The sequence below is a fragment of the Anopheles gambiae genome, chromosome 3 (genome assembly GCF_943734735.2).
Source record: "Anopheles gambiae chromosome 3, idAnoGambNW_F1_1, whole genome shotgun sequence".
NCBI lineage: Eukaryota > Metazoa > Arthropoda > Insecta > Diptera > Culicidae > Anopheles > Anopheles gambiae.
Genome location: NC_064602.1, coordinates 68428475 through 68500186, shown reverse-complemented (window position 1 = coordinate 68500186; position 71712 = coordinate 68428475). Strand labels below are relative to the sequence as shown.

General features: G+C 43.6%; 1 protein-coding gene across 3 annotated transcripts; it reads left to right on the top strand.

The window, feature by feature from the left end:
* Positions 1–15363: 15363 nt before the first annotated feature.
* On the top strand, positions 15364–47782 carry LOC1278914 (somatomedin-B and thrombospondin type-1 domain-containing protein). 3 transcript variants are annotated; one of them, XM_061656466.1, is made up of 6 exons: positions 15364–15518; positions 16381–16705; positions 29109–29677; positions 41703–41897; positions 44735–44855; positions 46870–47782. In XM_061656466.1, exons 3-6 carry the CDS (start codon positions 29431–29433, stop codon positions 47201–47203), a joined length of 897 nt encoding a protein of 298 aa, XP_061512450.1. In that variant the 5' UTR covers positions 15364–15518; positions 16381–16705; positions 29109–29430; the 3' UTR covers positions 47204–47782. The 3 variants fall into 3 exon arrangements, with proteins under 3 accessions (XP_061512450.1, XP_061512451.1, XP_061512452.1); XM_061656467.1 differs by having other exon boundaries at positions 15381–15518; positions 16321–16705; XM_061656468.1 differs by having other exon boundaries at positions 15385–15518; positions 16358–16705.
* Positions 47783–71712: the final 23930 nt, after the last annotated feature.

Here is a 71712-nt window from a genome sequence, read left to right as displayed (position 1 = left end):
TTCCCGCCCCACGCGCCATCAGTCAAATGCAATTTCAAACGGCTCGGGTAACATTTGCTATGCGCTGCAGTAGCAACATGCACGTTTGCCAGCCCAAGAGAGCTTGCAGCTGGAGAATTTTACATATTGTCATCGGGGCGTCATCACCCGCCGAGCTTGGCACCCGAATTTCGCACCCGAATCGAACGCACCACGGGTAATACGATTCCGGGCACGATGTGGTACGTTTGATTGAAAGCGTAAATATTGTAACGAACGAACATTCCGGCGAGGTGTTGAAGACGTCTGGTGGCTGTGGAAACGGTGCCGACTCTGCGGCTGATTCTGTCCGCGCGGCTACACGAGGTGAAATATACAGCGAAATGAACTATTTGACAGGCGAAATATCTGACGGATAAAGCATCACAGCAACCAGCTGATGTGCAATGTAAACAAATAACGTGCACAAAATCGTAATTAAATCCATTAAATAACTTCAATATCGAGTACTTCGTCAATTTTCAGTCAACAGTTCATAATTTCTTCTAATTAGGGAATGTTCTACTTATGAATATATTATTTTTAATAGAATTTCGAAAGCGGATGTTGTGTCTCCCCCAACCCTTTAGCTGTACCTGTCAGATATTTCACCTGTCAAATAGTTCATTTCGCTGTATATTTCACCTCATGTAGCCGCGCGGTGTCGCCCAAATCACCCAACATTTGCACATAGAGCAGTGCACACGTGCAGAGTGCAGTTTCGCTAGTGCCACATTCCTTTGTTGGAAATAATCAATTCTAGCTGGAAACTTAATTTAGAACGAAGCTTTCTATGACTGCTGATGCATTCTTTGAAAGTCTTGAGATATTTGAAGAAATAAGAACGATAACAAAACTATATATAAATCAGTTATTTATGTTGTCAAAAATATGGAAATGATGTAAACTGAAATTAAAGGGTGTAAAATACGTATGTAAAGCATGAGAACACTACAAATAAAATAGAAGAAATACAAATATAAAAGAAGAAAAAAGAAGAAAACCTAAAAAATAAAACAGAAAAAAAGAAATTAATAAACGGGAATCAAGGAACATACTAAATTCCCCATAAAACTCTAAAGAAACTGATAAAAAAGTAACTTGAAAGTGCATTCGTGGAATCAACAACAAAAAACACAAAATATACAGTAACACATAAAAAATAAAGAAAAGCTATCAATATTCATTAAACATTCGAAGAAGAAAAACATAAAACGCCAGTTGTTTGCTTACAATTAATTTCTCCTTCTTTAAATGGCCACTTTCCTATGCACTTACCTGCCGCACCTTTTATGCAGGTTGCGGTGCAAACACTCAACACACATTGCGTAGTGCGTTTAAACAATTTGTTCCCTATTGTTTATGTTGCCGTCCCTTCCCATTGCCTCCCATTGACACTGCGCACTCTGATCGCTTGATGGCTGCGTTTTGCAACTTTTCACCATCGCAGCACGAAAGGTGTCAACTTACGCGCCCGCCTTTGGCTGTCCTCTGGCTGCTCGGAACACGGGTAAAAGCTGTTTGCCAAATCAACACCGCCGCTGCTGTTGCTTCTGCCAAGGGATGCTGTCTCACTGTCTTGCTGGCTCTTTTCGCGCCCCGTTTGCTCTGTTTACCATTCAAACGGTGTCGAATTGAAAGCGATGACATACACACAACCAGCCCTGTAGATGCTGCTGAGGCTGCCGCTGCTGCTGCTGCTTCCAACCAGGGAAGAGCCAACGAAAGGACCAGGTTGGTCATGTTTATTGTGTTGCGTTAGCTGTTTTTGCCGCCAGTCCGTTCGGGCTCTCGGGGTCCCTCGTTGGTAGGGTCGAGGCGGCATACCTTTCTTCACCCGTTGACGGTGACAATCATCTTGGCAAATACCGTGAAACATGTTGCACTCCCTGCTTCCCGATGGCTTCCTTAAATATGCATGTATCTTTCACTTGCCCGGGCCCCTGAATTGGAACCCCCACACCCGCGCGCACCTCGAAGGAGGGGTTGACTTTTCGCCACCTTCGTGTGAATTAAGAATGATGTTTATTCATGATCCGCCGTGGTTAACGCCACATTGCAAGCATATCTCCGAGGCACTCCGTCGGCGGGCGAAACCTCATGGGAATTACAATGTTTCCCTCTGAGCTGGGTCGAGTGGGCTGCCCCCTTTTTTCGCTGAACAAACCACGTGTTGGGGGTGGTGTTGAAGTTTTAGCGAATGCTTTCTACTGTTTTGGGCCCGGTGTACACTGATATGCTGCCCTGCCTTTGGAGCTGGAACATGATTTATGTGCACGATCCTTCTTCTAAACTCACTTTCTTCCTCACCACATATGGAAGGTGTTAAAAGTGTCGGCTTTCGTGTCGGCTGTTGACGGTGAATGAATTCGGGCGCACATTAAGATAATTCCGGGCACAAAAACAGGGCCGCTCAGCGTGACATTTCATGGCATTGCTATTGTTAGCACAAGAGTGGCACGAGCGAAATTGCTGAAGGTTTTTGCTGCTTGTGAGTATGACGTTTGTGACAATTTTCTTGGTAGAAACATTGATGAATGATGTGCCCAAAGACCGTTCGGGTACGGTAACGAATTGCCCATCTGTTTGCTTCGCAAGCAATCACAACCTTCGCTTCGTCCTTCCAGCCAGACACACGTCAAACACGAACGGATTGGTTTGTGTGTGTGTTTATTTGGCCATCGCATTTCGCAAATACCTGCCAAAATTTCTTTCTCTCACTCTCTTTCTCCTATTTCATTTAACTATACTCTCTCTAACTCGTCTCTCTCTCGTGTTTTGTCCATCCGTGACCTTGGTATTATACTCGACAGTCGTCTTAACTTTAAACTGCAGCTTGATGAGGTTCTACTAAAAGCTAATCGAACTCTTGGGTTTATTTTACGTTTTACCTCTATTTTTAGAGATCAAAGCTTCTTAAGAAACCTTTATTGTGCTCTGGTAAGGCCTCTTCTTGAATATGCTAGCATCATCTGGAATCCTCCTACTATTGATGGCTGTTCGAGAATTGAAAGCATTCAGCGCCTTTTTACCAGGGTTGCTTTTCGTCGTTTGTTTGGTGCTGCCTCACTACCTCCCTATGAAACGCGATTGCAGTTATTCAATCTTCACTCTTTAAGCTTCCGCCGCCAAGTGTCTCAGGCATGTTTTATTGGTGGCTTATTACTTTCTGATACTGATGCTCCTGATTTACTCTCGTCCATCTCGTTGTATGTTCCCTCTCGTTCCCTTCGTCCTCGTGATCCTCTGTCAATTGAAACACGTCATACTCTCTATACTTTCAATGATCCTATTCTATCCTGTTTCAGGTTGTTTAACCACTTTTACTATCTCTTTGATTTCGACTCCTCTCTCAACTCTTTCCGTAACCGTATTTTTTCTTCTAATTCTCTTTAATTATTCTTCTAAGTTTCATTAAGTTTTGATAGTCTCTACGCTCTACCTTTGTTTTTTTTCTTTAATTTTTTTGCTAGGTCTAGACTAGTTTAGTTAGGCTTAGTTTTTCATGAATTATTTTGTTTATTTGTTAGGGTTTATTTAGTTTTAAGTCTGCCTTATTTAGCCTTGATGGCGGATATTGTATTAATAAATGAAATGAAATGAAATGAAATGAAATGAAAATCAATCGTCTTATTGGAACGGCATCCTTTGGTGCCGGCAGGAGAACTATATTCGTATAATTCCATTAAGCTGGCCCAATGCCAACACACACAAACACATCCAAGATCGAGTTTGGCATTCGCAAACTGGTTGTTTGATTATATTATGTTTCAATTACGGCTCGGCTCGTGATGCTTGCGGAGGAAGGTTGTAGTGGTCCTGGATGGTGGCCTCCCAATTTACACTCATTACCGCGTTTTGTGTGACGTGTCGGCTGCAAACGGATCGATGATCAATGCTGTTGTGCATTGTGTTTTATTTTTGGAATTCATCTCGCTGCTGTCTCGCTGTTTTGAAAGCAAAACAAAAAACACTTGGTTCTGGTTGAGGACTGCAAGGTTGGAGATTGCTGCTGCCGTTGCAGTGATGCAATTGAAGATGAGCGAAACGTGCCTTTCTTGTCATCGGGGGTTTTGCTGCAGTTGTACTTGAAGCTCACACGGAATGGCCGAGATAAGGAGGAGATCTCTATCTTCGAATGCAATTTTTGCTGACAAACGAGTTCGAGTTGCTTCAACTGAGGCTGCTTTAAGATGAAGGGTGTTTACTGATTTTTATTCGACTTTCATAAACCTTTTAATAGATACAGGGTTTTCGAGGATTATATAGACATGTTCAGCGAGTTGTAGATTCGTTTAGGCATATAATAGACTCTTTCAGCGAGATATAGAATTGTTCGGAAGTAGGCGTTGACATGTTCGGTTATACTGTAGAGCTGTCACTCTCGTACCCTTTGGAATGCAGCTTGCATCATTCTCATCAGAAGGTAAACAAACGGTTTTCGTAAAAATATGTTTGTTTTAACTAATTCATATATTAAACAGCTTGGGGAATGATTATTAGCTACTTTTAAGACTTTTAAGGATGAAAAATTGAACCCTGCGGCACAGTGTGTAAACAAAACAAATGACAGCACTACAGAATCGCTGAACATGTCAACGCCTACTTCCGAACAATTCTATATCTCGCTGAAAGAGTCTATTATATGCCTGAACGAATCTACAACTCGCTGAACATGTCTTTATAATCCTCGAAAAGCCTGTAAAAGAGCATAAATATATTTTCAAATTTAAAGATCCCACTGCTAAGTGGGATAACAAACCCGGGATAAATATATGTTGTTAGTAGATCTGGATGTTTTGTATTGAACAAGAATGTGATATTCTATTTTGCCTTGCAAATTGATAAAACTTTGCATTAGCTTCCGTTCAATAGTTTAATGCTTTTCTAAAAACTTCCTTGGGCTGGTATAGTAAATTAGCTGCCGTAATGTACGTACGACAGCAATGTTAAATATCATCCATTAAAAAAATCATAAGATAGTGAATTTAAATAGTTATTTATATGTTGCAAAACCTTGCAAATACTAATATATCTTCAAAATTAGCCGCAAACAAAATCATAAGTAAAATCAAACCACAAAAAACAAAGTCGTATTACTTTAAAAACGAACCAAGTTAATAAAATTAAAGCATTAACACTAGTATTTAACGGTTTATGACAGGTCCTGCTTTACTTACGATCAAAACTTATTTTAAATATTATCTACGAATATATTATTGTTTTAAAATTTACATCTATGAAAAAGCTTCAAAATAATGTTAACATCCCAGCTAAGATTTATACTTTATACTCTTTATATAGAGATTTATATTATTGAAAATTTGCTCAAATACATTTTCACTATCCTATAAATATGCATTGCAGTTCTCAAAACTTGTAATTCAAATGCCTGCTTTTTAAAATAACTTTGTACTTTACTGTAGGGATAATTCCCTTATACAATAATACTATTAGAAGAAGTAATATGGCCTATACTTCTGTCAAATTGATAATTATAAAATATGATGTAACTTGTAAAGTTGCGAAAAGTGCATTTTGATTTTTAAACACAAGCTTTATAATATGTCATTCTACAATGTGTAGTACTAGGGAATTCATGCATATTCTAAACTCTATGATTTTTATCATGTTGAAGACAAACATTTTATTTATTAGAATTTTTCTTGTTATAGTTATTCCCATAAATTTCATAAAAAATAATAATTAATGTAAATATCAATTTACTTTACGGTGCACCATTTTAATGGTCATTAAATAACCTTTCTAAAACACTATTCTTTTTCAAAATCAAAGCAATGCTTTTCGAAATATTGTATTTGAAAGATTTCATTTTATTTCCCTAAATTTTCCTAAACGTGAATGATTTGAAACATTTTTTAAGCTTGACATTTTTTTCTTTGCAATCCACGGCGTTTAGAACCCTATTTTGCGTTTCTTAATGTAATAGTATCTACTTTAAATCAAATATACTACCGGCATTAAAGCATTCTTTGCGATCTGCTTCCACTGTGCACTGTGCGTTCACTAATTTAAAGTTTTTTTTTACCGTAAGTAAACTGTATAAAAAACTTCCTCTAATTATCAAACATGCTCAAAGCTGTTTTCCACGGAACACATGCTTCATAATAAAGCTGCGTCAGTGCGGGCAAACATCGCATTTATGGGTTTACTTTGCAAGTCGAACTAGTTCCCTTGTTTACTGTGCCAGCCGAAGCTGCCGGATGTGGTGTAGCCAGGTCGGGAATATAATATTATACGCATACATGTATGCTTGCACTACTTACCACCATTCAGCAAACTTTTAACCATTTCGTCCAAGTTTTCCTCCACCAGCACACGTTAGTACACCGAAGCACAGTGCATTTAGGGTGTTTTGAAGAGAGAAAAGACGAACGAGAAATAACTTTTAATATCTTTTTATTTACATTTTAAACTCTAACAACCGCAGCTCTCTTGTAAAGTTGTAAAATACACGTCGTTTGACTAACGTTTTGATTTTGACTGCTAATTTGATACGATACGTTGGCCATGGTTTACGACATTGGTTGCACATTAATTCGAGCGAATAAACATTAGTGTTCACACAAACACTCTTGTCTGATCCAATGCAGCATGCCCGTTGGGCGATACACGTGCTTTGGACGGCTAGACGGCACCAATCGCTCACGACAATCAACGTGATGAGTGGGCACAACTGCCGCAAAAGAAAAAAAATGCTTCACATCAGAACAAACTTGTACTGTTGTTAAAAGCTCTTAAAGAACCATAAAACTCCCAACCAGACGACATGTTGCCGGTGAAACTCGTAAAGCAAACTGAATCATATTACTACCAAAAACGAAAAGTAAAACGACTTCCACACATTACTTCCATGTATCGCAAAAAAAGCCAAACGCATCGTGTAAGAAAAATCCTCCCAAGCACCGCTTCGAATACAAAAGCAACTCCAAAAGCCGGTGTTGGCCGGAAACATGAAAGCGCGGCACATTAAATCCTTTGCCGCCGCCGCTCTTCTTGTCGCACCGCGTTTCATGTTCGCGCAAGGGCTTACTGCACTTACCGCCACCCCTTGGGGCAGGTCGACAAAAGGTGCTTCCAAAAAGTGCTGCTTGAGCTGCGCCTGGCCGGGGGTCAAGTGTGCACTCGCCCATCGTGGTTGAAGTGCAAAAACCAACACGCCCGGGTGTATGGTATATGGGAACGGTAGTACAGGAGGTATGTGGACACTCTACTCCCGGGCATGTATTAGCTTAAGGTGTAATAGCCCGGAAAGCGGAACATAACAATCAGCAAGCTTAGGTGGTAATTTATTTAATGCAGTCTGCAAACCAGGCCAATGGGGGAACCCGCTAGAACTGTGAAAGAACTAGCTATTCGGAGCATTCGGGAATCAGGAATGTTAAAAAGGATTTCGTAGCGAAGAACACAGAAGGATTATAAAGAATAGAGGTACTACTATGACAAGCTTAATGTAAATGAGTGATAAAGATGTAATGCGAACAAGGAAGCTCATAGTTTCTGGATTTGTTTTGAGAAGCTTGAAAGATAATTTAATCGAATTTAAGCTCTCCAAGAGACATTAGCCCGTTTGTGTGATAAAAATCGAAATCAGCCTTACGAAATCAGATAGGAACTCCGAGCTAAGTTGTAGAAGTCAAAATGTAATCTAGAACTTTCGAGCATTTTGTCTAGCTTCTTAATTGAGAAATAGAAGTGTTTCGTTCTCCCATCAGCATGATCCCAACAGCTCAACGTTCATTTTACTTCCATTGGCATTCATCACCCAGGAGATAAACTTTAACAAAACTTGGATAACATATTATGGCAATGGTTGGCAGAAAAAGGGCGGAAGAGCCCGATTAATACATCTACCGCAGCACCAACATACAGCACACCGATACCGTTGCGAAGGAATGAATCTATAAAGCTCCGCTTGCTCACCGACAAAGATTTGGTGGGGCAGAGTTTAAATTTATTCTACACCAGCCATGTTGCATTGCATGAAGATTAACGATCCATTGTTTTTCCCTCGCACCTCATCCTCAACAGCAGCGCTGAGCCCTGAGAGGCCAAAGTACGCTCCTTTGCTCAAGTTCACAAAACAAATGACCTTAGCTGAGTTGGCTGCCCGAGTCGCCGAGAACGAGACAGCGTGCTTTTAGCCTGATTGTAGTATGGTTGGGTGAGGGAAAACTATTCATCTGCGTGCAGTATGGAAGTTGGAAATACAACTATTTCCAATTCGATGCTCCCCGTGTATGCGCGTATGCACGTGTGTGTGTTTGCAATCGATGAGATGTAATCCTTGTATAAATCACGCATCCGACGTTTGGACCGAGCGAGTGATTCGCTTCGACGGGTAACTTACGCAACGGTGCAGCAGAGGTGAGTTGCTGTTGGAGTTATTTGTGCGATTTGTTTGTTGTCTAGAGCGCACCGGGACTCGAACGACTTTGATGTGGAAAGCACGATGCAACGCGATGCACCACAAGTGCATGTCAATCGATAACGTTGATGAAGCAGAACACGGTAGTCGCTATGTTCATGACATTCAGTCGAGTTTCCTGGCAGTTCGCTAGGATCTATCAGGAGCTACTCCAGTGGTTTGCGTTAAAATTATGTCACTCGTATTGCAAACTATCGATAACTATCATTAGATATCATTCCAAAGCTGTGGCAAATATTAAAAATGATCGCTCTTCTCGCAACCTATAACATCACACGCAGATGAAGCGATAATGGTTGCTCCTGAATCACTCAAACCATCACTCACGTTGGTTTGGCATGAAACGATAGTAAGATAACATGGTTCCCATTGCATTGCTGTGAACTGTTGGAGGACTGTGCAAGCACTTCTCGAAACATAAGTGCTACCTTGCCACCCAACGAGTTACAGCACGAGATAAAACGAGCTGGCTTAAAATTTCTCCGAACCACGGCAGGACTGCAGCGTAACTTCATGGGTATTGCATTACATGGAGTGGTTTCAATAGGACCAACAATCTGTATCGTGGCGCAATAATAGCGCAGGCGACACGAGATCGAAAGCTATTAAAGTAAAGCTGAACAGTTGTAGTGGAAAACGAAACAGTAAAATGTATTTCACTAAAAAATTGCTTTAAAAGCTTTGATGTTGTTGACTAATTGCGAAACAATTTTTCGGATTCAGAGGTTTAGCCTATTTTTATCAAACAAGGCATAAGGTACCACACAGCTACTCTTCCCAACATAACAGGGCCAGCTTGAGCTGTCTGGGTTCGTTTGAAGTGTTTTACAGCTTGCCTCCCATCTCCCATTTGCTAACCGACGCCACCGTAGTCCAGTTTGTAGCGAATTCCCAGTACCGGGACTCAATCCTTCCACCAACCAGGGACAATGTCTCTGTTTTCGGTGAAGATTTTAATTGACCAAAAGCCGATAGGGCAGGCACACAGGCAGGATATCTGTCCCCTCCAACCGCTTTGTGTCTACCAAATAGAGTCTCTCGCTAATATCCCACAGCCCGTCGGCTTACTTTATCCTTTCGGAAGAACTCTCGCCGCCGCCGTCACCACCTATTCACGCTTTGATCTCAACACGATGTTTCACTCAACCAGCGTTGGCCCTGACTGCTTACTACTTCTACCTGTGCGTAGAGGATGCAAAGGATTGTTGCAAAAGAGCGGTTGCAGCTTTCACGTTGATTTAATGCACTAATTTACTCGTTCAGTACGGGAAAAATCCTTTCCCTAGTCCCGGACATCAACGAGGGAGGCTTTTCGGGACTAGAAGGCTCCCACGACTGAGTCTGAGCTGAGTTCCAGGAGTAGCCGTGCTCCTGTAAAGCTACCGAGCCTGCTTCAAAGCACTTTAGAACCGTGCAGCGCGCCGGAAGGATTTTGCTACATTGACAACGAGCGAAAGCGACATCCGTTTCAGTATCGTCGATTACCGTCGGCAGAGAGCATCGTTTATCATGCATTCACGTTTGGAGGATAAGGGCGTCGTTGAAGTCGGGTACATTAACCACTTACGGGTATCTGCATCACATCCCCGACGGCTTTCTTTTCTGCTGCCTGAAGATGACAATGATGATGATGGAATACATAGCATAGAATTGAAAGTTGACAACGGTTCGTTGTGGCAGTGAAGTGGAGCCTACGAGGAAGATATCAGGGTTGGGGAAATCCTTGGAGAGCTTAATAGAACCGTCACGCCCGCTTAAACTCAAACTGATCTAAACACATCCTGCCGAGAAGGAAGCGGCTATGTATTGTTGTTACCCAGGCAACAACAGTGCCCGATGGCCGGTGGCTTGCAGCCTCCGGTGAAAGCTGTACAAGATTATCCGAAAGCACCAATTAAGGCCATTCCCCATGGTTCCCGAAAAATAATAGCCCCAAAGAACGCATTCCCACAGGGGGGCCTCTGGGGACACTCTGCTGTCCCGGAAAGATTATTTTGCCATTTACCTTGAAGACTCGTCTCGAGAAGGGAGCGGGAGTGTGGCCTCGGGTGGCCATGATTGATGACTGCGGCAATGGTGGTGCAATTGTTCCATCATTCAGCCGAGGTCGTAAGAGTAAAGTTTAATGACGAACTAGTGACATGTACGCTCGATGGACAGTACTCGTTAAATGCAACGCTTCCTGCAGTGCAGTGCAGCGCTGTAGGGTCATCTCCGGTTACCTCGGAATCGACGCACTCTTTGGGGGCTTTGGGTTAATGAGGAAACGCACACATTCGCTGGACGCAACTGGACGCATCTGTCGGTGATGGCGAAACGGCCATAAAACTCATTCCCCTTTTCATTGGGGGAAGCTAGGAAGTGGGACGTCAGGGCTCACCCGGCCAAGCAGTTCAACGAACCGGCCCATGTCTCGGAGCTATCTCCGGAGGCCAAACAGGGCGCCCTCGGCCCGTTGGACACTCATCGGAACAATTATGAAGATTGCAATTAATCAATTTGTCACTGGGAACGCAAACTCATTCGCCGCAAAACCGTTCGGAGTGTTGGATGGCTCTCAGTGTGGAGTGTTTTAATTGAACGGTCTAATTGGCCGGAACGCCAGAACAGTACCGGCTCTGGGAACACTTGGTTTGGGTGGGGAGAAGGGAAAAAGTGTTCGTGCGTGTGGCTGCGGCTTGGTTGGAATTAGATTTCCGTCCATTGCTCCGTCGGGTAGGCTAATAGGCTTTCATGGTTGTGCGCTGCCTGTTCGGAGTGGTTTTGCGTCGGCAGTCCTTTGCATTATGAAGATTTATATCTCTTCCCTCGAAGCCTAAGTCAGGCGAATGACAATGATGACGGCTTTAGAAGGTGGGAATAAAACAAAACACAATATTTAAAGTGAGCTGCGTGGATGAACCACGGATCTTTAAATTCGTGCCAATACCCTTGCTGGGGAGCTTCTTCCCTATCATTCCGTAACATTGGGGCCAGAGTTTCGATTATTTATGATAATTTTAGAATGATTTAACAACGCTCGCCCTCGCCGTGCTATATCCGTCTTGGGACGTGAGTCTTCCAAGAGGGTGAGCTCTCCCAGCCGCTAATCAACCGAAATTGGTGTGATGAAACTCTATTCTACCTAATTACCCAATTTTCCGTCTGCGCCTTCCGGGCCGTTGTAATGAAGACCGCTACCGTTCAGGGAGCAAACGCTTATTCCCACCAAAATTAGAAGTTCTTCAGTTCGGTGGGAAAAGGGAGACGCATAAACATGCATACATGTTGTTTCCACTCGAATTTACTGCCCCAAACTCGGGGGGCAGGGATTCACCGCTGTCCGAGCGAATGACACTCGAGATTGGTTGCATTTGGATGCTGCTTCCTAAATTAGCCCTGATGCCTGCTCCCCCGACGAGACACCCCCGTTCAGACGGTAATGGGGAAAACCCCGAAATCTCCCGCACCGCCCGCAGAACGAGAGCTGCGGAAATCGAATCCGAATGCGCTTAACATAAATCTCTGTCCCATCGCATGACACTTGCTCACATCCACCGAGCTGAAGAGCTTCGGGGCACATTCTCTTGGGACGGTACGAGGAAGAGGGGGGGGGGGGGGGGCAGGAAACGACCGTTTCCATTTTCGAGACCGACATCCGAAATCATGCGCCCCGTCGTTCCCGTTGCCAGGAGCGGATTAAAAATCGATACCTTACCCAGGGCGCGTATTTGCATCTTGGTCACGGTGCAACAAGCAACCGGTAGCTGTCGAGCTTCGGCTTACGAAATGGGCAGAAAAGCAGCAGCAGCAGCAGCAGCAGACATGCCGCGAACGTGTAGGCAACCGAAACGACAATGTGTATCAGCCGCCGGGGCCCCACGGTTTTCGGGATCCTCTGGGGCCGTTGGACTCTCGCGGCATGGCGGCCGTACACCAGACACGCGGCAGACACTAAGCTGGGTGAAATCATCGGTAGGAAGATGCTCCAATCCAGCTCGTCTTGCGAATCGTGCTCTCGCGCCACAGGCTCTTTGGTATGTACGGGAGCATAAAAGAGAAAGAAAGAGAGTTTGGGGGATTGTAGAGAGGATACAAAAGGGGAAAGGTAGGTGCATGGTGGTGCTCCAACGGTCACTACACGGCGATACATACCAAGGAAAGGCATATTTTGTTACAGAATGCCCGGGTCCGAGTCTTTGTCCTCGGCGCAGCATGCCGACACGGCGTGCTGTTTGGGGCAGCGTTCTTGGCAGCGGTGCAGAACGGAGAAAACGAATCAGGTTTTGTGTGCTACACCTTGGGGTCGTGGAGTTTTAGCACCGTGGCGAGGTTCAAATAAATTGCGTTTTGGGTCGTTTTTGCGCACACAAAGTTTGCTTTCGTTTGAGTTTCTTTTTCTTTTGTAAGGTTATTTATAGATTAATTTGTTACGTTATTATATATCTTGTATGTTACAAATCAGCTGTAGTTTTATTTATTTACGTTTCGTGTTTATAGTTTATCGTTCTATTTTATTCTTTCTTATTTGCTTATGTTTTGTTAACTCCAGTTTACCATTTTTCTTATTGTCGTTATTTCTTTATATGTTTTGCTCTTTTCAATTCCATTTGTTGGTTTTGAATATTAGTGTAAGGATACACCTTTTCTTTTATTGCTTCTAATGTTTCTTTTGAAAATTATTTTTTCTTTATTTTTCTACTTCTTTCATTGTGATTATTTTCTCGTTTTATTCAAATATCTTGTTTTTGTCTTATTCCTCTCTCTTTTGTATCTCTTTAACATTTTACAAAAGATACTTCATTAACTCCTTTCTTAGCATTTAAAAAAATAACCATTCTTTACCTTCTAAGAATCTTATATTCTTCTCTGAAGCATCCCATTGTTCGACCACTTCCCAGCACAACGCTAGCCCAACGTGCGGCTCGGGACGGGAACTAAATTTAGCATTACCATGGGCCCATGCCGCACACGCCCGGCCCGGCAGTGAGCACAGCTAAAGAGATCGGAGTTTTGTCTTACCGTTTGTTTTTTTTTTCTCGCTCTACCTATCTTTTCTGTTATTTTGTGCCGTTGCGCCGTTGCTTCCTTCCTTTCGTTTTCTTCGCTCGTTTACATTAGACGCGTTGTAATTCCAATCGCGTCCGGCGAGATGCCTGCGGTCTTCTATTCTATGACTCGTTAGCTGTCCGTTTTGGAGCGCTTTGCGTTTCATTTTCTCACTTAGGTACCTTCGCTTCTTGGTTCGTAGCCTGCTTTCCACTTTAGAACAGTTGCGCGGCGTATGCAGCCTTCAGCCACGAGAGAAACTCCGAGCTCCGAGCCTCCTTTTGCATGCCGGAGTCGGTTCATCCTTTCGCTTTTGTCTACCGCGTTGTCGGTTGCCGGTAAGCTTGCGCTTCCTTAATCTCTCGCATTCGTAGGAGTCGGTGCAGTGTGCGACTGTGTGTATGTGTGTGTGTTTGTTTGAAACACTTTGCATCCTCCCTTATGCATGGCGCTTCTGTCGATACCTGGACAGGAACCGGCCCTTACGAGCAGTCGGGCTTCCACCCGGCAGGTATGCATGCAACGCGAGGAAAAAGCTAATGATTAATGGCACCCGGGGTAAGTTAAGTGGAATTTCATTTTCCGTCTGTATGTTGGCTCGTTACTCTTATGCTGCTGTTAAAGTCGTTTTTTGAAATATTTCTTGCTTCCCACGACTTCGGGGAGTTTGTTTGTTTCTGGTGCGCTTCAAGGCACTACACTGCCACAACGAATAAAAACTTGCCGAAAAACAAAACCGCAAACGTTCTCGGAGTGAAAACACTCGACCTCGGATTATGATCGGGGGGGCTGACTCGTATCGAATGTATATTAAATGCCACCGCCACCAGTTGTGGGATGATAAAGAACGGTGTAATCCAACAGTAATAACAAACCGCCCAGGGGTATTGCTATTCAACAGAGATTCCCTCTATGGAAAGACTCTATGGTTAAATTGTAATTAAAAGAACAAGTGTGTGTAGAGTGATGAAATTTAAGGAACTTGTAATAATAGGTGTAACATGTAAGCTTCAGGGAAATTGAGGAATTATATTTAATTTGAATTAAAATTGCACAGAGATTTCTGAAAATTCTTTCATTCTTTGAAACGGTTTCATGAAAATTAAATGCTTAGCCAGTTCTGAGAGAGTTAATTAAATCCAAACTTGACTTTTTCTCTGAACCGTCCCAATATCCACGCGAAAACAAGGAGTAGGCGAAAACAAGGCTTCTGGGTATTATTCAAGTTTAATTAATGCTTTATTGAGTAAAATAGCCCTAAAATGAATTAAATTGGTAAAACGCCTGAATGTATGCAAAAAAGAACAAATCTAGTGTATTAGTATCCTGACTGTTCATATACTAATTTGGTTTTGAATACTAGTTGTAACAAGTATAAAAATCAAATGTTTTCATTGTATTGCAATTTATTTATTCATCTATTTCATTGTTTATGTATTTAGTTACTTATTTATTTATTTATTTATTTTTATTTTACTCATTTGTTTATTTGTTTCTTTACATATTTATTTATTTTTTTACTTATTTAATTTTATTTGTTTATTATTGAGTTGATGATTATTGAAAATTCATCAATTTTTTATTGATATTTTTTCTAAAATTGAACATTAACCACGAAATGTTCTATATTAAAATTAAAATTGAAATCAAAACAGCTTGTGTGCAGATGCTTTGGAAATGTTATTCCTCCAACAAGAATACGCATAAAACACCACCGCGTGAGTTACGTGTACGAAACACACGTAAAAAAACACCAAAAACTTCTACCGGTTCAAGCTCTCTCGCGCGCTCTCCCTGATGGAAACCCGACCCGACGTACTGAGTGACCCGAAGCAAGCGGCCAAGGCACAAAAAAGCCGCACGCTTACGCCAGGCACACGATCACCACCGGCATGCTCGCAGAAGTTTATGCTGCTCGCAGCATACCCAAGCATCGCCGTTCATCGCGCGTTCATTTCACTCTCGTGCGTCGTCCGGTGCGGTTGTGGTACCAGGTGGTACGATTGTGTGTCTTGCGAACCAGGTTTGTTGGTGCTCCAAGTCCAGTCGCGAAGGGTTTTCAGGAGTTGGTGCAAAGTGTTCCTGTAGCTTTATAGGAAATTAAATAAATTGGCTTCAAGTTGGATTTTGTGTAAAGTGTGAAGAGCAGCAAAAACATTTAAAATTAAATAATACTCGTATTCATCGTATTCATTTTTTGAAAGTATTTCTTCCGTTGATTTACTGCGCTTACCCTTGTCACTTGTACGACACGTGGAGGTCGCGAATTTCCGATCCGCTTCCGCAAGTGGTCCTTTGACGTGAGCGTATTGATTTAACGCGTTCCCTGCGGAAAGATAGTTCCCTTTCCTTCGTCTTGTTTGTTTCTAAACCAAACCTCTCTCCGTTTCTTAAGCTCTCGAGTAGGTACCGTGCATTCTACAGTCGTTTTATTTGCAGTCTTCCGTCAAATTTTCCCATTTTAAACCTTTGCCCGGCGTCGTATTGATCGTCCTGCGTGGACGGTTTCGCGCTTCGTGTGCCGGTTTTGTGTGTTTGTGTGTGTGTGTTTCAACCAAAAGCCCCGGAAAAACGTACTTCAAAGCTCGCGGCAGCGCGTACCGAGTTTGTTTAATACATATTCTCGACCGTAACAGTGCGTAGGTAGTGTGCAGTGTCCGCGGCAGCATCCCCGCCAAGCGGTTGGAATACAGATGTAATAAAACACACCCACACCCAGACTCATATACAGACACACAGACGTACAATCTTCCACATTCAGTGCGAATTGAATGATCGAATTCTACTAACCTCCAACCCCGTTGTTTGCTTTCGCCTTGCCGAAGGGAATGGAAAAGCGTGCGTAAATAAATAATGATCTAGTGTGCCATTCTACCAAACAACAGGAGTAGCAGCATTAACAACAACAACAGCGGCAAAAAACGCATTTGAAAGGATTACGCGCGGCGCGTTTTTCGATAAAGGAAGTGAGTGTATGTGTGTGCGTGTTTGTTTCTCTGTGTAAAAGTGCTCGTTGTGCTCGGTGTTTATTGCTTTCGTGAAAAGTGAAGTGTGAGCTTTTCCGGTTGCCATTGCCTCATCCCACACCCATCCGGCTGCCTCTCGGTTTGAGAGGTTTTTGTTTTTCGCAGACTTTGCTTTCGCATCGGTGCCAACGACGGCCTAGCCGCACGCGCTCCCGCCCAAGGAAGCAAAGGAAAAATCCCGAAGGTAAACACACGCTGTAAAACTTACACCTTCTTTTTTGTGCGATCTTATCTTTCTGTCCTTCTCTGTCTCTCGTCGGTGGATTAGATCGATTTTGATATCATTTCGTGTGTGCGTGTGATGAAGAACCCCAAATTGTGTTTTCCTTAGAAACCACCATCGTGAAGCAAAACACACCGCGTCTCAAAGTCAATGTTTCCTTTTTTTCCGTGAAAAATCGACGCTTGCGGTTGTTGCGTTTGGTGTCGGGAAAGGTTTACTACTATGTTTGCCCTGGGAAGTGTCTGCTGGTGTGTCTTGTGGTGGAGCGTAATAATTAAACACCACACGCACGCACGCACGCGGCTGTACGGTGTGGAATGATGTCACGGTTTGGGCCGGGGAGGCGCAAGGGGACGCACTCGAGAGGCTCATGTCGTAAATTGTCCCAGTGTTTATTTACTCTGGAGATTTTCCATCATCACCACCATCAAAAGAGCGTTGCGCTGAAAGCGATTGTAGGTTACGGGGGGGGGGGGGGGGGGGGGGGGGTCAGGTATGAATGAAAGGAAGCGTTTGGAAGGTTTCTTTCTTGGTAGAAGGTTGATTCCTAGTATTTTGTGGGAATCAAAATTATGTCCTATTCATAAAGAGGGTACACATTTTACCGAAAGTCTTTGAAAGTTTCAAGAATTTAGTAATTGATTTATTTTTGCACTTGGTATGATTGTTCGTTTTGTTTCGTTATATATTCAGGAACTTTTTTTAAAAGTTTGCTCTACTTGATTTTCTTTTCCATTATGCCAAATAATTATGGTTTCATTGTTCGGTACAATGAGATATTTAACTGTAAACTTAAAACCCAAAAATAAAAGCAAAATAATTTTAGTTAGATGCTATTCCAGCTAAAATGCAGTAAAAAAAATATGTCATATCCCTTCAATCACCCCATCCTTGTCTTGTTAAGCCCACGTGCCACGTAATGAAATGTCTGTGCCACACATTATGCCACATGGATATTCAACCCTTTCCCCCACAGGTGTTGAACCCTAATGAACATTGCAAAACAAAAATTGACGTGTTTATCGGTTCGACTTCAGTACGCAAAGGGTCTACAAGCCCTTCCGAAACTGTCGAAATACTCATCCAGCACCAACAAAAGTTTGCTCTTTTGCTCAAACAGTGGGAGCTGGTGTGTTTTAGGCCTCACACTAGCTCCGTGGTCATGTGCACGAAAGTCACCCCTGCTAACCCGTTCCGAAGGCACACCTCAGCGGAAGTAGTTAGCAACAAACAAGAAGGTGTGTAGCAACACCAGGATCCTTTTCAGCCACCCAGAATTAGCATACAACCAGGCCAGCAGCGCTGGCCAGCAACAAGCTGATTGACCCTTTTTTTTAGACGGCCTGCAGCTCCTTGGCCGGTTGCCCGATGGCTTGCCTTATTCTTCCTTAATTTATTCCACCTCCATTAGTGGTGATTACTCAAAAGTCCGGACATCCGGGATGATCCCCGTGTTTCGGAACTGACTTTGGTTGCCTTTTTTAATTGCTTCACACAAATTCACCTTGTTTTATTTTTCCTACTACTCGTACTCCTTGCAACTCTTTATCCCTTTGTTCAAAATGCGAGAGAGCCGGTCCAGCAAGAAACCAATGGAAAGCTTCCAACAAAAACGAAATGAAAAAAAACACCGACGTAAGAAGGAATGATCGTAATAAAACGAGAAGCCTATAATTAATTCGGCAAAACCCTTTAATGCTGATGGCGAATGAATAAAAATCGCTTCCAGCGCGTACCTTACCCGTACCCGATCCTTTTACAGTAGGTTTTTTTCTGCTTCTTGCTCTGTTCACCCCTCCGAGGGCAACTTGTTGATGAATGTGTACTAAAACCGCAGTCCAGTTGGCCGATTCCGAGGCATGAGGACGGGGTGGATGACTGACCTCAAGCACAGGCAGCCCCGTCACAAGAACAAGGTCATGAGGGTGGGAGAGCACGGGAGCGAACCGTCCGTTCTTTATGCCTTCGGTCTGTGCGGACGATGTTATTGCCTCACTTCAATCTTTCCTCCATCGTCAGCCTCAAAACGGCTTAAGCATTCCGGAATGGGCGCGGGAGATGGAATCAAGACAACAACAAAAAAGGAAACGTCCAAATTGAAACGACCATCAAAAATTTTCGAGGAATGTCAGGCTCGATTTCTTCTGCCCGTGGAATGCTCACATCCTGCGGGAAGGCCACGGAGTGACGGGTGGGCGAGGGGTGGAAAATGAAGAACAAATTAAACAACCTAACGCTCCGCTGGAAAGAATCACACAGCACAGGGACAAAGAATCCCAACAACAGCTACCACAAGCTCAGAACTTCAGTTATGGATCAACAAAACCCCTGGCCTGGCCTGAGCCGGATTCGCTGGTCGCGATAAGCAGAAGAAAAATAATTTCTTTTATACGACTCATTTGTGAGGTTTTGATATCACATTTTGTGAAGGTTGCTCCGGAAATGGGACCTCCCTCCCCTCCCATTCGAGATTGGCATCAGGATATCAAACAACAACAGCAACAACAAAAACGTCTCATGCGTGTTGCCACCGCGTGTTTCCCTCACCAAGGATCCAGTGTGGACACACTTTTCTTCGATTTTTTTTATTCTCCTTTGGGTCCAAAATCAAGGTCTGATGGTTGTTCTTTCTTGCAACCCCTCCGACAGGCACGACGGGGAGTCTGACTTTAAATTGGATTTGATAAAAGCGATCTGATGGGGTGCATTCATTAAAAGAAAACGTAATTTGGTTGCGACACACCTCGGCTCATGAGCCTTGACGGGGAAAGGAAATGAAATGCTTCCACCCCATACGAAGCAAAACCCGGCATGCCATCGAACGAGCACCTTTCCCAATCTAATAATGCTAAACATTTTATGTCAAGCGTTGGGATTGGGTTTTTTACGTGTGTTGTTTTTTGTCAAACGAAGGTAAAATTATGGAATTTAACGAAGGTAAACTCCCAGCGCACCCTTCGACGCGGCTTCCTGTAATGAGAATTTTCGAAACAAAGTGCCAATTTGCAGTGGCATAAAATTGAAATCTAATGAGTCCCTCACACACAATATGAGCACGAACGCACGCTTATTTTTAGAAAATCATAACACACAAATTGTAAAACCAGAACGAGGACGCTTTTTTGTTTCGAATTAAACCCTCGTTGCGCGTTCGACACATTCAAGGGAAGGTGCTAAAACGTGGCCGGTTTACTTTTTCTTCCGAGCTGCGTTATTCTAACGTCCCACCACGGGCAACAGAAAAGGGTCAAGGACTGTAACTCACACCGAAACGGGCAGCGAGATGCAAAACCGCTGACGCTTTGTGCATTTCATGATTCGTTTGTTGTTTGCAAAATAAAATTACCTTCAAATTACCTTTCGCTGTTTTCTGCCGGGGCCGGGCGAGCAAAACACGATAACCTCATTTTCTCTGCAATGTAACTTGTCTTTGTTTGATACTTTTGCTCCACAGCAATGCTGTGAGTGGTGCGTGGTGGTCCAGAATATAATTTCTGTTCCTTATATTCCCTTCCCTAAGACAAATTCGAGTCAGGGAAAATAAGTTGGTATCTGGAAAAATTAAGAAAACCGTTTGAGTACGAGCACGGCGCTCTCTATCTCTGTCCAGGTTGCAGGTTTTTCCTTTTTCACAGCCTAGACAATCGAGTCCCGAGACCTTCGTCTATTACATGGCTCAATTGTTTCATCATCATCATCGTCGTCCTCATCGTCGTCTCCATCGTTATTAAAACCTGAGTGTAGGCTACAAACCAACACTGCAGGTTGTGCCGGTGCTAGAGCAGCAAATAAAATTAGAACCGAAGTCATAAGCATAATGTAGTTGTGGGGCAAGATAGACAGACAACAGCAACCGAGTCCCTTTTTGTACCGAAACGGCATTAAATACCACCGGCCGGTTGGGTGCAGCTAGGAATACGGCAAGATGCTCAACCTCTCAATGGTGGAGCGTCAAGCTGTGGGAGATTGAAGAGAAAATGCTCCCTTTTTCCCAAGGGATCGTGGTTTTTTTTTGCCACCCCAAACCTCAAACCATGTCCAACGAGAACCCTCTTTGAATGTGTGAGAGTCTGTCTGTTTGCCATGGTTTTATTTTTTGTTTCGTGTGCTGGTTATAAGGCTTTCTTTCTGTGCTTTCTGTGTTCGGTGGAGTTGTTATCAAATTAAAAACTTGTTCCAAAAGGCATCGGATTCCGTATCGAGGCAGCGCCATACCGCCTGTGTTGCTTTGATAGCATTAGCGGCGATCTGTTTCCAGTGCCAGAAGAGCTAGAAGAAATTAAGCTTTCCTGCACCTCCTTTCCCAACGTGCCCGCGTGGGAAGAAAGTGAAGAGCCAAAGAAAAACATGACAAGCTCGAAACTTAACTCCGAGGAACTGGGAGGACAACAAGCCCCGTAGTTTGAGCTGTAAAAGGGAGAAACCAAAACCTGAACTTGGGTCTGCCCTTGGATGATTTCTTACCGACCATGCATCAACTGGAAGCGGACACCCGGCCCGTTAATGCGCACCATGTTCATTCATAATCACACGCAACAGCGCAGGATCAAATTGGTTTCAAATTTATTAATGGTGACGCTCGCGCACGCCTTCCTGAGCCTCGCGAGAGGCGTTTGGAGAGGGTTTTTTGTTTGTTTCGTTTGGTGTGGGTCCGTTTTTTATGAGCTCCCTTTTCTACCTTCACTGTTGGACAGCAAAGGGGAGATAATCGTTGGGCAATAATCCGAAGAGAAACCGTATACCGACACCTGCTGAGATTGCCCAGAGCCCGTGAGCCCTTAAGAAGAAGATCGTGTCCCTTCGTTCGGAATTTATTACCCGTCATAAATGGGCTAGAGAAGTCTCGTGGACAAGGAGATCATTTATTAGCTCTTGTTTGTTTCTCACAGTATTTCAAGTGTGTGTGAATGTCTATGAGTAGGGTTAGAATTTTGTTAAGCTCTTACGCACTTCGATTTATTAAAACAAACGACCAATCGGTAGAACATCCTGAACCATGGAGGAGCGCCAGCAGCCATCATTAACATGTGCAAATTCGCGTGGATTTAATTAAAAGCGAATCCGTAATGTTCCGCCACACTGCTTCCTTTCGTATAGCTCCATTAGTTGCGAAACGGCAAGAGGTGCGGTATTAGATCGCTACCCTCTATATCGACGAGTCGCGCCACGGCCACGATTAATTAATTGATTCCCGGCAGGGGGACGGTCCCCGGAAATGAGGAATAAAATGTGCTTTGAATAAATTATCGATCGAAGCCGCGTGGATTGATATTAAATTTAAACTTTGAGCGCGAACGCCCTAGCACATGCTGCCGCGTGTAGTGGCGGCTGGCATGTAGTGGATGGGATGGGTGGTTCGCGAGCATAAAAGTCGTATGGGGCGCAAATTTACGTGCCTTTCGGGTTGCGGGTGTAGTTTTATTCTCAACTTACTGCTGGCCGTTCAGTAAATTATTAGTAATAAGCGCGGACTGTGCGAACCCCGCACCGTGCGAAGGTTTATGACAGGATGGCCGAAGTAAACGGTTGGACTTTTACCGCCGCACATTCGTTGGGAGTTTATTGATGAAGACATAAAAAACCTGTCGGAATGATTGCAGGCATGAATCATTTGCTTCATGGTTTATGGGTGAGTGTGTGAAAGAGAGTAATATTTTGTGTTTAAATTATGGCTTCCTTTGAAGAGTCTTGGGCGGTAGGCGGTAGAGTAATGCCATTCTAGAGATGAAAGTATCAGCAGTTGATTAAAAATGTGTGATTTATTGTTTTGCCTGGGATATCTTTTTAATTTAGACTGTCAGTGTGTTGTAAAATATCAAGCCTTTTTTTAATTTTCTAGATTTACAGGTAAATTATAACGCATTTTCGGGCGATTTTACTGAAAATCTTAAGATTTAGCCACTAAATTAATGTATTTTCAAATCCAAGTGGTCCGCGATCCTAGAAATGTTGGAAAGCACTGTCTTAATTCACTGGTTTAAGTAGAATTGTCTCAATACCACATTTTTTAGTTTGTTTTCATATGATAAAAACATAACATCTAGGTGTAGATTAACTTGATCACCTAATATTCTCTGTATATTTTTCTAGTGCTATCACAAAAAAGTATGATTTATTTTATTTTATTTTTAAATAATAAATCTTGATTGTTTTGACCTACTTAAGGGGACATAGGCCTGTGAATAATTTGGTTAAGCATTTAGAATTTAGAAGAAGAAGTCCTAACGGTAGTTCACAAACCTATAATGAATTGCATTCCTCAGAGAATGCAAGCCCCAATGTTTACGGATTTCATATTCTCCATTTCGTATCTTCTAAATGTCTGTGTTTGTCGATAGAAAAACTAAAACTGAAAGTGCTCACATTCCCGCCATGCTCTGCTGCAATTCAGCAGTTACACCTCTCGCATTCCTTCCAACCGTCAGCTGTAGCGTTGTTGCATAAGAATCACGTTTTGACAGTTAAACAAACATTCTCCCTTTTTGCTGCGGGAACACTTCAAACACCGGGCTCGCCGACGCTCGTTGCGCTACTGTGTGAACAACTGATTAACGAACCTTTCCAGCCGGCACCTATTAGCACCTTTTCGCCCAAGACACCCGAAATGTGCTCTGATTAATTTACTACGTCCATCGTGTCTTGTCTGCTTTCCCTTTTTTTAGACCCCTCCTCTACTCCAAGGTCGTGCACAATTCCAAAAAGCCTTTTCTATCTCGCGACCTTTAACCTCGATCCGTCTGCCCGAACAGTGTAAGCACATTATGAGCTTCAACCACAAAGCCTCGCAATACGTCATGCCTTCCTTGTGTGGCACTTTATAATCACTCACACCTCCTTCGTGATTGTGATCGCCCACCCCTTCTCGGTGTGCCACCCGATACGATCCCTAAACGTGCCGTTTTACGTGGTCATTCATGTCACGTCGTTCCGAACGTCATCGAACGTCAGCGAAGGAACGTTTCACAATCGGCTGTGACCAATTACGGGCAAAATGTGGCGTAGTCTGGTACGGTTACGCCTGTCTGGTTTGCCACGTTTGCCAGTGCACCGTGTTCCCCAGTACCTCCCTAATGCACCTCTGCATCCTAATCCCCGTTCCTAATAGGGGGAGAGGCTCGCTCAGAAAGCCTTCATTGACGACAAACAAGAAAGGCTACCACCATTTGAGAGATGAGATAAAAAAAAACAGTTGAATCATGTTCGGTATTTTCGGGCGGGTAAGCTGTTTGCTCTCCGCTCCTGCTCCGTCCCTCCACGGGCTGTTCGACATCTTGGTCGGGTGAGATTCCATTTCAATGCGCGCGCTAACGAATGTGTCAATCAACTGCATCAATAAGTCAAACAGCGGCCGCTCAAGCATCGGAGATGATATAATAACATTTACAGCCGCCCTGGCTAACCGGTTCTCTTTCGTTGGTCGGAATGCTACGTCGGACGGGTGATAGTGTCCTTTAGAGAGAAAAAAAAACTATCCAGAGGACCCTCGTAAGCCCTCACAACCTCCCCGGCAGGCTCTTCGTGTGAAATCGAACTGCAGAAAAAAAAACTCCAACAATCCACACATCGAAGGTATCGCTGTCAGTTCGATCTGTCATAAAACGTGCGAACGTGTTTGATGGCGTAGCGTGCTGTGAGTTGAAGCACTTAACCCGTCAAAGCCTTCTGACCTCCCATGCGCTTGAGCCGCTTCCCTAGCCCAGGGCAAACACTTTTGCAACAACTTCTGCTCGACTCTGAAACATGGCACGTAAGAAATGTGCTATTTGTGAGGTATCATATGTTGTTCAGTAAGGGAGGTGAAAGAGTAAAAGTTACAAAAAAAAACAAAACACTATCTTTCTTAAACGAGCCACAAAGGCATTCAGGTCTGCAAAAGACAGCCCCTTTCTCTTTGGGGACGTTTTGCTCCTCCGTAAGGAATGCAAGACGGTTTTGAATTGCACATAAAGGAAAAGCTCGCCTTTTCCCTTCACTGATAACGATCCGGTGATGCGAAAATAAGTACGAACTGGCCCTGTCTACCCCGTCCTGGTTCCGGTGCATATTCGATGTGCAACTCTTTTCCCGAAATTGGATCGGAAAACTCACTGTGACCGGTGAGATGTTTTCCTTTTCCGCTTGGATGGCGCTTTCAGCCTTTCTTTCAAAGGTTGTTTATTTTCCATCGAGAACAAAAAAAAATGTGACGCTTCCGGAAAGGGAAAGACAGTCAACCGAAGCTTTACTTTTGCGGAGAAATTTGTGTGTGTGAGTGTGTGTGTGTGTGTGTGTGCCATCACTGTAAGAAAGTGCATTGAAAATGCATAAGCTTTTTTGTCCTTCCCTGCCCTTTCATTTTCTATTTTGCGTTGAAAATTCACCACCATTGTACTTGCAGCACACTTTGCAAGAAATGCAAAACATTGCCACCCCTGGGGGTATGGCTCAAAATGGCGTCAAATAACTTCGCCACACGTATGGAAAGCGTGCACAGCACAGCAATAGACAGGGCAGGATTAAGCAGGAGGTTATCATCTAAGAGCGAGAGCGGTTAGAGCATCATCGTTGTGGAGTGATAGCATGAGCAACAAACTCCGGAAGTGATTGCTCAGGAAAATTATAAAACATTCACAAGCCCTCAGCGTGCCTGCCTGCCCGGGACAGCAAAAGTTGGCCCATGATTTATGTCACTGCATACACCCGAAACGCTTCCGGGGTGTGCCCTTCTCGTTACTGTGCCCCCCTGCACTCAGTTGAACCTATCTGACACCTGTATCAGACGACGGACCCGTCCTAAAGTGCAGCCAGTTTGCTGCTGTCACAGAATCTGCTGATACAGTGCCTGATACCAGTGACGGCGGAGCGAAAAATGTAAAAGAAGCGAGAACCTTTTGACTTGATACTATGCAATGCAACGAGCTGGTTGGGTTTCATGATAACTCTGGCTAGCAAGGAAAACAAAAAAAAAAAATAGGAGGGAAAGATAGTTATTGTACCGTACCGTTGGTAAGTGGTTTGTTTTTCCTGGGAAAGCTTATTATACGGAAAGCTTCTCCCGCTCTCCCGTGCAACTGCTGCTACTGCTGTCAACCGTGAAATGGGTTTCGAGTTTGAATGTACATGTTTTTCGTTTTTGGACCGCTTTTGGGGGAAGTTTTAAATGCGTCATTTTTGCATTCATTCGATGATGAAGCTTCAAGATTTTGGGAGACTTTTTATTCGAAACGAGGATTATAAATAATGAAAAAAGGGCTTTTCCACATTCCGAGTTGATGAATGTCATTAGCAAAAGTCATTATTTTCTTTTTTTATATTAAACGCACACAATGAAGATATCAATCCAGGTAAAAATACTGAAAATGATAAATTGCTCTGATCATCAAAATTAAAGACATCCAAGCGAATACGCCAAACTCCATTAGAAGCTCGTTATCCCTTCGCCTAATGAAAAGACGCTTTGATATCAGTCCTCTCCAACAGACTCAATCAATTCCCAACTAGCAGGGTAGCACCAAGTACCAAGAGGAACCTTTACACTCACACACACATACATGCAAAGCACATTGCCCATCAAAATCGGATTTCGAATTGTAATCCTTTACTAGGGGTAGCTATCAAGACAAAGGTTTAACTTTATTTCCTTCCCGTTTTTGTTACAATCGGTATCAAACTCACGTCACTCATCAAATTCTCATCCTTCAAATCGCTCCACCGAGCGGCTCCCGATCAAGGGGTATTTACGGGGTGGTACGTTTGCGCTGTTGGAGGATTAAACCACAACCACCGAACGTGCACGTACCAGCATGTGTGAAAGGTGTGTGTGTGTGGGAAGACCATCATTTCTGTAACGCTTTCCGAAATCCAGCATGATGGACGATGGTCTGAGGATTGTTTTCGGCGAAAGCTTTTGGTTTTTGGGTCTCTCTACCTCTCTCTTGGTCTTAAGCTTCCGGCGACAAGCTATAAATCGTCCAGCCAGCCAGTCTGCCAGGTGACACTGGTGAATGGTGGAATGCTCTAAAAACAATCGCCCCGGTTCCAAGTATGGGTGCAAATGTCATCGCGTTCGGTTTCCATAACCGGGTTCGTCTTCTGGACGCTTTCACTTCATACTGGGGGTAGGATTCTTTCTCCGTTCCGCTGATAACCATCACCCACGCATCGTGGACCTCACGAACCTTTATGTCCGTGTGTTGGAAGACTCGGAAGAGCCTAAGCTGTAGACTGGGATTTTATCCTGTTGACCTTTCGGCAAGCGCTGTATTTGGGAGCAAACCCTACCGTAAATGGTGTGTTTGGTGTAGCAACAAGACTCAAACATCGACAGGGATTTCGCTGGGAAGAGGGAGAGGGACTGCTGAACAGAATACCGATTAGCCCAATCTTGACAGCTGGTCAGATTTCCTACACCCCAAGACCCATTAGACCTAGATGACGCTGGACGCTGGTTGCTGCTGCTGCTGTTGCTCGCTGGGCTGCCGTACCTTGGTTCCTGTATTGAAGCTATCGAAACTGTCACGGCAAGATAAGACCGCGCTCTGCTTTGGGGCTGGGGCAGGCTGGACAGGGACAAATCTCTCTACGGTGTGGCCCACGCACCAGCTTGGTCTCTCCCAGACGAATGGGCCAAATTAAAGTTAGTTATCTTTGGCGGGCGCTTGTCGGTCGGATGACTTTCTACCTTCATTATTTAGGTCCGCCTGTTCACCACATTCCACCGACACATGACACACGGATGTGCTGCTGCTCTCCCTTTTTCGGCCCCACCCTCGACCTCCTTCTGGCGGGAGAAAAATTGAGGCAAACCCGGTTGGTCCCGGCGTATAAATTAGCTCCAGCAGATGGTGAAGCGTAGATAGAGCGACTCCCGGGCAGAAGTAATTCGTTTGTGCAGATTTTGGGAAGCATTAGCGCGATTGTGTGTGCGTACGGTACGGTGTCGTGTTCCACCGACAGCCAACTCGTTAATGGGCTACTCTATCTTCTGCTGACGCTTGTTAAGGCTGCTGTAGCCGCTCGCAAGTGTTCCAGTGACCTCTGGTTTCGTCGCTCGAACCGCCCCCTAAGCGGTAGATTAGATAGACTTTTCTTAGGAACGACCGTAACACCGTCTTCGAGTCGTGAAGTTCGTTCTGCTGGATTAGTGGCGGTTTTGTTCGGCATTCAGGGCGTTTCAACACCTGCACCAGGGGTTTTTGGGGTGGTGCTTTGGAGCGTTATGAATACTATACACAACCACATACATAGATAGCAGCACAAGAGATCGGGGCAAGAGGTTTTGCAAGCCATTCATAATTCAATCGTTCGTTCGTAGGATCAAGACATCTCATGCTTTACGCTTCTCACGAGAGCACGTCAGTGTGGAAGGATTTTTTCGGAGGAGGGTGTACCAGGTTTTCATCCGGTGGCAAATTGAGCTCGTTAAGAGGCGGTGGAGGGGAACGGTTAACAAGCTTAAAATTATTGCTTGCAGCTACTGGTTTTGTGAATGAGAGTTACCGGTGCTGCAAAGCAGGTACCAGGTACGTCAGTCAGTATATCGTTTAAGCTCGCTGATGATGAGGCAAATTATTCGTAATGATAATTGCGCGAATGAACAGGGCGAAGGCACATTCTTTGATGTATATTTTATGGTTTTGGTCATATAAATTAAATTAAAATTCAATTTTAAAGTAATCCAGCACGTTCACTATTAATTTTCAAAAAATGAAATAATACCATAAATAGCTTCCATTCATCAGCCATCTCCGTTTATTTATGCGCTCGTACACAAAGTGCACTGAAAATTCATAATAATTTATATCCCAGCTCGTTTACTTCCCGACACGATCTGGGGCTCGTTCTGCCTTTACTCTTCCCTTCAGAAAAAATGCCTTTAAAACATTCCCTCAGTCTGTTTGGCATTCATTTTCAATCCGCAAGCAGTCCAAAAGTCAAACTGAAAAATGTTCTCCGCACCAAAATTCGATCCTTTCACGAAAATTTAGGGCGGCAGTCGGTAAGATTGTGTTTTGACATCCTTCTCAACCCGGCCGGTGTCTTTAAAACGTTTGCCAAAAACCACCGAATCAGCAAAAAAATAAGACGAAGCAAACGCTCCATAACAAGCGAACAGAAAAGACAGAAGTAACTTAATCCTTTTCATCTCGCGCGCGGTTTGCTGCTCCACCACCCAATTACGCTTGATTTAATGCACAGGACCGGGCCATTCCCTGCTTCCAATTTTGTTTCTCCCTCTGCGTGTGCAATTATAAACCTCGCGAATGGCTGAAATCGAAAGCAATTTATTATCTTTTTCCAGCATTCCGTCCCCGATCCCGCTGGTTGAAGACGAGCGTTACTGATGTCGTTCCATTTTTCGTTTCTTCTCTATTTCTTTCCGCAGGGTATACACACTCGTTCCGGTGGCGATTTTGTTGTAACGCGTTTGCCGGGAAAGCTAGTCCCGCTTGCTTGGGGCAACGGGGCCGGGTGGTACGTGCGTTCGCCGACGGACGGGTTGCAGTGCAGCGTGAAAAGCACAGAAATTGCATCAGAGCGCGGAGTGAAGCGCGAGCGCGAGCCTGTTCGCTTCGGATGTGCTACTGAGCGAGCGCGAGCAGACAGCAAACAGCCGACGAAGAAGCGACGCATCCTCCGCGGGATCGCCGTGCGTGTGTGTGTGTCCAGAAGTAATCGAAACCATCACACATCACCACCACCACACGATGGGCGTACAGCAGTACGTGCTGTTTGCGGTGTTGCTGGTGCCGCTGAGTGCCCTGATCGGGGGCGCGTATGGTGGTTCCTGCCGGGAGGCCACCCTCTGCTGCAACGGGCGCGATTCGTCGTGCGTGGTGCAGAAGGCACCGCTGAACGCGATCATCGAGGACCTGAACGATAAGCCGTGCTACTGTGATCACGCCTGCCTCAAGCTGGGCGACTGCTGCGACGACTTCAAATCGCACTGCGGAGGTAAGTGAAGGTGGTCGATGCGATGGGGAGATACGGGGTGGTTGGAGAGTACTTTTTCAAACCCTGCGGAGATTATATTGCAACATGCGGGAAGACACGACTCTCCCGGCTGCTGCTGCTGCTGCTGCTGTTCACGCGGTCAGCATTTTCCCATTTGGCTCGGGTATGGTGATGTGTGCGCGAGAGGGAGAAAGCGAGCGAGACACAATTTAAACGGATTGAAGTGTTTAATGTGATTTGGTAATTTGTAAGAGCTTCTTGTGGCCATAGTATGACCAAAGTGCAGAGTTCTGTGTGCAGATGGGACGGAGAGCTTGGTGAGCGATGCCAGGAATTTGAAATGATTATATAGTTGGTAATAAATGTGAAAAAGTAGGGCGATAGTTTTAAGGGAGAATTGCACTATTGAATATTCTTTTGCTGATTATCATCGGTACTGCAAAACATTACTATAGCGTCCCGTTATGAACTTCTAGCTTGATAGAGAACAATATATTTTACTCAATTGTTTTTTCATAGTTTATAAATTGGTAGAATAAGCAAATTGTTCTTAATTTAATTGTTCTTTACCTTATTCTTATTCATTCTAGCGTTGAATACTTGATGTATAATTATTCATACTATAATGAATAGATTATAAAATGTTCTGCATAGTTTACATGCTTGCTGAGCAGTTATCTGAATTTCGAGAATTGAACGTAAGCCTGCCTTGTAAGAGCTAACGACACTAACCACAAAACCAATCGATTGCTTCACATTGCATTGATTAAAACTGGACAAATTGGTACACTTTCTTGACACAATAGAGAACAGAGATACAACATAGATACAACTAGTCATTGTCAAAATATCGCTTTAAATGACTATGTTGCTTTAACCAAGTATCTTGTTTGGGGTAAATTTACCCATTGTGGGGAAATTTGTAATGATAGATTTGTAGATATTTTGTAATTACTCTAAAGAAGCAAGAACGAGAATTCTTTCATATTTCAACATTTAGAAGAAATATTAATCACATTCTAAATTGTTTTGGCAATCATTTTGATGAAAAAATCTTTTTGGCCTAACATGGAGGTAAATATATGTTTTTCTGTCATTCAAATTTGCAATGCAAACTTAAAACTGATTTTAAATAACACTACTAAAGGGCACACTAAAGCCCTTAAGGTCGGTCAGTATACCCCGGCCTTTAGAATTGATTTTTTTTTGTTATTGTTGGTACGATATAATCTTAACGCAGGTTAGCTGGAGATTATCAAAATGATTATCAAAACAACAGTTTTCGATGGGTTTAACATCGAATAGATATAGCAGATAGCGCTAGAAAAGGAGAAATGGACGAAACAATATCCCCAAGTGCGAAACAACTAGCTGATCCAAAAATAGGGTCAATTAGGAAGTTTGGCAGCAATCGCGAAACAGGGTCAAGCGGGGTCAAGACCAGCTGATGAAGAATAGGCGCTATCTAGAAAATTATAAAGAAAAAAGTAGTAGCAAAAGATAAGCGAAAGAAAACAGACCAATTTTAAAACTGTGTGGCGAAAACTTATACTACGAGAGCGCCAGTTCTAAGAATATCGAAAACGCTACTGAAATAAACAGATTATTACTAGACGTAACAACAGTTATATTATGCTTATTTGAAGACAAAACTTTAAAACAATAATATCTACACATACGTCAAAAATACTATTTAAACTACTATTTTTACTATTTTCCATATTTCTATATTTATTTTCTATATTATATTTCTATATTTTCTTAAAAACGCTCTGAATTCTAGCCAATCAGCAGTGTTTGACGATAAACGCCAAAATTAATTAACTACAACCTGCAAAACAAAAACATTAATCCCCCTCCGGATAGTGATTAATCGAATAGATTAACAACCTGTCCAAGCGTAAATGTTCGTCCATCCATCACTGCAGCTTTACAATTAATCAACGATTGCACATTACCTGAACAAAACCACCATCCACTGCACTGTTTGCTACTGTGCTCCACTTTTCCGCCTAATGCCAGTGTCCCTTCCGGTCGATTGGGTTAGCTGGCGTATTAGCGACGAAACAGATTTGTGCCAAAATGATAAACCACCACCGGTCGGGTCCCAAAACGGCGTGGAAAGTCCATTTCCATCCAGCAACAAACCATCCATTTATTGGACATTGATTCGCGATTTTTTTGTTCCGTTGTTGTTGCCACTGCTGCCTTCGATCCGATCCATTAATTCTCGATGCCCTTTGGCCCTTTACCCTTTTAGCTCTATGGTTGGTTGAAGAAAGTAATTGGAAAGTGGGATTGCTAGCAGTGGCAAGCACACTCACACACACACATACACCCACAAAAAAATGATTAGGGCGCGTTGCAAAACATTTTTCTTCCTTGATCGATCCTTGCCGCGCTTGGATGAGTGGCGTAATGGGAGATTTTTTTTTTGTGTTGCCATTGGTCCACTGTTGCAATTTACAATGTTGCCAACCTTTGCATCCAGCCTCCCGCGTCGGTCGCTTGTTTTTTCATACCCAATCCGCACTACGCAATGATTGCATAATTAATCGTTATGCTGTGCTATGAATCACGGCGCGGAACGCTACCGCAACGGAAAGATCATAAATCAAGCACTCACCCGGGTGGACCGGTTGGCCGGTTGGTTGGGCCGGCTCTTTAGATTATTTTTAGTAAATCCCCTTCCCGCGTTTTATTTTTTTGTTGTTGCTATTTCGAGCCCGTTTGCAGCCAGTCGCACAACGGCGCGTCGATTGATTGCCTGGCCGCGCGGGTCGTGGTTCGCGTGGCTCTGCTATACGTTTAGCGGGGTTGTCTATTGCAACAGCACCAAATTTAGTTTTTTTTCCATTTTTTTCTCATCTACCTCCACCGTGCATCTATGCGGCACCGAAAATAATCCGTTGCAACGGGCGAATATTCGCCTTTCCTTCGCCCTTTTGCTCATGAAAAGCCGCTCCACTGGGGCGTGTTTGTGTGTGAATGGAGCACGTATCACGGCGTTAGCGTGCTCGTCCCACCGTGCCTCCAACATTATCCCACATTATTTATGGAAATTTTCACCACCAAAACCAACTTTTCAAAAGCGTGTGCGCCGGACGGCAATTTCCCGGCCTGCCGACATGCAGCGAGATTTGCATCGGGATGCAATTTCGTCAAACATATTTGCCTTTCAAAGTGAGGCAAAAATGAATGAGCATCTCAAACACACTGTCACACACATACACACACATACATACAGGGGCGTCGATGATGATTGGAGGGCTGGAAAGTTTCGACGGAAATTTCGCTTCAAACCGACCAGGAACGCCAACCGTACCTCGGTGTCATAGTTTATGAATATGTTGATATTTTTAACTCCCTCCACCCACCCGCCACGTACCTTAAATATGAATACAAAAACTAACAACGCCCAAAACATACTGAACCTCGGCTCGGGCTGCAAAATTTGCCCACTTCGCCCAACACCACCACGGAAGGAAGAAAACTTCTACTCATAATAATATAAAATAAAAAATGCAAACAAACCGCACCGTAAAATAACCATTTCCGGTCCTAACTAACTTCCTTTTTTGTGCCGATCGGTGGAAGAAGCGATTTGGCGCGAGGGTTGGGCCAGTTCGAGGCGAATGGTTGGTTTACGGAGGTTTACGGAGATCGTTACCGTTCAACCATCAACTCGGTAACGTCAGCCGTCGTCGTCGTCGTCGCCATCGTTGTCATCAGAAAGGACCATTCCGGGGTGAATGCTGGGGAGAGAGGGAAATGAAATTCATGGAAAAATCCATCCAGACTCCGACCGTTGCATCCCGTTTCGTTTCCGCGCCACTATAATAAACTTTTACACACCGAGATTGAACCGACCGACTGTCGAAAAATGGGTACGGGGAAGTAAAAAATATAACTATATGAAAAACCTCGAATATAAATGAAAATGCTAATGGCCAGTTTGGCAGCACACGGACAGGTGGCAGGAAAAGGGAAGTGTAGAGAAAGGTGCGTTGTGAAACAAAAGCACACCAACTCACTCTTTTTCTGTGTTGAAGTGCTTCGTCGCCGTTCGTCTTCGTGTTGCCATCGCTGCCCATTTTGGGGTGAACTGAAGGAAACTGAAACTTTCACTGCGAGGACTGTTTTTTCCCGGGGTGGGTGATGGTTTTATTTAGTTTTTGTCGAAAGAAAAACAGAAACAACCTTTGTAACGGTGGTGGTGGTGATGGTGGAATATTTTTCTATTTATATTTATTTCATTTTTCATTACAAATGTTTGCCGGCTCTGGACGGTCCGGACAGGTACACCTGTTGGAAAAAAGGGATAAGGTGTGGGGTTTTCTTCCGTGAAGGATATGGAAATTTCTACCATTGCGACAGATGATGTTGTACGCTTGTTTCATTTTGCTCGGGGTAGCAGAGCACCAAAAGATGCAAAAGTCCCGAAAGTTGATGTTTTGAGCTTCCTTCCGGAGGGGGCGAGCAGGGAGTAACAGAACTTTTTTAATTATTCTGTAAATAAGGTAGTGTTGGTGTAGCAGAATTGAAATGAAAACTCATCACTTTCAGAATCACTTGTGCTTCTGCAAAGGTTTCTGTTCAAATCATTGGAACAATTTCCATTTTAAATTCCATTTTTTTTTCTATGTGGAAAAGGGTTTCGAAGCAACCTTTCTTTAATGCATAATGCATTTTCGGTGGTGCATATTTAACGCAACAGGAGCTCCAGACATTTCTCTGGTATGATCAATCCCTATTCAACATTGCTTGACGACACGCCTTCCAACTTTGCCTTTCGTTACTCATTTCCCACGCTTCAGCCGACGGACAGAAAATGCAAATTTTCCATAATTCATCTACCAAAGCACTCGCTCCAACGGGCGATCGGGGATCAGCGTTCTTCAGCGGTCAGTCAGTCGCAAGCAAGAGCAGGCGTTAGAGAAATGCAGAACCCCCAAGATGCAACCGAGATACGTGCACGAAATGCTTAACGAATCCAACTCTTCTCCGCTTTTCTTTGAAAGTTAAAAGGTTGATGGGGGTGGGAGGAGAGGCCTGATAATGACTGGACGAACATTCTAAAACGAGCATTTGATGATTTGATGATGAGAGCGAGTGTCTGGGAGTGCAACCGACGCACACAGCCCTCCTCGTGACCGCATGCAAGTTATACACAATGCGCATAGCGTTTGACGTGCCGCCAGCTTTGGCAGCCTGTTGGAAGGAGGCTGACATGACAAGAATAATAATAAATTCAATATTGCACTAATTCAACCGCCAACGGCTCCGCTGTTGCTTCCGCTTCTGCTCGGGTCAACCAGACAGACAGGAAACAAATAACAGAACTTCCTGCCTTCCCCGTTCCGGGCGGTGGAGAAAATTTGTTAGGCAAACAGTTTAACTCCAAGATAATGAAGATTGTTTTTCTCACCCGTTTGGTGTAGGGAACGGGAATGAGGAAAACGGGCGCTTGCGATGGTGTAAAAGTTCATCGAGTATTGGCACCATCGTACCAAAGGCTGCTCCATCCTTTTCCAAAGAAACGTGCTCCATCTGGCCGTGTCCGGAGCAGCCAAGTTGGGAAGCGGTAAAAGTTCCTGCTTGTGTTGAGCAGCTTAACCTTTTCTGGCTACTGGGGAATAGGGATTCCGGGGGACAGGGAAAAGGGCAAAAGGAAATAGCATATTTAACATCTAAATTACACTTTGTTCTGGCAGCGCTGTAAATAATTTACGTCTGCAGCTGCTGCTGCTGCTGCTGCTGCTCGCTACTCGCCACGAATGGTAATTTCTTGTCAGTGTCGATCGTCTGCCGTCGTCGCATCTTCTAACGTTCGATGCGCCTCAAAGCTGCGGAGGGAAGCAAATTACCCAAAACATAATTTTCGGTAGTGCAGAGCGCGAATCGTGTGGCGCGTTCTGTTTCTGTGAAATTGTTTGGTGCTTTTTTCTCGTGCTCCTCAATCTACATTTGGGAGTGTTTTTTTCTTCGACAAAAGGAAAAGCCCTAACACACTCTGGCTGATTTGTAGCCAGAAGCCTCCTACTACTTCCTCCGGATGAGACTAACTAAAACAAAAAACACTTCTTACGCACACCCGCACCTCCGCTGGGCACAAAAGTAAGCCACACAAAAATGGGAGCCCGTGGTGCGCGCTTGTGCTCATTTGCAATTCGTGTAAGTTGGCGGAGATTGCTTAATATGCGACTATTGGCTGCATTCGTCTGCCTGTGAAGCCTACGCAGGCTTTTCTTTGTCGGGGTAGGGTTAAGGGTGGGTACGTTTGTTGTTTCTCGCTCGTAGGCGATGCGCCTCCACGGCATGCGAAGAATGAGCCAGCGGGCTTACGGACAGGCTCATCTTCACCTCCGCTCCGTTGAATTATGTATGAATGTGTGCAGGCGCGTCTTACAAGCTCTAGTGCGGCTCCCGATACTACGCCTTCTTAGCCGCAGAAGTTTGATAAACCTCTTGACTCTAACGAGCTATCCGGGGTACCGGGAAGCGCCACTGGATGATTCGTTGGCACTGCTTGTGGTGAAAACTTTTTAACACAATTCCAAAAAACGAGCCCGAGCCTGTGTTTGCCTGGGCGTTCAATATATTAGAAGCCCTTACATAAGCCTCCTGTCAAAACTTTTCAGATTGGGATTTTTAATTTTTGTCCAATTTGAAAATTGTTTTTCAAATCATTATAGAAAGCCATATTTAATACCCTTTCGATTCAACGAAAAGCATTTTTGTACCCGGTCTTGAGAAAAGTGCCTTCAGTTTAGTAAAAGCTTTCTCTGAAAGCTACAGAGTACAAGTACAACTTTTCCGCTACCTGTAAGACACGCTTGCTCCGTTCCTACATTTGCTCTAAACCTCTCCCGAAGTGTTTAGCTTTTTTAAATCGCTCAGCATTTTTTAAGGATATTCATAAAAATAAGACAGAGGCTCACTCGCACTGCTAAGATACGTAATTTCTCGAAGAGCTTCTGCTGTAAATTAGGGCATGTCCTGTTCGAACAAAAAGCGACCAGAGAGTTTTCCGCGAAAATGCGCTATCGTCATCTAATTTTAAGTGAAAGCTAGCTCTTTTACACACAAACCATTTCACTAGCTTTCTTCTCATTTTTTTCCAATAGAATTTAGGCACATCAGCTTAAATTAATGTACGAGTGCCACTGTGGTACCCATCGCACTCGTACATCGCGCCATTTCGTTGGGCACCCTGCTTTCTATTCAGTGCCACCTTAATTAGCCACTCCGGGAAACTCCCTGCCGGATTCTGCTTCCGGTCGTACAGTAATACTGTGCTGTGTAAACATTTGCCACAGCGAGAGAGAAAGACAAAGGGAATGAGAAAAGGACACAACAAAAAAACGCTATAACCCTGTAACCCTTTTCAAATGAAGTGCAAAATAGTGTAATATTATTTTTTTGCTATGTGACAGCAATGCAGCGTCCACCACGACGGATGTGAACAGTGTTTTGCCCGTTGGTTGCCCTGGTTCCGTGTGGTTTTACATATGCAACATTCAGCTTAATATTTTTTCTTTCTGCTCAAGCGGTATAGCGCGGTGGTGGGATTATAGTGCGACCAGCGTACTAAAGGCACACACGCCGTAGTTTTTCCTCGTTACCATGACATTTTGTGGTGGAAATAATATTACATCGTTAGACAAGCTTAGCAGACACTGGACGGGAAGCTGGTTCGCTCGTTCTGCTTAAACCGCAGAAACACAAACGATTTTTATTACAGTGACAGATGTTGTTTTAGGGGCAACCACTTTTTTTTGGTTACAGTTTGATATGATTTAGCTTAAAGTTTAACTTCTGGATGGCAATTTTTTGGAAAAAGGGAAAAATGAACAAACCGTTAGGGGAAAGTTTAAATGAGTTGTATTTAATGCATGTTTGGAGGATATAAAAATTGTATAGAGGAATTTGAGGAAGTTATTTCCCACATCAGCTACAATTGGAGCAAATAATATGTCTTCAAAAATGAGGCTTTAGCTAGCACGAGCCACAATTTTCTAAAACATTTAACTGCGCTTACAGGTAATCCTACCACCGTAGCACACGTAGTCAATCCTACCACCGTGTCATAACGACATAAAATAGCGCATCTCAAGCAACAAAAAAAGGGAACAACGTTAAAGCTTCTCACACAACACAGTACCAGCACCGCACCCGGGTAAAGCTAAAACACTTCCCCTAACCTTGGCGCAATCTGGCTCCCGTAGGCAGCTTAAAGCTGAGCCGTTCGTTTCATCTCGTACCCGGTAAAACATACAGAAACGCGTTCGTCCCATCATCATCACCGCCGCCAGAACGAGGCCACTGATCAAAACGGGCCCAGCATCAAAGCAGACCCAGAGCCCTGGCCCGGGTTGCCATTGCCAATTTTATCGCATCGTTGAGTGTGCGCGTTTTGGAGCGAGCTAAGGGGCTGGCAAAAACTGTCTGGAAAGTGTTTTTGGGGTGAACAAAAAAACTGCGATTTATTTTGGCGGCTTTACTGTGGTTTTGTTTTTCTCCCTACGGTTGAACGGATACAAGGGAAGAGTTCATTGAAAATGTATACTTCAATCAAAGTCTTAGACTATAAGCAGATGGTAACTTTCTCGCCCGAAGTGCTGAATAATGTCTTGAAGGAATGGGGGTTTTGTATAGGAAAAGCTTCTTACAACGCTCTCTCTGTAATCGCTGAGGGGGAACTGAAACGATGCAATGCGAGCTCAGTCAGTGTGAGAAATGCCAGCAAAATTCATATGCATGTCATACGTTCATTGCAAATTTCTCAGCACCCGTTCGATGCAATATGCGAATGTGCATTCCAAGCGTAAAGCCTTTCTAGAAATTAATAAACCTGATAGAAACACAGTTTCAAAGGGTTTTCATTCCCAGAAAGACATCGTCTACAAAGCCCTCATTAAATCGAACTGCTCCAGCTGCTGGTGCTGGCTGGTGCTGGCTGGTTCTGGTGCAAAATGCTTCTCGCACCCTGCTTACCATGCAATTATCACCATCCACACTGCACCTGGACACATCGTGCTGCACCATGCCAACTCCAGACTCACACACACACACACACACACACACACACACACACACACGTCCACAGACTACGGGTAGCTCGATCGATAGGATTAAAAACATTCTCCAGTCCAGGTATGAGCAGGGCGCATCATCATCATGAGGCCCCCGTAGGCTCCCCGCCCGAGCACTATCGAAATTGAATCGCAAATTGTGCAGATGATCCTGTCACTCGCGTTGGCGTGACTGAGCGTGCCAAAACGTGACCTCACTGTACTGTATGTGTGCGTGTATACAAACAGCTCAGAAACAAGGCACCCCAACTGGGAGGGGGAGAACCCCACCCAAATCAACTGTAATCTTACGGTAACGGCCCATCAGCACACGGTATTAACACGCTCGAGTATCGCCGGTAGGAAAGTACGCGCCAGGATTCAATCTTCGCTTTCGGGTCAATCACCTGATTGCATGCAACACGCAGTAGAACTCGTCCGTGTGAGCATGTGTGTGTGTGTGTGTTGATGAGGTGCTCCCTGTGCACGCCATGCTAATCATAATAAAGCGACTTCAGCCCTTCGGGCGCGTTCCGCCCGGTTCGTAGTACGCTTGAGCTTATGGTCCACGATGAGCGTAATAATATTTCATGCCTTGTAAAATGTAAAAGCTTCCTCAGTCTGCTTTCGCAACACATCAGAAGTGGGGGAGAGCCGATTGGAGTGTATGAGTAAGAGAGGGTGTGTAACACCCTTAGCACACGAAGCACAACAGACTCTTGCTAGCAAACGATGCAGATTTGCTTAAAACGCTTACGAGAACCCCCCGTCTCCGGTTTGCACCAACATTACCACCGGGCAGCTGTCATAAAAGTTTATATCTGTCATTGCTAGCCATCAGTCCGAGGTGTGGTACCTACTAGCTCCAGTGTCCGCTGCCGTCGTGCGCTGTTGCTGCTTTATTTATTTAGCTTCTGCGTCTCTTTTTTTGAAATACATGAGGTACAAGCACCAACGGGGAGCGTCCAATGGTGAACTAAGTGTCGATTATTGTTCATCACAATCAGCATCTGCATCTGCAGTAGCTCCTATACCGGCCGAAGAAGGTTAGGTGCTTCGGTTGGAAATCCGATTTGTGCCCTTCTTGTCCGTGCCCGTGGACACGCTCGAGATGGGAATTTACGATCTCAACCATAGTACCGTGGGGAGCAAGCCCTAAATATACTTCTGCAGCACGAGAGCGAATGTCTGTAAGTACGTAAATAGCACAATAACTTCACGACGGTGCTGGAAGTTGGGAGTCACACGATGCAAGAGGTATTTGTTTGTACAACGCGCACGGTAGAGCAAACAAGCCAACAGCCCCAGCTCTTGTTCCAGCGTTCCAAGATCATCAAGTCTGAGAAGTCTGAGCTCACTCAGACAGGGCAAGACATTGTAGAGCATTGCGGCAGTGCGCTTGGAATGAAGCTTCGTAAGTGGCTTCCGGTCCGGCCTGGAGCTGCCTTTTAGGACAGTTCGATTGGCCTGGAAAGATCTGCCTTATCTGGGTTCCGGTGCCTGGTTCGTTCCACTAGCACACGCGCACAGAAACAAAACATTACATAAATAATAAAACCCGCAGAACAATAGCAAATTGCTGGCGGGTTGTTTCCGTCTTGTGGGGGAGAAAAACAACAACATACCCGATCAAGGGCACATCTTTCCGATGCGCTCCTTGAGATGCCGAACCACTCCAGTTCCAGGTTTCAGCGGAGCACACAGCACAAACTACCGGGCGCAAGTTGTTCCGCTGGCGCCACTCGGGTTTGTGTGCCTTTCATACCCTCACGACATCACGGTGAGGTCCTCCTTGACGCGATGTTGCTGTCCTCACCATAATAGGCAAACATTGCTGCCATTACATAAAACTGCAGACGGGGGTAAGTGTCCTGCCGTGCACAGTCGGACTTTTTATTGATCTCTCGAATGTCCCGGTCCCGGCGGAGATGGTGGTGGTGGTGCGGTAAACCCCGGTACCATTCCAACCACAGCCAAAGATGGAAGCGGGATTTCCGAACAAATCAAAACTTATTACCAACCTGCTGCTGGTCCCATCAACCAATGGTCCACGTTTGTTATGGCTTGTTTGTGGTGTGCTGCTGTTTCTGTACGGAAGTGCACACGCTGTGTGCCGAGCTCTCTCCACACAAGTTGATTAATAAAATTGAATGTAAATTGAAAAATATTTGTCCACACGAACTCCCCTTCGGAACGGTGTCCGGAAAGTAGCAAGATTGTGTTCTTCAATGTACGCCGCATTGATTGTTCCTTGGAAACGGAAGCGATTCCATCTCCAGCGCTTGTGATATTATGCTTTCTGCGATCTATCGGCCGCTCTGTGGTTCTATTGAGATGGTTTATTAGGTCTGGTGGATTGATGGAAAACATTGATTTGCTGGAACCGGGAGTTGCGATGAAAAGACATTCAATCTATAAAGCCAATAGGGCAATGCTATTGGAGTTGCCTCGCGAAGGGATCTGATCGGTTCTCGGAAATCAACTCCGTAATCAAGCTTTTGTATCTTAGGATGTCTGTAATAACATTGACAATAATGTATTTATCTTCTTAAACGCTCTCAACTGCACAAATAAGCAAAGCCTTGGATTTTCCGTGCTTGATTGGAAGCGTCAAGAAATGCAAGATGCAAGAGGCTCGCTTAGGCATTCTATTTCCACCTCACAAAGCATCAATAAATTCTAACAGATCCCTGCATACATTGATGAACGATTTGCTTCACACACAAGCCCGCGTTCCGGCAAAAAGGTCAACGGAAATGAGAAGCAACAGGCCTCGAGATCGATTTGCAAAACCACGGCGTGCCGTGGTGTGTGTCGGACAAACCGTTCAGCCGCTGTTGCCATCCCTCATTTGAAATCATAATTCAAATATGCACCCTTTCGTACCCGTAGCAGTGCAGCTGCATTATCAATTCAATGTTACTGATTTCTCTTTCTCTCTTTATTTCCAGTGATCGACTGCATCGTCAGTGAATGGGGCCAATGGAGCGAATGTGACACGGCCTGCGGCAACGGTATGATGTCGCGCACTCGCATCATCGAGCAGAAACCGCAGAACGGTGGCAAACACTGCCCTTCGCTGGTGCAGAAGCGGGGCTGCCAGGGCCTGAAATGTCACAACCATCACGACCGGAAGGCACTGCGAGGTAAGTTTCGGTAGATGAAACGTAGCCAAACAACAACAAAAACGCCGCCATGTGTGGTGGAGAGCCATCGAGACCATACACACTCGGCACAAACCACTTACAACTGGTGCCCCTGGCTTTGCGGTCTGTCCAGTATGGTTCACAGAAATTGGAATGAGTTTCGCTATTATTTTTGTAATGCTTTTTGGTTGTTTTTTTTTGTCACAGAACACAACAACGTCCAAACGCAATGGCAGCTGTTTGCTGCATGTTTCCCACCCAACTGTTATTGGTATGCACTTCGGCATTTTGCAATAACAAAAACGCAGTATCATTTCCCCGTTTGTGTACCATGTGCTTCCCGTTTTGGAATTCCCTCACAGCATGCAGAATTTCCTTTTTTTGTGATGGGCGCAACATACTTGACGCTTTGGCTTTTTAACCCCCCCGATACAGCGCCGCAAGTCCTTTGCTGCTGTGCGGATTGCATGACTTATGGCGCACTGTTTCAATTTCGCACTACAAACAGACGGCTGGCAGCACTGGCTACTGTCGATTGATGATTTTTGGACGCTTTGTTTTTTCGCTCTCTTTCTTTGAATTCTCTTCATTGCTTGGGTTCTTTTTTTTTTGGAAATGGTTATTGCTTCCGGTGTGTGAAAGGTTCTGTGTTGTGTTCTGTGTTTCGATTCGTACTCGAAATTACTCGGCCGCATGTAACTGTCAAGCTTCGTCGTCTGTGGCATGCGCTACGCCCAGAACGCGTATCTCGCTCCTGTTCAACATTCAACCCATTTAAAGGCGGGGGGGGGCAGTCCTTACACATCGTTCAAATTGTTCTGTATGTTTGGCCCGTTCTTTTTTCGACTTTTTACATCGTCTGATCCCGCATTTTGTCTGCATTCCTGGGAATTTCAGCACGAAAAAAGCTAGCGGGGAGTAGAGAGAGAGGAAAAAAAACCTCCCTGGCAAGTCGTACGGCTCTTGTTGGCCAAATTTGAAATTGAACATTTTATCACTCACTGACAATCAATAGCTGTCAGTGGCGCTCGTTCGTTTCGTTTCGTACGTCTGCCGGTGCGGCTCGACGGGGAAGAAGCACGGTTACAGACAAACTTAGGGCGCTTTTGTGGGGCTTGTTATTCCATGTATGGCGTTTTTTTGCACGCGTAAAGCGTTTTCGGCCCGCTTACAATGATTGATGGCCGCAGTCGGTGTCAAAGTTGTGCTGCTCCTCCCAAACGGTGCTCTGCCGGCGAAGGGATTCCGAAACGACTCGCGAAACCGTTTGTTACACGAGAGATTCTGTCCTACTGGTGGTGGTGCTGGTAGAACGATATCTAGCTTAGAGCCCTTTTCTGGTTTTGTGCTTGGGACATTTATGCTACCTGTGTGATGGATCCTCGGGACAAAGTTTAACCCGTTCTGGGTGTACAACCCTTTGCAGTAAATTATATTTCCCATCACCACCGACAACATGAAGCAGAGTTTTATCGACCACAGGACAGTGATTAAAATTTCTCTTCTTTTTTTTGGGTGGATGAGACAGACGAAAATAAAACGCTTAATAATATAAAAAAACAGATTCTGCATGCGATGATACATAAGACAGTGATCTACATTTTAATAGGCTTCCAAGCGGGCAACCGGTTTTAATAAAGTTGTTTGATCAGCTGGGCTGCATGGAAGTGCTTTGAGCGATTATAACATACCAATCCCTGTTTTTTGCTGCTGCCCTTGTGCGATCGTGCCCGTTCGGTTCGGTCGGTCGTGTGCAAGAAGGGATTGAAACGGTTGGTAAGCTTTCATAAAGACCGTATTGGTGTGTTGGTACGATAGACCTGTTGAACAGTTGTCCAAAGGGATTGAATTGCATGATCAAAGCCCAACGTGCTCGTGTATATTTACAAAGCAGCCAATGAAATCCCAATTACAGTGGAAGAAAATCAACAGAATATGTGGTACGTTGCTTGGAGTTTAAATTATTAAAATCAGTTATGCTTTTATTCTTAATGTATCTGAAAAATCACGAGCTTGTGAGTGAATCAGCGTCAATAAACTTACCCATCTACATGCCGGAGTTCATGTTCGGAGCTCATACATTGCTCCATTACGCTACACTCATCGTCCACTGCTGTAACCACCGTGGCCATCAACCACGGAACCACAAATCCATATTTGAGTAGATTTACGGTGCTCTATCCCAGACTGGACACTGCTTACACCATGCTTGCGGGCATAACATTCACCGGAACCCGAAATGCGCCATAAAATCCGTCGTGCAACACTTGCCCGGCATGGTTCATCCCAGACCCACCAGAACACACCAAAACATGCCTCTCGGCCCATTCATAGGCGAAAACAGTTTACCGCAAGCAAGATTTAATGGTGCAACGGAACCGTACTTCCCGCACCGGCTGAACTGTACCGAGAAGCGCCCATTTCGGAGCACATTCTGGCAACCAGCGCAGACCGTCCGTCCGAGTGACGATTGGGAAACTGCTTTTCGCCGTCCTCGGGTTGGTCCGGGGCGAGCTTTCAGCCAGCTAAAATAATCAAAAACTTTGCTTGAGTGGAGCCTGATTGCAATGCTGCTAATGGTACAAGGGTGTTGGTGGTCGGTCGGTACCCAGGTTGCCACGTGCGCCAATGCCAATGACGTGATGACGCCCCCGAACATGGTCCGGATTGGATTTTCCCAGCCCGGCGACGGCTAGTAGTCGTTCGCTTCCCACTGTGAATTTTCATCTTCCTACAAACCCGATCGATTTCCACCGTCTGATGATGATGTTTTTCCCCATCCATTACTCCCTCTCACTTACTCTCTCTCTCTCTCTCTCTGTGTTTCAAATTTGCAGAAACGGCACTGCTGCTGCCAGCCGCCCTGTCCAAGAGCCGCCACGAGAACGATACCAGCGACATTCGGCGAAATCTACGATTGCGCTACAAGAACGCATTCAAGCACAACCGAGGAAATGAGTAAGTATTATCGCAAAACCGGTCGCTTGTGCAGGTGAAAAACCGAGTCGCGCGCTTTTCCCAATCCCAGCTGGAAATGAAACTTGCGGGAAATGCAACCTCTACGTGTGTGTGTGCGCGGTCCGTATCGATTTATAGTAGAATGCACAGTAACCGTAACCGTGTTCGCTTGATTTGCGTCGCCACACGGGAGCGAAAGCGCTCCCGGGATGGTGCTGCACCGATTCGCTAATCGATGCTCTTGCGGGAACTAATCGATTTGCGAGCAATGAGATGTGTCTGGGCCAGACCGATAGTTTGAATGTAGTTTTTGTGGGGAATGGTTAACGTGGGCAACTTTTTTCTCAACGCAGCTCTGCGTGTGGGAATTATAGCGCCATCTGGATGATGGTGGCGGAGGTGGATCGAACTCAGCAACTCGTTTCAGTATCATTTTGGATAATTTGCTCATTGGATTTGTGGGTATGTTTGTGAAATGCTGTCATTAATTTATAGTTTGTTGAAATAAGAGGCCTATTAGTTGCATATTTCTGAGCAAAAAGGTAGAATTACCGGTTTGTGTTACGTTTGGTTTCATTTAAAATCATGAAATTGAAACAAGTGGTTCCTTTAACTGTACAATGCAGAATGATAATTAATTCATCAAAATTACAATGCCAGATAGACACAAAGTGTGCATATAAATAAAAAAATCATTCAAATATTATTCAAATATTGAATACGCAATGCATAGTGATTCATGATCAAAACAGCAGTAATCAAAGCCATACTGGCTCAAGTTTCATAAAAATTTAATAGAGATAACGACATGAAAAGAATCGAAACTCTTGAATATTCACGCATGACTCACCAAATCATTGAAATACTCTCTATAATACACACTTTATCATAGGATTTGCACTACAACGACGGTTTTTTGCTACGAATGTTGTTGGTTTCAAGCATGTGAAAGGTTTTTGGAACCATTTTTGAAAACCCCTTTCAATGGGATTTCCCAAAAGAAGTATAAACCCATCAATTCACACAAGTTCATTCATTCACTTGTCGAACGAAATAGTAACTGCTAGTTGTAAACAGCCAATCTAAACCCATTGCTCGAAGCTACATGCGCACACCATCACCTAACATGCCATATTCCCTACGTTCGAAAAGCTTTCAAGTACTTGAATGTCGAACGATCGGCCCTGGAATGAACGAATGCCGTTGGATCAAATGGTTCAAACCTTCCACACTTCGGATCAAATCAAACTCTCCATCACGGAACCATCAAAGAAACCGGATAGCTTCCTCACGGTACAGCCGAATGCACAAAAACGTTGTGTTTTCCAGAACGGGTAGTGAAGATTCGGCACCGTGCACAACCATTGTCCGCCCTGTTTGACCGTGATCCGTCAACAACATCAAGCTCCGAAGGCTCCGAGGTTCTCCGATTACATTGCGATGCGAAAGGTGCGTACGGGCGTTGTAAAACCCCCGTTACCAAAGGTAGAGACGATGAGGTTCCCAGTTTCGGTGCCCTTACTAGTCGAGGTCGTAGCCCTCGAGGGCTGGAATGTGCCCCGTTTGCCGTATATGGTATCGTGTACGGTCCAACTCGCGGTCACGTTTTGTGTGCAGCGTGTAGCTCTGACGTCAGCTTTAAGGCCCTAGGAGGAGGAGAAGCGGAATCTGCGAACTGAAATGCGAGATGCGAGGTTCTTGCGAGACCGTACCAAAGGGCCCCATTTCGTTCATTGACCGCAGGCTGCGGATGTTATTCGAGGATATGGAGTGTAATATTTTGCTCCCAACTTCTATCCCTCTTCCCAGTTTGTGGATTTCTACGCAAATCGATGATGAAACTTCATCTGCTCGTCACATACACACCAGAGCCTGAGGGTGCTTTGGATGATTCAATTTTTTTTCCTCAACCGATATTGCCTCCATCATATCGGCGCCCAGAAATGGGCCAATTCAATATCCTGTTGGTGTCAGCTAACGCTACAATCTCGTCTTTCCCTGTTATTTTTTCCAGGTACTGCGTGGAGTTCGAGGTAATCAAGGCGACCAAGGCATGCCACAAGGACAACGTGTACCGCGGGCTGGCCGAGGGCGAGCGGGTGATCGTGCGCTGCGACCTGGAGGCGCTGCACGAGGACAAGACGGTCGACACGCTCGCGAGCAACTCGGTGCAGGATGACGAGGAGCCAGACACGCCCAAGTACCGCTGCCGGGGCGACGGGCTGACCGGACGGAACACCCGCTTCACCACGCTGGCCCTGCCGGCCTGCCGGGGCAAGTGGATGCGCCTGACCGTGGGCCAGCCGAAGAAGTGTCCCTCCAGCGACGCTCAGTTCATTTTCGTCTAAGTGTGTGCGCGTGTGGGTCCTTGTGTTTGTGTGCGTTATCTACTTCTCTTTAATATCCCTCCCCTCCTTCCTCCTTCTCCGAAAACCGTCTTCCACCCCCCTGCAAAAGCTCCCTGGATCACTAAAGCCGCTTTGTTTTGACGGGTTGGCATATCCGCATATCACCTTTACCCTGTGATCCAGCCCAAAGCTTATCTCGGCACTCGACAGAAACACTCGGATGTATGTGTTTTTTTTTTTTATTCGTATACAAATTGTCCTTTATTTTTATTTCCCCTCCAGGCAATCCCCTCTTTCCGAGCACTAAAGCAATAGCAAAAATAAACACAAACACTCACAACACCCAGCGCAAATTGGAAAGGTCGGACGTATAGGCGTAGATACTAACACGATTAAGTAAATTGTACTTCTCTCTACCAACACACAGGCACAAACGGCCACACTCTACACCCACAGCTTCACTGCTCCTCCTTCAAAGGGCAAAGGGCGGAAGCAAAACCGTTTCTTAAGATTAACACTAACGAATAACCAGGAAAAGCACACACTTATACAGTCTTACTTAAAAAAAAACAAACAAAACGGATCGTGTGCCACGGCCACGTGTGTACTTTTACTCGTAGCACTCGGAAAAGGGAAAATGGGAAACTCCGTGAGCATAAGGCGACCCCTAAAATGGGCCAACGCGTGGGCAGATGAGTTTGTTCCACGTTTACCGGAGAGGGGTGAACGGTTGACAAAGCTGCGTAGACCTTTGTTTATCTGTTCCCGCTCACGTGTCCACTCACACAGCTACTTGTTTGTGTGTGCGTGTTTTAGTTTATTCTTTAAATCTTTCAATTTCAATTACTTAAAGCAACACTTGTAAGAAACCCCCCGTAAGGCAGGCCATGGTATAATGATTCCCCTTTCCCTGTTCCCAACCCGTTTAAATCGATGCAAAAAGCAAGCAAAATGAACATCTACTTAACTGTAAATAGTATTTTATTAGACTATTTTTATATGCCATTAAGCCGGTTATAATAAGAAACTGAAGTATTTATTAAAAATAGGAGAAAAAAATACTTGCTGTGTTTGTGTGTTTTTTTTTGTGTGCTATAGTTCTAAGCCAGCATCCGAAAATGATTGGGCAGGATCGTCTACAAAATACAGTGCCTAATGGAATTGATGGTATACCGAAGTTGGACAATTTGTACAAGATATCTTGGAATGGTGTATAGAAATGACCGGTAGCCTTTTCTAAACTTTTTCCAACTTTCACCAGGAAATACATGCTTTTTAAGTATACATTTGTCGCGTGAGAAGATCGGTCAGATCCTCGTTGCTTATAAACAGTAAATTATGTTCCCATGTTCGGAAGATTCGTTGCTACGATTGGCAAATATTACAAATTAAATTAGACAAACCATAGCTTAGCTGGTGCTCGTCATCTAGGTTATATTTTACATACCTAATTTACATTTGTGTTTCCCAATTTTGGATTAGTACAATGGAGAATTGTGTCAATACAATGGCGGATTTCAAAATTGTGTGTATAATACTATAATAGAAGAAGAAGAAAGTTGGCAAAAATCCGGAGTCGACTCCGACCAGCATTATACGGATAAGTTCGACCAACATTATTAGGAGTCATCTGGAATCATCCACAGCCGACTTGAGTTGTGCGAAGATGGAGTCGGATTCATCATGAGTCGTTCGTAGTCTGAGCCAGAGTCACCGTATTTGGAATTAGCCGAAATCGGAATCGACCGCAGTCAGAATTGGCTGGAATTGGAATCGATCGAAGTCAGCAAGAGTCGGAATCGACCATGGGCGATGGAAGTTGGAATCGGTCGGAGTCAGTCAGTGTCAGAGCCGGCGATGGGCCGTTTATGGACAGAAGTTCACGCGCAATGCAACAGACGAAAAACAAATTATACGAAATAAAATGCCAGTCCGGCACTGGCCGACATCGGGCAATTCTTATTCTAGTTTGATTTTGATTCCTACCTACCCAATTTCGCACGTCGCCGAATGACTCCAACTTCATCTCCGAACGACTCCGACTTCAGACAACTTCGACTCCGGCTGACACCGCTTAAGCTGTGCTTTGCAGTTAAATGTGGTTAAATTTGTGCTTTGCAGCATGTTACGAACCAGCTTTTAGACCATCTTTTCTTGCTGCAAACTTCGAGAGCATATAATGCGGCCCGCGATGATTTTATAAAAGATCATATAAATTAGTATATTAATGGGCAATTTTAACAAAAAAAATGGCTAGTTTAAGGTGAATATAATAGAAGGAAGTATAATTTTTAAATAACCACTAAGTAATTGTTGTCTAAATGATATTATCATTCCCATTAGCAAAAGGTAACGTCACAATGGCTCTTAACAACGTTGTCTACGAAGCAATGTGACCAGCGAACTGAAAAGCTTGGGTTCCCCGCATCAAGATGTATGTATGATATGTATGTATGTATGGATATGTATGTATGAAGTATTGATATAATTTCCAAATTTTTAGGAATATAATACTTTCAAAATCAAAGTCATTAACTTGATACTTGTCTTTTCAGCCCTCTAGTTTACACGCTATTCAAACTAACCAAAGTTGAACTAAGCATCTCCCCGGTCTAGGTGACCGGTCTTGTAATACAGTCGGCAACTCGCACGACTTAACAACACGACCGTCATGGGTTCAAACCACGAATGAACTTTCCCCCATACGTAGGACAGTTAGTCCTGCTATGGGTAATCAATATGCCATTGAAAGCCAAGCCCACTCACTAGTAAGTACAGACAAGCCTTGATCGACAACAGTTGTTGTGCCAAAGAAGAAGAAGATATAGAAGAAGAACTAAGCATCGTGCGGCACCGATAAAGATTAGTCTACACACAATAAAAACAATAACCCCATTAGCGGCTCGTTTCATTCAATTAAGCCAAAAACAGGCTCGTCGAAATGGCTTCCGGGAATGGCATTGGTGATGCCCGTTATTTTGATGAACTACACACACCCACACCCCGACAACTACTATCAGCAGCTTAGCAGCTCGTTTTCCGAACCACCCACACCGTTCGGCTTATGCATTTAGATGATTCGATTATGCTAATTACGTGTTGCTTTGCCAAAAACCATCCACCGTTCGAAGAACCATCCCTTTCGACACGCACAAACACACTTGACACTGGACGAAGATCACTCGTGTTTAATTTATGCGTCACGATGCGCAACCGATCGAATGGGGATGGAGTGGATGCTGACGGGAAATTGGATGGTATGAATCTTGGAGCTTCTTCATAGGAAGCGAGGGTGGGGAGGTGATTTGTTGTGCGTTTGATGCGCTTCGATCGATTCGAGCATGACGCTAATGACGCACGCCGCGCCACCTTTGCATAATTAGTACTCGTCCGTGGCCATTCCACTGTCACAAGGTGGTCAGGGTTTGATCGTTTTGACATCGGCTTTTGGGTACCACATTTAAATGTTAATGAGTGAAAGTGTTCGGTCGGATCGGAGTGGCGGTGCGCCGGTGAGGTGTGGCTAATTATGGATGCGGCTATCGATAACCAATTTGTCCAGCTATCTTCTCTAGCACACGCGTTTGAGAGTGTCAAGATGGGTTTGAAGAGGGTATGAAAGTAATAGCTATTTGTTTAAAATATACTGAAAAGTGTTGCACAACGGCCACTCCCAGGGTGATGGGAAGCAAAGTTCATTGAAAGGTTAATCATTACTTTAGCTTTATTCAAGTTGACGTCTATGAGTATTAGTCAAGGGAAGGGTTTTGGAGGAAAATTTCTATGTTTTTATGATTATCGATTGTCTATAGATAAGAACTATATTACACGTTTTACTATTTCATTTTTACGAGGACTTATTTTGAAATGTTTTGAATCAATTTGATGGATTATTGCTTAAAAATAAAGCATAGGGGAAGTTAGGGTTGGTTCGACACTGCGAGTAAGTTCGATACCTTGCCGTTTTTGTATTTATAGAACTTTTTGAAGAAAAAAAACTAGTACATATTATTTAAGTCAACTGTTTCGAATATTTAAGTCACATTTCACTGATCAGAAACCTGTCAATTGTCAAAAAACAACAACATAGATACATGGTGGTTCTGATTGACAGCCGATGTAAGTTTTTACTTCTGGGACTTGTGGAATTGTGGCGTTATTTCAACAAAATTATAGTTTCCGTGTTAATAGTATTGCTTTATAAACACTATTGATTAGTTCTGTAGCACAGGGCGTAATTTTTATATTAAACTATATAATATAAAATGTCACTAAAACTTGTGCGACCTATGGGGGTAAAATCGACACCCCACTTGGTAGCAGTGTAATGCTTATTTGTAGCATGTTAACTTTTTTACCGTACCGTATACCGTATACCGTTTATACCGTAATTTGAAATTACCTGTATTTTATACAGATGTCCCTTAACGATGTACGACAAACGTAATAATCAAGCTGAACAAACACGCAATTAAAAATACCGTAGAAGCTTTAAAACTCAAGATGTCAACAATCCAAGGAAGTTAGAATTATGGAATTCAGCTATTATTCTATCACAGAACGTTTGCCAAACTCGGACTAAAAACATTTACTTTATATATGGTTTAGGCTTATGAAAATTAATATTGTTCTGGCTTTGACCGTATTTTAGGCTGACTTTAGGCAGGGTAGGCTCAACTGAAGAAAAAAAAATAGTCGCTGGTTTGAAATCACATTGACCGATTGTCTTTTGGCTTTCGAGTTGGCAGAGAAAAATAAAATTGAACACTTTTAGATTTTATAAAAAAAGAAGAAGATTACTGGAAGATGGCTGCCAGGTTAATTTATAAAGGAATCTTAACCAATCATTCCGTAAACCAGATGCTATCGTCGCAGCTTCTACTATATGGTGTCTGGCCCGATGCTATTTGTAATGAAATTTTTGTTCTTGCTTGTAACTTCATTTCTTTCGCATATTTCAATAATGTTTTGTGTTAATTTTTCATAAAATTGGTACGAAATACTTTATTGAACTACAATGAAAACTACAGGCCATCAGAGTTTGTTATTTTAAATGCTAAAACCAATGTGTCGAAATCACCCCCAAGGTGTCGATTTTACCCCATCATGTTGTCGATCTTACCCGCACTGCAGTCGTGACGCAACAAAAAAGACACTTTTTTATTTTTATCAAAATGTTATCAAAATCAATCCAGGAACCGTAGTTTCTCGTAAGATGGTACAAAATACATCAAAAAGCTTTTTCGATGTCTACTAGTAAGTTTAGATTGGCAAAAGTATTGCAATCAGGGGAAAACCTTAAGGTGTCGAAACTACCCCCAGTTCCCCTACATTTTGAAGCATACAAACAGGTATGTACAGCCTGGTGCAACACCCTAAGAATTTCTTTAAAACAATACCAAAATATGTAAAAACCAAAGCGGAACCTTAAATCCAAAACGACAAAAACAATTACAACTGTTAATGATAGCAACCGCCCGGATGCCGGGTCACGTCCCACACGAAAGGACATCCCGGATTCACTTGTTGCTCACCACTTTGATCGTTTGTTTCGACCCACTCGGGAGCGCTGCGATTGATAAACTTTTCCACCGCGTTGTTGCAGTATTTATCTTGCAACAGGCATTATCGTCCAAGTTTTCCTTCCCGGCCGTAAGCGGCGAAATGGGCATCTCCTCCCTGCATCGAGCAATGACGAAGTTTGCATTATCAAACAGATCACTTTGGGGGGAGTTTGTTTTGCTGAGACAGCGTGCCGAAGAGTTAGTGCTTAATTAACAAAACTGCAATGGTGAAACTTTTCCCACGTGTCCACGTCGTCGTCCGCGTGCGCCCGAAAACTTTTCCTTCATTCCATGTCGTTGCGGGAAAAAGGTACAAACCGCGGGCGGGTTGTGCGATGGGACGATGCGTCATTTTGGTGGTTGCCCTTTTTTTTTGTTTTGGCAGGGGCTGACTGGTTTGCTACTGTCACCGCTGTCCTAGTTCGCCCTACACCGACCAAGCAAGGGCCCAATGGGAATGAAACTAAAACATCAGGAATGAAGGTATGTGTGATGGTTTCCTCGCATAGGCTTAACTTTTTTCATTGCGTGGTTGCACCTGTACACACACTCACACAAATACGTACAAGGGAAGGGCTTGAGCCAGCCGTGCCGCTCGGCCCTGTCTCGCTGTCGCTTGTTTGAGCAAATGTTTGCTCCCACTCGGCTATTCAAAACCATTTTTTATTTACGTTTTCACCAAAGCAAATATCTTCCGCGATGAAATTCCTTTCATTGGGCACCCCGGGCACCCTCCCTTGGCACGGAGCGTACGCACCCGTTTCGCGGTGGGTGGCTACGGGTGTGGGTTTCAGGGAGTTTTTGTTATTATTTCTACCGTTGAGTTGAGAGCGAGACTCGCGCACTCGGAAGCAAGCAAAAACGGGAAGACATAGAAAACGTCCCGATGCACACAGCGAGCTGCCGGATGTTGGGGTGGTCGTGGCCACACCGTACTCTACTCGCTTGTCTTGCCTGCCTAGCGGGAAGCAATATAAAACATTTCAAAGCAGTAGCAGCAGCAGCAGCGGGAAAAAAGGAAGTGAACATCGCGAACATTATCCAACGGTTGATACACGCCCGCCATACAAAGGATGTGATTACTTTTCACTCATTTCCGCCCATTTATGTTAGGTGGCAGGCGGTCGGGCGTCCCTGGTGTTGTTGCAAAAGCGCCGCTCGGCTTGCCGCCGATGATGATGAATTCTCCACCAGTCCATCCTCCTACACGGGGCAGAAAGCTTGCCTCAAAATTCTTGCGCCACACGAGCGCGAAAAAATGGGAACGAAGCGTGGGATTTTCAACGATTACGCGAACATACAAGCAGGCGAGCGCACATACGCCCCAGCTAGGTTAGGGCATAGCGACACTGGGAGCTCTCGCTGCGCAAGCAATTATGCTACGGTAAAAGTTTTGCAAACGCGTTTGGCATCTTCAGAATTTTCCATCGAGTTACTTAGAGCAGAAACGCATTCCGTCAGCGAGCGCGATGGGGGAGGATACGTTACGATTGCGTTCCACGGAACGAAACCAAGGGGAAAGGATTGCAATTAAGCGTGGAGCGACGTTAGTGCTTGCCTATTAAAAGGGATTATTTACAAAGTATGCGTTCAAATGTCTGTATTTTTGTACCTAGAAAACTGGCCTTTTTAGACGAATCAGAAGAGAACTTCTCCTTTTACGGGAATAGCGCCTGAAGGTATGCAAATGTGCAATAAGGCATATGAATGGCTTGTTTAACCATTCAAGTTAGAATATTAAAATTTTCAGCATTCTTCTGTCAAGCAAATATTGCAACAAATATTTGAAGCTTGATTGTATCGTAGGCCACCAGTTGACAGCTGTGCTGTACCGGATGTTGAAAGGCCATGTCATTTATTTTGTAATGTTTTTTGAAAAATTTCCCGTCCGCCACCAAGGTTCAACGAGAGCCTATTTTAGTATTAATTTCTTAATTTGTTTCTAAATGTTGTCTCACTTAGGTGATAGTCAAATAATTCTTAGTCAAATAATTCTGCATATGACATTCAATCTCCTCGTCATAATGCTCATGGGGACACTTGCACCATATTGTTTGTTACGTCTCGATTCGTACAGTATTCTAGGCTGCCGCAGTGCTAAACGTGGAACGGAAAAGCGTTTTGTTCCTAACACTTAAACTGTAATGAAGCTTTCTTGTGAGTTTCAACGTCTGTTTTTAAGCGCTTTCAGTCCTAAAAGTAAGAGACGTATGTGATCATTTCTTTTTTTTTTAATAGTTTGCACAAGCTATGGCATTTTTAATGCATTTTAAAATATGTTACTAATAATATTCTTTCTTGATAAAACAACTTAACTGAAAAACTAAACTAGCCTTTATGTATGCCTATCCGTTTCTGAGTTATCTGACGATCTTTTTTATTAAATTTGAGAGCTATTGAAACAAATTGTTCTAATTTAACAGACAAGAATCAAAAGTGGTCCGCGGACCATAGGTTGGAAACCACTGATGTAACAGTGTAGCTAACACCAGTTGAGAAACGACAGTTCAATACAAAGATGACATGGCGTGCTGAGGACGATATTTGAAAACCCGTTATCAGAGGACATTGTCATATAAAAAAACGCTGAAATTCTTGGTAAATTTCAAAAATTTTTGTTTAAAAATCATGAAGTTATTCAAAACTGGTTAGGTTTTACCAAAAAATAGTAAAAATTCTAACAGAAAAAACTTCAGGAGTTAGAAATAAAATATATACTTTGATCCATTTGAATTAATGCTTTAAATTAAAGAGGAGCAGTATAGATAACCTCCAAAATCCCATGCAATTTCAAGAATAATTTGAAAACATGTGCCTTTTAACACTTTAAGCGCCGCGTCATATGATTTCGTATGACGGCTTTGCTCACCACTCAGCTTTGTATCTGACGCTCAGTGATTCTCTTGAGAACGAATGAGGTAGGAAAGAGAGAACGAGAACGACATGTGCTACGCCGCTTATCGCTATGAAACAAAAGAGTGATAACAATGGCCCGAGAAACTGTCGCTCTCATCGCTCTCTTGCCATGCGCTACGTGCTCACTCAAAAACTGTGACGTCAGGCTGGCGGTCAAAGTGTTAAAGCTGAAAATCACATTCGCTATCATGAATTCATTTCTCATTCTTCGAACTATGAAATTTCATTCTGCTAACAAGCTCATATGAGGTCTTAATTGAATTTATTGTACTATAGCGATCGATAATGACATTTGTTCTTTTTCCTGCAGTATTCATTATGGCAGCGGAGGGTGAAAATGCTCATACAAAAAAAAACAAAAAAACAAAACAAAAGTGCGACACTTTAACCAGAACCCTATCCTATCCGATCTAACAGGACCAATACCATGTATGTATACTTTCCATTCATGCTCTGCTGCATTGTATAAAAGCATTGTACGAGAAACAAAAGCACCCAACAAAAGGCGAAACCGTTCAAACGTTACGATTTTCGCTGCTTCTTTCCACCGAGTTTGATTATAATCTAACGCGGTATACGACATTCAACCAAAACAACCATCACACGATCAAAATCTAACAACCAGCTGTGACCTGCGGCACATTCGCAGGCCGAACCCACCGCACCGAATGATTCGGAATACTAATAACGTTCTAAAACGCCAAAGTGCGAAAAGTATCAGCGCAACGCGTTTCGATTCGGTTTATCAACACGTTCCATCTTTTTTTGCCGGCGTATGCGTGCGTATGCCCCCAATCCCCTTGCTAACCTGCTGGCCAGTGTTCCCAATGCGTCCTCTTTCCTCTATCGGAAATTATCCTAACGCGCGCTCGCAACACTTTAGCTGGTGCTGGCGGCGTTCTTTATGCTCCATCAAACTGCAATTCACTTTCATCACCTTTCGCAGAACGACGACGACGACGTTGGCGAAGACGATGATGATGATGATGATGGCGATCACGCGTAGTATCAAGTTACGTACGTGAGTTTAAAAGATGGGTATAAAACCAAACCGCTCGCGAAGGGCCGGGCTCCTCCCAGGTGACGGATTCCTGCGGCGTTGTAATGTGTGGCCTGTAAATTTTTCGCAACGTTTTACGATTGCCAACCGATGTACCAACTACCTACACGGAATGGTTGTGCGAGAAAATAATAATAAAAAACACCACAGCACAAGGCACAGAGCCAGACGCCACCAAACATGGTCCTTCGAGCCGGATAACGCTGGCAGAAGATGTGAGAGTGGAAATAAAAAGTTTGCAATAAAAGCTGTGCGAGAGCGAGAGGGAAGCCCACCTCTGTTGCTTTGCGTTGTGGCATGAGTTCTACAACATGCAAGCAAAAGTCAATAAATCTAAAATCAATTTGTTTCGCGTTGAACGGCGGTGGGTTCGCGGTTGTCAGCAGCAGCAGCAGCACCACCACCAGTCGGTAGGCGGGCAGGACCGCTTTGTTTCTCTGTTCGATTGAAGCAGACGCGGCTGCCCGTACCTTGCTGCAGGGCGAACAAGCGTAAAGGAGTGCTCAAGACGCAGGGCGTACGCTAAAAGAAGGTTAAAAAAGCGCGACTTTCAAACATCAACAACAACAACAACAAATGAAAAATCCACCCGCCTTAAGACTAATGGCATCCAAGCAGAAAAACCCCCAACCTCTCGGTACACAGTGTCGTACGCATGCGAGGGAGGAAATCTTGGAAAGAAAAAGTTTCTCTTCAGGATTTTTGCGCAATGAAGTACGGACACAAATACACCAAGTGCAAACATCTCGTCCTCTCATCTCCTGTTCGTTCTTTTAATTTAAAAGAAAACCGTAAACGGTATTGATGGGAGGAGCGATAAAAAATAACAAACGTCAAACTCACCATTTAGCACACGCACCGCATCGACAGCAAGCGCCACACGGCACGAAGCGACCGAACGTTGGACAGCAGAAACTGATGGAAACTGCTACCCTCAATTGGCGAATGAATAATCGTCCGAATGAGAGTATTTCGACAGTTATTTGATTGATATCGATCGTCCCGATGGTGCACGCGTAGATCATTTATGCAAATTGAAACAGAATCGTTGTCCGGCTACCCAGAATGACAGGTGCTGATTTATGTTTTAATTAATGGATTATATTAATTTTGTGTGTACATGGGTGGAGTTGACGAGTTTTTTGGCAAATAAAAATAAATGAAAGATTTATGTACGATTACACAATAAAAAACATGTGCTGTGGAAAGGAGGGCAATCTGCGTTTCGCTATAAAATTTGCACTGCGCCCAGAGTTATGCAATTTTACATCATATTTCACAAATTGCAATACAGGACTTTTAAGCCATTTTGGAGTTTAACAACAACAGATATTTTTTTAAAAATAAAAGCAAAATCTTGTTTGAGTAAATAAACAACTACCTTACCGACAAAATGAATCATCACTAGTTTCATCATCCACAATCTTCTTAAAAAACGAACGATGTCAAGGGCGCATTGATCTCGGAGGAGTGTTCTCCGCTTCAAAGATGCATTTTTTATCGAAATAATAACTCTTCTTTGGCATCATTTTCAATCATCCCCGTGTATCGTGTGTAGCAAATTAAAAGAAACAAGACACGAAAATCCGTTCCCTCCCGCATCATCCTGGTGCTGTTGCTGCTGCTGCTGCGTTAATTACGGAAACGGTTTTGAGTGGGTGTGAGCGATGCTATAATTCCCGATAAGTCATAAAACCAGACACAAGACCGTCTGGGACAGGCCGTAGCTCTGAGGCATTTTGCTGCGGCGATCTCATATCGAGGAAGGAAAAAAACCAAAATCAACTAAACAAAAAATAGCAGACAAGCGGTGAAAAAACACATACACACACGTACAATTCCTTTCGAAAGTGGTTGGACGAGAAGAAGATTCAAGGATGAGACCCACAATCGACGACGACCGATTTTATGTGCGCCGTAAGCAGCAGAAGTCACAGCAAAAAAACAACCTGAAATGTGTAGAAACAATCGCACAGATTTCGTTCCCTCAGACGAAGATGCACGGAAACGATAAATTATTATTAAGTAAAGAGATACCAACTGTTCGATTGGTGGTAGTGGTGGTGGTGATGGTGGTGCTGATGCAGGTGAAGAGGTACGAAATGCAGGCGATTGTGTCGTTTTGTTTTAAAGCATTCCCACCATACCGATCCCTCCGATCGAACGATTGCGGTGCAGCTAAAACCTTCGTCCTGAATCTGTCCGACGCAGAAACAAAGGTCAAAAGTAAAGCTAGAAGAGAAGCAAGAGCACAAAGCACAAGTGCACAACACCCAATACCATGCTGTACACTGCTAGAATTTCTGTGCATTGGAATGCACCGATGGATTTCGTGGAAGGAAGGCTTACTGAAGGGGGAAGCTGAACGGAAAATTTGACGCTTCAGATCAGATCTGTATCTATCGGCAATGACCACCTGATCCTTCCGACGGTTGCACCGTGCTGCAACAGCTTGCATTCGGGGCCGAACCGATCTGGCTGCAACCGAGATGGATGTGATGATGACCTTGCACAATAATTTGATACCGAAACAGCAAAGGATGAAGGAAGGAGCGAAGGTTTCAAATTGAGATTTGTTAAATATATCGATGGGTTTCGTGTCGATATAGTGAACCGATTCAACCATTACCTGGTAATTAATTATCGCCAGACGGAAAGGAATAGTAATATTTGCTAGCATTTTGAATTTAAATAACTTGCTGTAAGTGCTCTGCACTTACTGCCAGTAAATCGTAACCAGTACCAAGCTAGAAAGCAGCCCCGCTTTGCATTGAGTGCATTCGTCACGGTTGTCTAGCTGCGGGGATCTTCCCAGGTATCGGCCCGAAAGCTTCGATGCACTCGAACGCGGGAGTGCTTGTAATTCATAATGGAGGGGCACACCAGACGCATTAGCATAATTAGAATTGAGTAGACGCTTCTTCGCATTCGAGTGTCGCATTTTGTGTGAGTGTATGTGTGAGTGTATTGACGAGAATGCTTTGCGTGGAGTCGTTCGGCTGTCGCATCGCCTAAACACAGTGGGCACAGATTCAGATTCGGCAAGGTAAGAGAAACGGGAAACAGCGAAACTTTTCGAAAGCAATGCACTTGTGGTTGTGGAATTATGCGGTAGACGTGGCAGTTAATAAATAAACACTTTATTTTAGCCGAGCAGGGAAGCGATGGGATGGAGTTCATTAAATTGATACACGAAGAAGATAATTGAATGTTGTGGAAATGATGCCAAGGTAATATTGACGAGCTGTTTTGCTAAACAATGTACAATATACAATAAGATAAATAATTTATAAGAAATATATTATCAAATTAATTAAATTAATAAAACAAGAGGCAGTTTCAAGTTGTTTTAAACAAGGTGTTTATCAAACTAATAAATCATCGAATCACTGATTGTGAACGATTATTTTATTAGCCTTTCTTATCGTTGATCATTTATATGATGCATATGTTTAACCTATTTAAACATTTCAAAGACGATTTTATAACTTAAAGCAATAAAAACCCATAAATAAAAGAAATGATAATAATAAAAATAATTATAAAACAACCAATCAGATCCAAAGCACAACAAGTAGAGTACCGAAGCAACAAGACGAAGTGGAAAATAAATAAATCAAATCAATTATATCCGCACTGGATCGCATCGGTGCATGGCGTGGCCGATGTAAAACTTTGCTCCCCATCAGGACAGGACTGGATTTGCACGGGTAAATTATTCATCATCTGCCGATGGCACTGATGCCAGTCTGCCCGAAATGCCGGCATTCCCTCGCCATCCCACGGTGGTTGTCCTCTGTCTGTCGCCCACTAGCACGACGCTATAACGTTCCAGTGCTTGTGACAATTTCCAAACATTATTCTATGTAAAATCGCTTCAAAAACATTGGAAAGGAATAGAGGACAAACACACACACGTACATACTCTGCTCATTATTGATTCTATATTATCAGCCGAGATTGGGCGTGCAGTGATTGAACATTATTCATGAGCGCTTCAAGAGGCTTTCCGTTTTGCGCCGCAGCGTGTTCAGAATGCCTCCGAGCCTGTCTCGGAGCGCGGCTTTCCATTTTGCTGTAAAATAAAAAAAAATATCGACATTGAATAGAATTTTCAAGCAAGACCGTGAAAGCCCTAGGACACCCTCGGGCCATCGGGAGCGTGATTAATTTTAAATTACAATTTCCCAAAGGTAGTGCTGGCTGTGGGAGAAAGACAATCGCCGGCCTGCCTAGAGTGAAGCTTGGGAGGCAGTGTGTAGTCGAAATTATGCTTAAAATTTACCGTCATCGATAACACATTTTTCGGAAATCTGAACACCCTGCCTACCATTCGCCAGGGTGAGATCGGAGGTGAGATCGAACATAGAAAACTGTATTGGGATGCTTTAAAATTGAAAAAAAAGCTTTTTGCTGAGAATCCTGGAAAGCTAATTTCGTTTCCAAAAATAAGGATATTTTATGCTTGAAATACTTCAAATAAATTTATATAACATTTCTTGATTAAAATAATAATGCTTGGGTGAGGGAATGAGTGTACATGCTTTTACAATGCTACGTAATTAGGAAGCGTTTAATTTTAAACTATACGTGTGTAAACTGTTTGAAAATCTTGTAAAGGATTATGATACAGAGTACGGATTCGAACTCACGACGTGTAATTCATTAAAACTAAGCGCATTGTACCATTATCTCGACGACATCCCGCTAACGATATAAATCGCTTTTATTCCTCCTATCAATATCACCAACATCACGGCTCGATGACGTCCCATTTATTAATAAGATTATTTTCCCGCGCGAAGGTTGATGCGTTCGGAGAAACTTTCCAAAGCTCTCCATTCATCACCGTCCAGTCTGTTCAAAGACAAATGCACAAGTGTTTGTTGTAAAGTACAACAAAAAGAATCTGCTGTATTTGTACGATGATAACAGGATAGTGATTCCTAGAATTGCTTACAGGTTTGCTTCACTTTTTGTTCCTTCTTTTTGGCAGCTTTTGCTGGACTGATGCGTACGTTAGCTTTCAGCGAAAATAAAAAGAGAGAGAGAGACACGATGAGCGATGAATGATAACGAAGCATACGAAAATGTAGCTTTGCCCAATGGACTGGCGTCAAAGAAGCTTAACAAATTACGCCATTGTTGCTCGACAACCTAGACTGAGCTGAGGGGAAAAAAGGAAAATACACCGTAGACAACCGCAACGATGTGGCCTTGTAATGTCAGCCACCAAAAAGATGAGGCAAACCATACACGCCGCCCAGTACAGTATGGACAGCAAGATGGACTTGCTTCCGCATGCTCGTGCTCGTGATAGAAGAAACAACACACACACATGCACACACATACAAGGTGAAAAAACAAACCACCTGTCACTCACAATCACCGAGGAATCTGTCGGGGACGTCCTTCCGGGAGCCGTCAAGACATTACTGTGACCGGAGTACTACGCACAGTCGGTTTTGCACACGACAGATGACCAGAGCATATCTAATTTTCACCTAATTAATTATACCATCACAATGGCGTGATGTTTGTTGTCACTCAAGCAGTTTGTGGTGGTGGTTCGGGAGGGGAAGGGGCGTGCAAGGGAAAAACTTTTCCGCCCAAGAAAACCACAAACCCCCATCTTCGCTGTGGGGGAACTGCCAAAGAAAACTATGTCGAATCTTCGCCAGTGCGCCATTATTTATGCTCAAAATACTATTCCTATCTGAGCATGCCTGCCTCCCCAACCCCATTGCTCTAGCCGGTGCCGATTTTTTCGGAGAATGTTTCGTGTCGGTTTTCCCCCCTCATTTTCCAAAGAACTGCTCGTTCGCTGAACGGGAACGATGAAAATGACAGTGATGAACGATTGTCATTGGAGCGTGCTGAGGAAGTGCGTTTTTTTCGCTTGGTAAGTTCTTGATTTGCAAACGATGAAAAGGTGAAGATGGAATGGAAAGGCGGAATAACCGGGCGGAGTCCACTAATAAGGTACTCAGACAGAGAAAATTATGAGTGTTCAATTGGCAAATACTGCTTGTCCGCAAACAATCGTTCGTTCAGTACGATCGAGCTTCAATCGGGTGTAATTTATCGATTCTATTATATTTCTCACACTTCGATGGGTTTATGAGGATCATAATTTTACCTTTATCTCACTAAAACACGCGCCAAGACATAATTGATGATTTGAAACAGACTCAGAATTGAAAAAAAGGACCAAAAATAACTTTTTTGTCTCACTGTGTCTTTACTGTTGAATGTTGTTTCTAGAATACCAATTTTTTTTAATCGTATCTTATCTTCTCTTATTGTTTGATTCTCTTCTCTTTTGATTAGTGGTCTCAATTTTTGTGTCAATGTTTTGCATTGTTGTCATTAATTTTGGTCTGTAATGCATCAATTTGAATATTAAAATGGCAATCGATTCATTTATATATTTTCGTATGATAGTAAATTAGGATCGATTCTCTAGGAATTCAGATCTTTATGCCATTTTCGGAGTAGCTCCTCTCGATAATCACATACCGCAGCAAATGACCAGCTAATCGAAAAATGTAGAAATTCTACACACAGGGCAGTACGTGAAATCGCCTCAATATAAATTAAGGTTTAGGGTAATTTATGTTAAAAAATTCGCCGGTCTCGTAGTACAGTACGTCAACTCGTACGACTTACCAACATGCCCGTCATGGGTTCAATCCCCAAATAGACCGTGCCGCCATACGTAGGATTGACTATCCTGCTATGGGGGGAAATCAATAAGTCACTGAAAGCCAAGCCCACAAGTGGTACAGGCAGGCCTTGACCCACAACGGTTGTTGAGCCAAAAGAAGAAGAAGATGTTAAAAAATAGGTTTATTAGGTTAAGCCAAACCCCCTTCTTCTACTAATAGAAAACACTACTACAGTGTATTATAAATACAGCAAGAAAGTGAAGACCCAACATAGGAAGTATACGTAAAAATAACTTGTAAAGCTGCATCTTGGAAGACTTGTAAAACAATTTGAGAATAAAATCAAAGTACAAATGTGTAAGTAAGTATTCAATTCGACTTCTGATTTCTGAATCTTTAAAAAACCTAAAAATGAATACGTTTGGCTCATTATGAATATTTTAATCTAAAGTGACTGTTTGTTCTCCATCGTGACACTCGCTTTAATTGATACATTAACAAATCTTATTCTAAAGGCCGGGGGACATTGCCCGTACTCGCTAGTGTAATTTTGATTTTCGCTAACGCATCTGGCGGCGGCTGATTGGAGCTTTTTTCGATTAGCGAGGGAATGGTCAAACCGGATTTCAAATTTAAGTAGTTTTTTTCATCGTTTTTTAATGCAAAAATGGCCAAAATACTTGCACAACATATTTATTTATCAATTATACAGCTTTTTCAGTCCAATTTATATAAAGAAAATGGATGGATTTTTGAAGCAGCTACAAATTGTTTGGAAAAATGCATCGGTCAGCTGCCGCCAGATGCGCAAGCGAGTAAAAAATCGGACAATGTTCCCGGGCCTTAACGTCTGTCGCCCATGTAGCAGAAACAGGGTTTCACGCCCCTTTCGTGTAAACGAAACAATGACGATTCTTAATAAACGATCGATCAATGATAAAGGTAATAACAAACCTTATCAAAAAATCACATCGATTTTTCATGAAAATGTATTAAAATTGTAATATAAGAGATACATTTAATGCACATTGTCATAAATTTGTTCCTTATAGCAGTGCTCTTCTATCTGTACAAATTAATGCACAGCATTGTGGTAGTGTGGCCTAGTGTTAAAAGAAGGGGTCCAAGAAAAAAATGATATTTGCGAAGAAAAGCTTAATACAATACATTTATTAAGTTTATTATAACGGCCTTATTGTCGATTATTACAAAATATATTGTGCAATTTTTTACCCACAACAAGATTACATTTTCGCAACATGCATGTCTAGAATAAGGTTTAAACATATTTTTGAGCAAAAAGCTTTTAACTAAGTCTATAAAATATTAGCCCACAATATAAGTGTTTTTTTCCAAATCCAAATGATACGTGATCCTCAAAAGCTTAGAGACCACTGCCTTAGAGGAAAAAAGATTAAAATTGTAGTACTACCATTTTTCCTATGTTTTTCTTACACTTGAACGACATCAACTACATGGCAGCAATGCTGCAACATCTGCACGAGCATCATGCCTCCGCTTCCCCTTGTTCCCCATTATTCCTCTTCGTTCCAGTTTTATTCTCGAAAAAATGCACCACCAGCAAACATTAATTCCCCAAACACGGAGTCACCCATAACCCACCCACAGTAGCAGATTATTTTATCTACGATGGCGGAAAATTAAAGGCCAACTTCCGTGTTACGCAAAGGCCTTAATATGCCACCGAACGCAAACACACAAACTCGTGCAGGACGTAAAAATAATAGCAACCATGTGCCGATTGCATGCGCTTACGTACATATTCCGCGCAAAGGCATCCGCGTTTCAGGGAGGCGCCTTTCTTGCTGCAAAAAGATCCGGTAGCTACAGCCACGAATTCCTTTCATGCTGCATAAAGGCATTGTTTTTTATGATCCCTCCGCACAGACCTCAGGGGGAATGGGTGGGAATGTTTCGTTCCGTACGCCGAGGTCGGCTTTTTCGGCTTTTCCAGACAAACTACACGGACACGCTGGGCTGATGTGTATCTTGACACTGCTGGAACATGCATCACGTGTCACCGCGGCTATCCCGGGAAGCATTTATCATTCGGCTAGCGTTTTTGGTATGGAATGTTTGTGTGTTCTTTTTTCTGTTTGCTTAGATGTGGCCCCGGGAATGATTCGTCACATGTGTCACATTGCCAAATAAAGTATCACGAGTTATGGTCAAGTAGCACCGTCTAACGACGTTGTTTCGGCAGAGAACAAAAGGAAAGCAGTACAGTGTCGGACGGAACGTGGGACAAAACGAAAAGGGAAAAGAAAAACCCTTGTTAGGCATTTATTTAACTGAAATGATGGAGTTGGAAATCTTTTGTAATATGTAATTTAAATCACTGAAATTAAGTATATAACCTGCAAATATTATATCTTACAGAAAGCACTTGATTAATAGTCATTAATGGGTTTGAGTTCTATACCAAGTCCTACCTCAACTGCAACACTCGTCAGGCACACTGTACGGAGACGACTCCATCGCTAGATCCAGCGCGTCCCATGGTTTGCCTTTTTTGCTTAATTTGGTCCTTTAACTGCCAGCAGGGATGTGATGTTTGTACGAGTTTTATTTAATTTTCTACCCTTTCCCTTACCCTCTCCTTCCAACGACTCCAAGCCCGTAATCGTATTCCCACTGCACACAGGAGCGCGGCAAATCCACCTACGGCCATTCTTTAACATATCGAGTTCCGGCTCGCATGACATGGCAGACATTAGTAAAGAAGGGAGGGGGAGTGGCGGCCTTCCATCATTCCCACAAAGCCCCCTACTCCAGTGGATGAAAACGGTCCGTAGGCTAAGGGTTATTATTAGTTCTGGCACGTTCACCTTCAACAATGTGAGCATTAGGGATGTGTGATTGATTTTCGTAACCATCGTCATCCCCATCCTGTTGCTTACCTGGGAACCACCACCACTGCTCCATCCAAGTGAGCCATCCAACTTCCGAAACTGTGGTGGAGTGGTTTGTTGTCAAGCGGGGGTTTCTTTTTTTGCTGTGTTTGCCATTAATTGCTACCAGACAATGATGAGCCGGTGTAGTTGCGATCGTTGCTTCCTGCCCGGACCCTTGGGTGGAAATGGAAATCATAACATATTGCGGAAGCGTGCCGATTAACGTTTGCTGGTTCGCTCAACAATGTACCGAAATCGATTGTTCTCCCGAGTGCACAGCATAATTCTGATGCGAACCTAATCGAACCTCGGAAACGATGCGTGCAGCGAGCGATCCAGGTTCAGCGTTATGTTTGAAGTAATTTAATTCAACACGCACGATTAGCTCTCGCGTGTATTTGCTGTTTGTTAGGGCAAGGGAGTTGAAGTCGAGCTAATATTTGCCAGCAAACCTTCTGGGAGGCACTCATCATGCGTGGATGATGATCGTCTGATGGGAAGTAATTATTCATACGCCCTTTAAACTCGTGCCACACGAAGTTGAACTGCTGTCTGTTTGCATTAAAAAGCTTAACGAGTATTAATTGTACAAAATTAAACAACAAAGAAGCTTACATCATTGGATTATTTAAACTCTGATGAGTAAATAAACAAGTAGAAATTAAAATTACACAGTCTTTACCTGAAAAATCCGTATTTGCTCACAATAATAATAAACGTTAAGCTTCGCTATTTTAAGCAATCCCGATTGAAGCATTAAAATCGATCCACTTTTATGTACACGGAACATTATCCAGCAATTAAGCCATGTTTTTTCACCCCATTTCTGACTCCATTTTCTCAATCAGCAAACGATGGGTTTTTTTATGTGTGGGTAGAATGGAAGTTCATTTTTTTGCTCCCAGTCTATTGACTTTTATCTATCAATACCATCGTTAAAAACAGGATAGAGAGGAGGGATAGAGGCAGTAGTTTAAAATCGAAACAGCAAGCAGCAACCAGCAAAAAACCCTGCCATAGCCTCCCATTAACTCGTCATTAATTTTTAAACCACTTTTTCACAATTGATAAAGCACTAGCGGTGGCAACAGTCAGACACAGGCAACAAGTTGAAATTGTTGGAAAATGAAAAAACGAAGCCAACGAAAAAAAAAAACATACTCAACCGAGAGCCCCAATCACCCTTTAGAAGGTTTGTCATTAACACTTATGAATGTTTAATTTTTGTGTATGTCTGTTTCACAACTGATTCTGCCCGAGAATAAAGCCAACACGTGATTGAACTCGTTGGGGGAAAGCCAGCTAGTTAGTAGTGTTTTATGGTATGGCCGTGCGTTTGTGCTCGTTTGTGCTTTTTCTGAGTTCTAGGGAATGTGTTATGTGAAAAAACTTTTAAATCCCCCTCACCTCACTTCTATCGCTGACCAAATCCATTAGATGGTGGTGTTCCGCTCGAGGGTAGGATCATTTGAAATTACATTGAAAAAAGTGGGAACAACCAGGGAAAACGCCACGCTACCGATAGGGAAAACATATTAGTAAGGAGAAAAAAGTTTAACAGCTCAGCAAAAAACCACGAATTGTTGAACTAGTTCCAACTGAGTTGTGAGTAAAAGGGAATAGCAAAAAAAATATGGAACTAAACTGTCCAACCAGTTGGAACGAGATGAAAAAGAAAAAAAAAGATAGAACAAAGCTAGAGATAGCTTACCGTAGAACAGCCGTAGACAAAAACTGCACCACTGATACCGAAAAGTTTGGGGCGCGAGGGAGAATGGGAAATAAACTTAAATCACTCACAAATTGCCCACCGGGGTGCAGTTTGTTCCAAGCTCGCACATGAACTCGACGCCGTCAGCGATGAAAGTCAAAATTGAATTTTATCCATCAGCCGCCGCAGACAGACACGGCACAGTACACTCATGGGCAGTCAACGGCAGTGAATGACTTCTAGCGAAAGGGGGCAAGAACGATGTAAGGCACCACCGGCACTCATCAGGTGGAAGCCAGCATCATAATCGGACTTCATCGCTCTCTCTCTCTCTCTCTCTCTCTCTCTCTCTCTCTCTCTCTATCTATCTCTCTCTTTCTCTTACCGCTCATTAGTGCTCCCACAGGAGTAATTAGGCGGCCGCCTGAGCTGCGTTTCTTAATCTTGACTGATTCTGCATAATTTGTTGCCAAAACGGATTAGCGCGGATGGCGCGGCAGAGTGGGAGAGTTTTAGCGTGCAAGAAAAGGGTCGGGAATAATGAGCTCATTCCTATTCGTAAAACAATACAGAGAGAGTTAGAGCGTGGTAGCGACAAACAGAAGTAACTGGGGATGAGTAAATAATAATTAACTCATAAATCACGTAAATTTGTTTTTCATCACATTTCATTTTCGGTTCAAATTATTTTTCTTTCCATCTTCTCACTTGGGAACACACAACTATTGAGAAAAGCTTTTTGGAGATCCTTTTTGGAGAACAAAGAGATCCTTTCTTTGTTGGGTTTAAAGGTGTTAGCGTCCACGTACTTACCAATACACCATACAACAACTTCATCCTTGAGCAGCATAATAGCGCTACAGGTTCGTCTCCAGTGTACGACTATCCCGTACGCTCATAACAAATCCATTGAAGCGCTCTCCAGCAACCTTTCATTATCGCTTGAACAGGTTCAATTTAATAACAACATACCACATAAATCAGCACGGAACATCAATATCGCTGCCATAATTAAATCACACGAATTATTGTTCCACTTGTGACACACACACCAACATGAGGTACAAAAAACAACAGCAAATGTCGCGCCGTTAATATTGAGCCCTCAACGCACAACATCCAGAACAAAGCCGCTCATCACTGAAATGAATACTATATGTTCGCTCTATCTTTACTGTTTAAAATTATATTCAGCCATTTTTTTTTCAATCCACAAAAACCAAATATCCTGTGACATTCGCACACATTCACTCGCTCCTGTACACCGCTATAGACCATCGTTTGGTTGCAATAAATTTTCCACACGAAATAACGCATCAATACTTCTCAATCATACACTGCCACCGTTGGATGGTTTATGGTGTGGCATACGTTTCGTTCCCTTTGCAGTGACAGCGATATCAAGCTCCCTTTCAAATGAAATTGAACATGAAACCGACCCGCGTCGATGTGCCATCAAATTGCATTTTGTGCACCGTTCAGCAAACGGCATTGGTTTGCGGTTGATGTTTTTGGTGTTGTTGTTTTTTTTAATGATATTACAATCACAATCATGAAAATTGTCCAACAACCGCAGCTGTGCAGCAGCGACAGCATCATATCGACAAACATAATCGAAAAACACAAACACCTGACCTACCTTTCCTGACCTGCTCGCAAAAGTTGGCTCTGGTACCAGTGTCGATTGGTGATAATTAATTTTACCTCGCTTACCTCGCATGGCCATGCCATTTCGGCCGTCCTTGCAAATTATCTGTGTTTCTTTTAAATTATTGTGTGCAACATCGAGTGCGGGAATAATTTGTTTGTATTGCTTATTTAATCAATCGGATGAAATCACCTGATTGCGAAATCCGCATCCGAAAAGAGGGAGCAAATTTATGCCGAGCCCTGCCCTGTACGGTTCATCAAGTTTAAATGAACCGTACAGCACGTACGCCACCAACCCGAGCACGGTGAAGTAAAAGTGCATCGAGGGCGTCAAAGTTGGATCCAGCAGCTTGAAACTTGTTTTATCGACATTCTTTCAATCGAAAAGCCCCGGCAAAGTGACTCCATGTCCTGACTCGATGACAAGGGGGATCAACTTACGAAAAGGGCAACCACTTCTGGACAGAGTGTGGAACTTCTTTCTGCTGCAGCTCCCACAATGACCAGAGTGGCACTGTGACTTCCGGTGATTTCCCGAGTAGTCAGAAAGTTTTTACCACGCCACACACTCCTTCACACAGGCGGTGGTTTCCTTTATCCAGTTTGCTCTTTTCCATGCATCGATGCAACAATGCTGCATCGAACACAATGGCACATCAACGAGATGAAGTCCGAAGAAAGTTATTTAAAAGTTTGCTGCTGCCACCGATCGTTCCACCCGGCGATCGAACCCTTATCACAAAATGGAAAATCTTTCAGCCCAGCACCAGTGTCTGTCAGTTTGGTTGTCAGACGGACTGTTCAGGTCCTGCCGGCTATTGGAAAAGTCATATGCAAGTGAGGTAAGCTTGATCATTCTTTGTTTCCATCGGTGTATTGAACGACGAGCGTCTAGAGGCAGATTATAAATAGTTTTATCCCGGTTTTGTAGGCGATATAACCGAGTGGCGATAGTTCTCCGAATGATCACTATATTTCTTGAAACAGATCGGTAAAATGTACAAAAGAAATGCTCATTATAGATTATTGAAGAATGCTTTTAGTTGAGTTTGATGCTTCGTACTTCTGACTATGAACATTCGAATGCTTTTTTTTAGAGAATAATCTTCAATAACAACGCCAACACAAGTGACTAATGCACTCCGAAAGCTGTCCAATATATTTTGATGTGTCCGTAGATAACGAACAAAGTATCTCCATGTCCATAAAACACCTCAAAATCCCAAACAAGGCTATCCGCAAGTAAAGGATTAATCGAGAACAAGATGCAGCTTCCCGGCCAAAGTATTGACAGCGAATTTTCAACACCATTTCGCTCGGCAGGTAAGCCTCTCCGGCAGTTCGCAACACACCTTCACACCGTTTGGGAAGAAACTTCATGCTCGGATTACGGAAACTTCCTCTTTAACCCCACCGTGCATTCTTCCAACCGTGCAAAGCGCACAGCATAAAGTGAATGCCATTATAAGCCACGCTATCGAGGCGCTCCGATAGGCGAGAGGCGCAAAGCCAGCGATGCGGGTGTACGTTCGTGTATGTGGATTTTCCAAACTCACCCAAAAAACACGAACACTTTGGCTCACACAAAACCTGCACCACCGCAAACCGGCGCCAGCACCGTCAAAACCCCGAGCGTCGCCCCGGTAGTTTATCGAAACCGGAATTCGATCCAATATCCGTTCGGTTTTGCCGCTCCGGTTCTATTTTAGCTGCGGTTTTTTACACCTCCTCCCTCCCGAAAAATAAAAAGAAAAAAATCACCAACTTGCACAAAGGAGTTTCTCTATAGAATTTAGTTGCTTTGCAGGATGGTTTCTTCGTTGCGTCCGGAGAGTGTTGAAAAGTAGAACAACATCGCAAAACCTAACCAAAAAAGCCCACACTACCCAGCAGGAGGGGGAGAGCAAAGGGGCTTCCTTGACCGCAGCTCGGAAGAGAAAGTTTTAAGTTGCAGGCATCGAAACCTAAAGTGGCTGCAGGTACGATAACGGCGTGTTAGGGAGAGTTTCCAATAGAAGGATAATC

Bases quoted from the DNA above. Each gene is read 5' to 3' on its own strand.
- LOC1278914 (XM_061656466.1), top strand. From the start codon at position 29,431: ATGGGCGTACAGCAGTACGTGCTGTTTGCGGTGTTGCTGGTGCCGCTG. The intron at 29,678-41,702 runs GTAAGTGAAGGT...CTTTATTTCCAG, and splicing joins CTTCAAATCGCACTGCGGAG to TGATCGACTGCATCGTCAGT. The intron at 41,898-44,734 runs GTAAGTTTCGGT...TCAAATTTGCAG, and splicing joins CGACCGGAAGGCACTGCGAG to AAACGGCACTGCTGCTGCCA.